We start from the raw sequence: 72,089 nt of genomic DNA on the forward strand, positions 1-72,089 counted from the left end.
TACTGTATAATTCTTGCTGTCATCTGTAACCATATAGCACGATAGGTGCAGCAGGACCTATTTACTCTATCGGAGCACCTATTTTTAATTCTCAGTCTTTAGTTTTCAATGTTGTGTTTTGTAGACTGCTGCTTGTCATGTTTTTTATGTTGTTGTTTTTTTTTTTTTGACATTGCTTTGTTAGTTCGGATTGAATTTACGTTTGGTTTCTTCTGCCTTTCAATTATTTGGATTTGCCTTGATTTACGAAAAATCTTGACAAATTTTATATTACTGCATGATAAAAAAAACTCAGTAAAGATACCATGCTTATGATATAACAATATATTACCGAAGGGCATGCATGACTAATCATTTTTAGTTCTTAATAATGGTTTTGAAATTTTTTTAGACAAAAATATTAGTAATATCAACCTACCAGATGCTATGTATATGTATGAAATGCATTATGGAAACTTAGAATGTTCTTCACTAGTAAATAATGTATATCAAAATGTAGGTACAAAATATTTTAAGTTCAAAACCCTGATACCATATAGAAATAAGATATATTTTCTCTGCTATGAGTGCGTGAATGCACAGTTAGATAATTTTTTATTGCAAATGTTTTCCCACATTACAATTATATGGCTTTTGGTTGGAATGTTTTATTTGCTTGTGGGTGTTCAGAGATGATGACTGTGTGACAGCTGTGTTACAAATATCACAATTATAGGGTTTTTCCTCTAGTGGATTTTCAGGAATGATGTATTTTGAAACATCTTTACACAAAACACATGCGTATCTATGATATTTCTTCATCTTACAATTAAAGCTTTCTTCTTCATTCTGGTATTCATCCGTTTGCATATGTGTCTGTTGTACAATAGATTTTAAGCTTTTCAATTCGCAGTTTATGCATATCTTTTCTACAATAAAGGCAAAGAAAAGCTGCTTACAAATTAGGCACAAATCATTGCCATGATTTGGATATGTTTTAAACATTTGCAATGCTGATCCTTCCATTGAACTCTGGGTTTAACCTTGAAAAGCAATTAAACATATGTACTCTTTCAAATTCAGTACCTTTTCAAGCAGCGTGAATAAAAAAAAAATAAAAAAATCGGGTCATCTGTATGACGTATGTCCTCGTTCACAAAATTCTGTGTTTCTTTTTGTGTAGTTTCCGTAATCATCTTCTGTTAACTCTGCCTGGTGATAACCAATGCGTGAAACCTACTATCTGCAGGATGGAATTTTGCTGTCTGGGTTTTCCTTCCCATAGACGATTGCCTACCATGGCTGACGAGCTCCATCTTCCCGTCTTTTTTTTCTGAGTCTGCTCCCATAGCCTTTGATCTTCCCAGATCTAACTTCAAGGTAGTGGTACTATTTACCATAGTTGGGACAAGGTTGATGAATGCAGGTGTGTGTCCACGCAACGATGGGCCTACACACTGCATCTCTAGGGTCCTTGTTGCTCTGAGATCCTCTACAATAATGCCTAGGATGCTAGATCCTAGTTACCATGTGCTGTTGCGGGGAAGCATTGTAGAAGTCTTGAATAGTGTAGAGGCTATGTACTGGCAGAAAGACTTACACACTCAGCTTTCTTTTCACCTACAAAGCAGACTAGCTAGCGGTAATAAGGAACCTATGGCTATTACCACACTAGACGCTTACACAATCCTGTGGTACAAACCACCAGCAAACAAAAAAAAGTTTAATATACTCTACATGTTTCTTTTCCTCTGTGCATTGATGATTGGATTTCAAATTATTTTGTAAAATTCATTTTTCTTTTGCCCAGTCATGAGTTACTGTCCTTTCTTTAGCATGATTTAAGAGTCTCTTAATTTCTCTCTTTTTCAATAGTTGTCCCATATCTTATATTAATCACAGAATTGCCTCGGAGGCAAATGTCTGTCTCTGGATTTGCATTTTATCTGAAATCGACATGTTTGTTACGATGTACAGTGACATTTGTATTCTTTTCAAAGAGTTTTACATCACTTTTGATACCTAGAGTTAATAAATTCAATCAAACAAAACAAATCATCAAAATTTAGTATTTACTATTAATAGAAACAGTCATAGGAATCTGATAAATGATAAATTAAAGATTATATTTTAATTGCATTCCAGTCTCAGCGTTTCCATAATTATTTAATAAATGATTTAGACATATTGTGTTCTGCTATTTTACAATCAAGATGGCAAAAGATAATGGAGTTCAACATAATTCATCAAACTTATTAGGCTTATAAACTTGTATGCCAGATGGGTGTGTTGTATCAGTAACACTGAAATTAAAGCATTTTAACAAATGCTATCATAATATATTTTATTAGTGCTTAAAATCAAAACATTTTTAATGTAATTATATTGTTTGTACAATCTAGTTCTAGTACTGATTGACTGATACATCAGTTTGCTTGGTATTTTGCATGGCATGCAATTTTAACTATCTGGCAGGTCGAAACTTTCCTGGTTCAGTTCAAAATTACGTTTTGTTAGACCCTGATTAAGATAGATAAAAAATGTAATAATGTTGTTGATGGAATTGAAGTGTTATTTTCCATTATGGAACATCAATCTAAATTTTGAATATGCTGTATTGACTAAAACACAATTTTTGGCTTGTTATAATCTTTAAAAAAAAATGAATGATGAATATTTAGAAGTGCTGTATATATTATACATTTACAAGCATATGTAACCAGGAAGGTCTCAGGGAAAAGTCAGATTTGTGTATTTTATGTTCCCCACAAATTGTAAATTTGATGCATTCCCTGACTGATGAGACCAAATATGCGATCAAATTTATGGTTTTATTAAATAGTTACATAACTGCATTGAAAGCTCATATCAACTTGCCCTGCTGTTACATTTTTTTTTAGGAAAACAGAAAAATCAATTTATCTATGTTTTTTTTTTCAGAAACAAGGAAAAAGTGGGAATCGATCTGCTACACCTAAAACTCTTTTATTATAATAGCGTAGATATGTTTGAATTATGATATTGACGTTTTTATGCCCCCGCCGTAGCGTAGGGGGCATTAAGTTTTACCCTTGTCCATCTTTACGTATGTCCCAAAGTTGGTTTCCGTTTTCTAACTTTAGTTTGCCTCAACCAAATGTAATGAAACTTATACACAGTACTTATTACCACGAAACTGGAATCAAGTACAAATTTCGGTAGCTTCACTTTTACTGTTCTTCAGTTATCCCCTTTATAACTTTATATGATATGCAAGGGGGGGTACCATCTGTGTCCCATGGACACATTCCCCATTTATTTGTATTGTTTTCAGCTTTAATGCCTCTTATTCCTTTATTCAACTGCAGACAAATGTCTTTACAAAATTCTAAGAGTAAAAAAACTGTAAGTTAATTTAAAAGGAACTATCAAAGAACTGCAATCAACACAAATTCCCTCTAACTAAAGAAAACATTAATACATGCTATTCAACACATACTAAGGAGGTTCCTGCGTTGGACCGGCATATTGGAATGTGGCATGTTAAACTGTCTTTTTTTTTTTTTTATCTCCCCTGTCCTCTGTTTAACGTCAATCACTGAATCAACAGATTAAATGCTGGGAACTGGTACGTTTATAATTTGTCTCCAGAACATACATTCCACGCTTTATTGACTTTTGATAAGTTTAATAGTTTTATTAAGATTTATGAGTCATAGCAGTAGAAATTTGACATCAGAGAATATTAATAAAAAAAAATGTTTGGAAGTAGCAGCGCTTATTATAGATCACCCCTTTAATAGATATAGCATACAGTATTTTTTATACCTTAAGGATGTTCGCTTGTCATGTTTTTGATATTTTGTCAGATTTTCGGTATCCTTTGGTTTTATCAATTTGAATGCATTTAAAAAATTAGCCCACTAACCCCCATTTTTCTTTTTATAAATCTTTTATTTAATGGACATATATAGGCCATCTGTAAAAGTCTTATAAAATCTTTGTTATTTTTTAACAGAGTTTGATAACTTATACTTGTCAATGATAAAGCTATGAAAAATCAAGAGAGAACATTTTCCCGCCAAAATTTCAATAGCTAATATCACGAAATTAAGTACATTGACCTATATTTTTTTCTCGCTCTTTTGGTTCCTTTATAAATCCCCTATCAAGATATACTAGTGTTATGAAAATCTTGTTATTTTGAAACTGAGTAGAGAACTTCCTTAATAAAATGTTACTTTTTTGGTGTAAAGCACTTTTAGATCTCAATATGCTACCAAAGAGCATCAGTTGCAGCATTGGTTGAAAGAGATAGTTGTGTTGTTTTTATATGTATATAGAACAAAAGTAAGTTTTAATGTGATTTTTTAATCTTCATAATACAGTGTAACCTGTGTTATCCGACACACTTGGGGACCAGAGAAAAATGTCGGATTAAGCAGGGTGTCGGAATACTCAGGTTTTTTCTGCAAGGATAGGCATATTTTGGGACCATGAAAATGTGTCGGTTAAAGCAGGATGTTGGAATACTCAGGTGTCGGATTAGACAGGTTACACTGTATAAACGTACATGTACATATTTGTATTTTATGGTAATCACATGGTTTCCATTTTAAACATTAATGTCTTTCTATTGACTCTTACTTTTCTTGTGTTTGTTTTGAAAATATGTTATGCATTTTTTCTTTATATTTTAGAGAAGGCATTGCTTGAACAATTTAGATATTTGAATTGTTCTGAACATGGCACTCAATGTGATTTGAATGAAAATGAAACTATTTTAACTACCTTTCTAGCTCACCAGACTGAAAAAAAAACTGTAGGCTATTGCCATTATTTGGAACTTTTTTTCATACTCTTTTGTGGAACAATTTGATCAACACGATATGGGTAGATGTATTTATCCGATGAGTTTACATTCTGTGTAACAAAAAAGGGGGCGGCCCCTGCCACCTTAAATCTGTCTCTGATAACGTTCATAAACCCTTGACAAAGAATTATTTGATGAGTTTATTTATACTAATGGTCCAATTATCACCTAATATCAGTACAAGGTGTGAATTACAGGCGGCACACATTCATTATGTTCATATAATAAAAACATTCCAATCGACGAACCTGCAAGCGTCTTTACTTTATATGGTTTATGTACAAATGATAATTATATATTCAATATTTAAATAAAACAGTTTAAATTAAGACCTGTTTACATAAATGCAATTTAAACAAGTTGATTATTCTTTTTGTAACATCTTTTGTTTTCTTGTCAAAAGATTTGGAATAAATTTCTGATTACTTTGTAAACAAAATGAATTAACCTTCCTTCTGATAACTCTTTCCTGATTTTCAGAAATTCACTCTTGTACAACTTCATGACTGACATATTCGAAAATGTTTTGTATTCCTTTCCATCCATGATGAGCAAAAATAGTTTTCTGTTTATACATGTATCTATTTATTAATTTGTTTTTGTTATTATCAATCAAATAAAACAAATTTAATGATATCATTATCCAACATAATATATGTTAATAACCTCCCTTCATGAGACAAAATTTCATGACAATCTGTCTATGAAATATTGTCTCAATACACACAAAATATAACCTCCCTTAAACAGGACAAAATTTCATAGTATTCATTTGTGAAATATTGTCTTTATACAGACAAAATTCCACAATGAAATTTTGTCCTTCTCTGGACAGTTTTTCATAGATGAGGACGAATATTTCATGATACATAGTCATGAAATATTGTCTTGGTGGACAATATTTCATAGGACAATATTTTGCTTTACACAAAATGTCAAAATATGATCGACACAGTAATGTTCAACATGGCTTCAGTTATCTATTGGTAAAGATTGAAGCATTTTATATTCAAAATTTTTGTTATTATTGTAGACTAATTTACAAGTTCTTTCGCCAAACATGTCTGTTTGCCCTTGGTTTGTAAAGCTTTGTCCCACTGCTCAACTCGTACCAGGCGTATGTCTGTCCGTTTCTGGGTTTGTCTAGCGCTCTCCCGTGAACAGTCCTTGCCAGATTTTTATGAAACTTCTATCAGGTTTATATCAGCAATGTCTTGGTCGAGTTTGAAAAATCAGTTTAGATCAATTTTTTTTTAAAGAGTTATTCTCCTACGAAACATTAATTGTATGGAAAATTGCATCGCTACCACTGTCATGTGTACAAATCTTGCCGAAATGAAACTTTGTTTGATTTCAACAAAAATTTTGAATATATGGGGTTCTTTGATATGATGAATCTAACCATGTATTTAGATTTTTGATTTTTGGGCCCTGTTATCAAATTGGTCTACATTGAGGTCAAAAGGGTCCAAAATTAAACTTTGTTTGATTTCATCAAAAATTGAATTCTTGGGATTCTTTGATATGCTGAATCTAACCATGTATTTCGATTTTGGATATTGGATCATAATAGGTAAATTTAAAATGTTTTAAGTTCTTAAGACCACATTCATTCTGTGTCAGAAACCTATGTTGTGTCAAATATTTAATCACAATCCAAATTCAGAGCTGTATCAAGCTTGAATGTTGTGTCCATACTTGCCCCAACTGTTCAGGGTTCGACCTCTGCGGGCGTATCAAGCTGCGCCCAGTGGAGCATTTTATTTTATGCTGTAGTAAGATAGTACTATGATGTTAGATGGTCTATCCATTGCAACCTCCTTGGTATAATTGGTTTTTATGGTGTAGTAAGATAGTACTATGATGTTAGATGGTCTATCTATTGTAACTTGCTTGGTATAGTTGGTTTCTATGGTTCAATAAGATAAAACTTTTATGTAAGACGATCTTTATATTAAAACATGCTTGGTATAATTGGTTTTTATGGTGTAGTAAGATAGTACTATGATGTTAGATTGTCTATCCATTGAAGCATTCTTGGTTATTATAAAAAAAAGAAGATGTGGTATGATTGCCAACTAGACAACTCTCCACAAGAGACCAAAGGACACAGAAATTAACAGCTATAGGTCACCGTACAACCTTCAACAATGAGCAAAGCCCATACCGCATAGTCAGCTATAAAAGGCCCCGAAATCATAAATGTAAAACAGTTCAAACAAGAAAACTAACGGCCTAATTAATGTACAAAAAAATGAACGAAAAACAAATATGTAACCCAGCAACAAACGACAACCACTGAATTACAGGCTCCTAACTTGGGACAGGCACATACATACACAATGTGGCAGGGTTAAACATGTTAGCGGGATCCCAGCCCTCCCCTAACCTGTGACAGTGGTGTAACAGTACAACATATGAACGGACTATAAAAATCAGTTGAAAAAGGCTTAACTCATCAGATGGATACAAATAGAAATACATATAACAAAAACATGTGGACGTGACTGGGTACTTGTATATCCCAACAACAAAAAAAGACACTAAGTACAGATCTGCGAGTACTCCCGCAGTTACTGACAGCTAGTTCAAAGCCAATAACAACTAATATAAAAAATCATGCATCTAAGACTAAATTATCAATCAGTACACATCCAACATTCAATGGATTTAATATAAAGACGTCATAAACAGTCAGAAAAAAACATGACCTTGTGCAATGCCAAGATACAGGAGTCGACAGATTGTAGATCCATGAAAGTCCATATGTATATAACAATAATATTTAGTTTGCTTTTAATTTACTGATAACAAAATCAATATTAATACCAATAAAAATAATATTTAAAGATCTAATGACAATGTTGAATTGGTAACCTTTTAGAATAAGTTTATTTAAAGGATCGACAAGTTCACCAGGATCGTTTCTAAATTTCCGGGCACGGTAAACAACATATCCGTAAAAATGAGGATGTGCTATAATTGTTTTTTAGGATGTAGTAGACAGAACTATGATGCTTAGTATAATTGGTTTTTATGGTGTAATAAGATAATACTATAATAGTATGAAATGTTACTGAAGTAAATATATGTTTAAGGTGACCAGGTCAATATTTCTGTAGGGTGACTAGAAGTAACCAAAGCCACTGTCTGTGTTGGGGGACCACAGGTAACCATGTAAGGTGACCAGATTATCAAAGCCAATATCTGTATAGGATAACCAATGGTAACCAAATATAATCTGTGAAGGGTGACCAGAGGTAACCAAAGTCAATATATGTGAATGGTGACAAGAGGTAGCCCTAGCTATAATGTGTGTAGGGTGACCAGAGGTAACCACAGCCAAAGACTATAAGGTGACCAGATTTTATCAAAGCCAATATCTGTATAGGGTAACCAGAGGTCCCCAAATATAATCTGTGAAGGGTGGACAGAGTTTACCAAAGCTAATATCTCTGTATGATGACAAGAGGTAACCAAAGCCAATATCTATGTAGGGTGACAGAGGTAACCAAAGCAAATATCTGTGTATGTTGACCAAAGGTAACCAAAGCCAAATTATGGGAAGGGTGACTAGATGTAACACTAGCTAATATCTGTGTAGATAACCAGGTAACCAAAGTCAATATCTATGTAAGGTGATCATATTTTATCAAAGCCAAAGAGTGACCAGAGTTAACCAAATATAATATTTGTATGGTGACCAGAGGTAATCAAAGCCAATATCTGTGTTAGGTGACCAGGGATAACAAAATCGATATCTATGTAAGGGGAACAGATTTTTTCAAAGCCTAGATCTGCATAGGATGGCAAGAGGTAATCAAATATAATCTGTGTAGAATGACCACAGGTAACTAAAGTCAATATCTATTTATTGTGACCAGAGGTAACCAAATCCAAAATATCTGTGTTTCTTTGACAGGTAGCTTTAATCAATATCTATGTACATAGGTGGATCCAGGGGGGTCCTGAGGGGCCCAGGCCCCCTTTCATGGGAAAAATTTGGTTGAAATGATAGAGTTACCAGAGGTTTCCATCATCATTAATATCTAAGTAGGGTGACCAGATAATGATGTAACCAAAGCCAATATATCTGTAGAATGACCAGAGGTAACCAATATTGGGACCTGAGAGTATTAAAGCCAATATCTGTTTAGGATGACCAAAGGTTATCAAAGCCAATATATGTGTAAAGTGACCAGAGGTAACCAATGTCCATATTTGTGTAAGGTGACAAGAGGCAACCAAAGCCATTATCTGTTTTAGATGACCTGAGGTAACCAAAGTCAATATCTTTATAAGGTAACAAGAGGTATCGAAATTAAATATATGTATAGGGTGACCAGAGGTAACCATCACCATTAATATCAGAGGTTACCAAAGCCAATATGTGTGAAGGGTGACCAGAGGGAGCCCTAGCTAATTACTGTGAAGAGGTGCCTAGTCGCCCCACTTATGAAAAATAGAAAAATCGCGATGAAATTTGTCATTCCAACTCGCCCCACTGATGAAAAATGATGCAATCCCGTTGAATAGAATAGGTCTGCCAAATCGCCCCACTTATGAATAAAAGAATTAAACTGTACTGAATTATGGCCTACCAACTCGCCCAACTTATGAATTAAATGAATACTTATGAAAACCTTAGAAATGCATCTTGGTTTTTTTTTTGAAATTCTTTTCTTGTTATAGTTTTGAAACCAAGCCCTTATATTTCTCGTTAACACAATTTTAAACATCCAGTTGATAGTTAAAGATACCATATGACATATAAAAGTTAAAAGCATAGTTTGCAAAATAAAGTATATCTTAAAACATAGCACAAGTTAAGAATAATAAGCATATAGATTAAATAGTCACACAAAAAATAAAAAAATTAAAGAAGCACAAGCATAAAACACTATATGCATGCACTGTACTGACATGAGCTGTTATTTGGATCCCATGTTTCAGTTTGTACCAATTTTTTTTAATTGGTCAAAAGATGTTTCCATTCGACAACGGCAGCTCATTCCAGATTTGTGCAGCATTATAGCGAAACGATCTTAAACCATACCTGGTAGTTCTGACTCTCGGGAGTGCTGCTCTTTCCTGTGAACTTAAATCATACTTATTAATTTTGACATCAGGTAGCTTGGACTTTTTTAGTGAATTATATGAAAAGTTTCTGTTGCAATAGTTTTTATTCTTCTTATTTTTAAAAAAGGTAATTTTGATTTTTCTAGCCGAGTTTTACGTATGAACTATCATGATTTCATAGATGAATGTAAGAGCTCTTTCTTGAATTTTTTCCATTTCAATAGATTTTTTTTCGCTACAGTAGTGCCTAATTACTGTACAATATGTACATTAGTAGTATGCTGTTAACTTACCTAGCCTGTTTAAATATTTACCCATTCGTTTTAGACTGACTTAAACACTCAAACTACATCTGCTACAAAAAATGTTTGGTAATTGAGGGCAAATAGTCACAACATAGCAAACATTTTTACATGATCCAAAATACAATTCAGTTGTTAATGTTGTTGGCAGAAATTAAAAGGAGGTGATGTAGTTGGTGAACGGTTCGCCTGACTTCACTTTTTATATAAAAGAAGATGTGGTATGATTGCCAATGAAACAACTCTAAACAATAGACCAAATGACACTGAAATTAACAACTATAGGTTGTTGTTAATTTTCATGAATACCAAGTGTAATACTACCTATTCTAAATTTTACTTTGATATTGTGTCAGTAAAACAGTTCCAAATTGGAAGTCAATCTGTCAAGAAATTAAGAGAAAATAGCCTTTTTCTGTCGGTCAAGTTATTGGTCGGGACATGGGATGGAACCCTTTAGTGAAACCCGGATGTTCAATATTTCCGTTTTCAGTATCCGTCTCGTGTCGTTATTATTTATTCATTTGTAGTTTGGTTTGCTTCTGTATTTTTGTAGTATGATGGATTCGGAACCAGGACCCTCGACTTCGTTGCTTTTTAAGATGCCCCAGCCAAAACGAAAAGCGTCTTTGGAGTGCCCAGGATCGTTGAAAGTTGATATACCAGACTGGGTGTCTAATTGGAAAAGACACAATCTTGAATACTTAAACATATACTACGCAAAAGACTTTTCCCAGGATCCACTCGAAGTACTAAAACGAATGAAAACAGTAACAGATTTGGATGAGGAACAACTCTCATACATTCACTCCGTACGGGATTACTTGAAGTTCGATGCATCAGTTTTAAAGTTAAAGTTTCAAAGATCAGTGGTTCAATCCACGATTTCTAGATTGTATTCAAAGCTGACAAAAGAACCTAACATGTAAGCAATAAATTAATACTTCTCTACACAAACATGATAAAGGGATTTTCTCTTAACAGCTTTCTTGTATTAACCCTCTTGCTGCCAGAGGGACACATACAAAATGTACACATGTACATGTAAACAAAATATGGCAAATAACAAAAAAGTTATGATAATTTTTATCTCATCCAGTCAATCATCATGTCATTGGTGTAACCCGAATTAAAGAAATAATATAATTTGGAATTATTAGATTTGCGTTTTATAAAGTAATTTTACTGTGGCATATTTCAGTAGTTTTGTTGTAATTTGTGTAGTTCTGTGGTATTTTGAGTGTTCTGTGGTATTCTGTGGTGTTCTGTGGTAAAAAGACGCTCCGCATGTATGTCTATCTTTTAATTCATGCAAGCTTTTCATCATTGCTGTATCTCTTTCAAACATGTCAAATAAAAGACCGAAGATTAAACAGTGTTATATTTTTCTTCAATAGCTCCCAAATGTAATGGTCATAAACAATTACAAGAACAAACTTTAAAAATTTTAGGATTTAGGGGCAACAAAATATACAAAAAAATTTTGGAGGTTTATGTTTTGGCAGTATATGGTATTTGGAAAGAGTGAACGTTAGTATGTCTTGATAATCTGTTAGGCATGTTAGGTGGTAACAGTTTGTCGCCAGCATCAATCTTTACTTCCTCATTTTTGTCGCCAGCATCAATCTTTAATTCCTCAAATGACGAAGTAAAGATTGATGCTGGCGACAAACTGATACCACCTGACAGATTATTAAGACATACATGTACTAACAGACTAATGTTCACTCTTTCCAAATACATGTACCATCTTGCAAGACCAGCATCAGGAAAAAGTCCTTCAATCCACATGATCCATGAACGATAAGAGATTGGAACACCTTACTATACCATGTTACCTGCCTCTATTACCACTGCAGAAAGTCTTGACTTTAGTGGTAGAAGTAGAAGCATTGTTTTCTTCTTGTCAACTGCAACCATTCCAGTATCTGCCAAAACATACATTTGTACATTGGTGTAAAGCAGTGTCCAGTGTCCATGCGGCCGGTGATTTCGGGTATTACCTGATTTCGGCATATGGGCAATGTAACACAATTAGAATTGTTCTTGTAATTGTTTTAGTATTCCGAAGGGACAGAAAAGATTAAAATTGATAAGTTCAAGAGTAAATTTATAACTACAATCCGATGATCAACCATATTTAGCCAATTTCAATTAAAAAAACTACATCGTCATCATCAGATAAAATTTGTTTCATTTATGTCAAATTTTATTCAGATTGAAATAAATTTTGCTCTGCATCCTTGGCTGTATGCAGTATGTTTGGTTCAAATTCAACTTTATTTTGTACTATAAAATTTTTCCTTTATTCAAAATAATCTCTTTTTAGAAGGCATGCACGAAATCACCAGACATTTGAAGAACTTTCAAAACGAGGGTTTCCCTAATTTTTATACGACCGCAAAAATACCGCACAAAGGGATGATAAGAATTGGCTTTTGGGGGTTATGGCTCAAACCGTTTAGGAATTAGGGGCAAAAAAGGTGGAAAAACAAGGGTGTCCTGGTTAATGGACAATTACTTAAGTACAAAACATAATTTAAAAGCAGAGTAAGGGAGGTAATTCAAACACAACATTGACAATTACCTCCCTTACACTGCTTTTAAATAATGTATAAAGAAATGTTGCACTGTCTTGATGTGATTAGCTGTCAATTTATTTTTAGAAGTTACTATTTTAAATATCATGAATATGCTGATGCAGGTAATTTAATTTTAGCCATGATTATGTATGTCATTTTCTATTTTAAGACTTTTATGATGGATTTAAATGGGTTATTATGGTTGCAAACTCCATTTGAAATTTGAATTGAGATTATGACCATATCTTGAGGGAAAGATTTTTTTTTTTTTTTGGAAAAAGGGTGGGGGGGGGGGGGGGGGGGGGGAGGTGAAACAAAAATTTGGAGGTGGGATGGGGACAATTTGTTCAGAAATTTAAAAAAAGAAAATTTCTTCTAATATTTTTTTTTTTTGGGGGGAGGGGGGTCAATTCGCAACAGCATAGTGTATTGCACAAAAGCAAAAAAATGAATATAAACTCAGGGTGCAGGAGTTTCTCGCTGCATTGAAGACCCATTGGTGGCCTTCGGCTGTTGTCTGCTCTATGGTCGGGTTGTTGTCTCTTTGACACATTCCCCATTTCCATTCTCAATTTTATTTATCAAATCACATAACCAATTTAAGTTCTTTGACTACAGTTATTCTGTGTCAGAAACCTATTATGTGTCAAATATTTAATTACAATCCGAATTCAGACCTGTATCAAGTGCGAATATTGTGTCCATTTTGCCCCAACTGTTCAGAGTTGGACCTCTGCGGTCGTATCCAGCTGCACTCGGCGAAGCAATTTATTGAAACTTATTACACAAAATCTTAAAGGTGAAACCATACATACAGAAGATTTAATGAAATAAAAGTATGTAATGAATTTGTTCACACAATATTATTCGATTATTGGTTTTATCAGTTTGATAAAGTGAATTCATAAGTCTTAGGTGCACGGATACACCGGACTGCACCGTAAACATCTTAATCATGTCCAAAATCATAATGTACTCTCATCTGAGAAAAAACTTATTTTCCAGCTGCCATTAACCAGTCAAGGGTCTAACTTAAATAAGTTATTAGAGAAAAATAACATACATTTTTTATTGAGGGCTAAAAAATCAAAAATCTGTGATAACATATGTATGTTACATGTTTCAAAGGGGCATTATACATCCTTTATTTTGTTAAATTGTGTACTAGTTCTATTGATATTATAATTGTCTTTATGTATATTAAACTTTAGAAAGATATAACAGCCCATAGTTTGCCAATCATGCATAACACACCCATGTTATTACAGAAAAAATATGCCTGTAATAACTAAAGGGTGTTATTACAACTTCTCTACATCTCTTCAAAGCCTTTTCTCCTACATATATCACAATGTATTTTAATTTGTTGAAATAAATAATGACAAGAGCATGTAATGAGGTTCTGCGCAAGCTTCCTAGTCATTCCCAAGTGTCTCATGTAATAAGTTAAATGCCTGTAATAACTAAGCCTTATTGTTACAGCTAAGTTATCACTTAAAAGCCTTGTCTCATTGATTTATCATGGTTGATCAAAAATGTATTAATTGAATTGGAAAATTAGTTTTCAAGGTTATGAATTAAGATACTGCGCAAGTTTCAAGAATTCCCAAGTGCCCACTGAAAATAAAATTTTTTATGGTACATATTTAACTGATAACAAACATATGTTACTACAGATTAAGAGAAAGTATCCGTAATAACACATGTATGTTATTTTTCTCTAATAACTTATTCAAGTTACACCCTTGACTGTTAACGGGACATCACCTTTTTAGCTCATCTTTCCTGAAAGGAAATGTGAGCTTTTGCCATCACTTGGTGTCCATCGTCATCCGTCGTCCGTCCGGTGTAAACTATCTCAAAGCTCTTCTCCTCTGAAACTGCTGAACCAATTCCAACCAAACTTAAGCTGAATGATCCTTAGGGAATCTAGAATAAAATGTGTGTTTAGTTTCAGTTTCTTTAAAAAACATGGGCGCCATGGCTAAAAATAGAACATAGAGGTAAAATGCAGTTTTTGGCTTATATTTCAAAAACTAAAGCATTTAGAGGAAATCTGACAGGGTTAAATGTTCTTTTGGTAAAGTTTTATCAGCCCTGAAATTTTCAGATGAATCTAAAAACCCATTGTTGGGTTGCTGCCACGAAATTGGTAATTTTAAGGAAATTTTGCAGTTTATGGTTATTATCTTGAATATTATTATAGATACAGATAAACTGAAAACCACAAAAATGTTCAGCAAAGTAAGATCTACACATGAATTTTATATAAACAAAATTGTCAATTGACAACTTAAGGAGTTATTGCCATTTAAATACAATTTTACACAATTTGTTTATCATGTTTTTTAATGGGAAAATATGTAACCAATGCATATGTCTTCTTCTAAAGAACCCTTGAATGGATTGAAACAAAACCTGGTACTTACCAAGTTTTGTAACTTTGTTACTGATTTGCCATCCAAGATGGCCACCAGAAGACCTAGTTATATGGATTACATATAAATGTTTTCTTATATGAACCACTAATTGGAATGAAATCAAATATGGCATGAATGTTCCTTATGAGGTGCGAACCAATTAGTGTTGTTACTTTGTTTACGATTTGTTATCCTACAGCAAAATTGTCAATTGACATCTTGGAGTTTTTGTCCTTATTAAGTCATTTTCTACAATTAAAATGAATTTATTGGTAATTTCTGTAAACTTTACAAAAATCTTTTGCTTTTGATTAAATTACGAGGCCAGTATTAAACCAAGTTTAGCCTCAATTATTATTAGGGTATCTGTTATGATTTTAATCTATTTTTACATGATTTCCAAAAGGAAAGTAGAATCAGGTGAGCGACACAGCCTCTTGAGAGCCTCTTGTTATATTCAATGTCAATTTATCAAAATTCTATTGGAATCTTTATTTTTAAGTCAATCATGGTCAGTACAGCAGCCTGCTGTCGAATTTACCACTAAATGATCTGAAAGCAAGGATAAATTATGAGAATCATATGTCTTGTTAGGATCTAAATAAAAAAGGTGTCATTTGTTATTACAAAACAATGATTCTCGATTAAGATATTGGTAGCCCACCATTTACTCAAACGCCCTCCAAAATACAGGGGGCCTCGGTGGCCAAGTGGTCTAAGTAGTTCTACTACTGTAATCACCAGCCAGTCAACACTGAGGTTGTGAGTTCGAACCCTGCTCTTGCAGGTGCACTCGACTCCAATCTTAATTGACCAGGATTGTCAGTTTTCCTATTGAAGGTGGGTGGTTTTCTCCGGGCACTCCGGCTTCCTCCACCAAAAAAAACTGGCCGCCAGGAAATAGCCCAAAAGTGGCGCTTAAAAGTGGTGTTGGAACACCAACAATCTATCCAAAATACATGTACATGTACATATCGTAGTGTTTGGATTTTAACAAAACATATACATGTTTTAGTGTAGAACACATCCTGGATTAATTGCTGGTGTCAAAACTTGAAAATTGACAACCTATGAACATTGATATGCATGTCTCTTTTCCTCACTTTGAAAATGTGCAAGTGCAGCCCTTGCTGACATGTCAATTTTCTCTAGTTTGATTGCATAATTCTTTTTATACACAGTGATTGCTGTTTCACAGGTACAATGTACATGTAATTAGGTCAGATCCTTTGCAAGTTAACTTCTAATGTTAAAGGGGCACTAGCTGTCAAATTCATGTTTACCGCTTTGACTCAAATTCTCATATTTGATTCATAACAATGTAAAACATTTATCCAAATTATAAAAAGTCTAAAATAAACAATTTACAGGGCATGGGCTCAATAATATGTAGCTTCGTTTCGTGTGTATTTTAGTCTAGACACCATCTAATTAACTATGGAGTTGACCTCTGAAGACGTCAGATGGTCATATTAGCGATATAAACATAAATATAGATATAAGATAATGAACTTGTGCAATTGGATTTTTCTAGGTCGGTTTAATTTCATATTATAGATTAAAAATATATGTTAATCATCGTTTTTGTTGAGCCTGCAACTTTTGTTGCAGAAAGCTCGACATATGGATAGTAAAAAGCTTAATATTTAAGAAGGTAGAAGACCTAGATCCTTCATACTTTGTATATGGATGCTTTATATTATGAAGTTTCCGTCTGTCATGTCTATTGTCCTTGACCTCACTTTCATGGTTCAGTAATTACTTGAAAAAAAAGTTAAGATTTTTAGTATTCTTAATTTCTCTCTTATAATGAGTAATATGATACCTATTTTTGGCATGTGCATACCTGGCAAGGTCCTCATGCCCATCAGACTGTTTTCACTTGACCTCCACCTCATTTCATGGATCAGTGAACAAGGTTAAGTTTTTGTGATTAAGTCCATATCTCAGATACTATAAGCAATAGGTCTCCTATATTTGGTGTATGGAATGATTGTAAAGTGTACATGTCAAACTTGCAGGTGTCATCTGACCTTGACCTCCTTTTCATGGTTCAGTGGTTATAGTTAAGTTTTTAACCGGATTTTCGAAGGAAATATATATCGGTTATTATAATGGTTATATACGGCGGGCGGCTCTGGCGGCTGCCAAACAGCGCCCGCACAATAACATGAAAACGCTTTAACAAATGTTTTTCAAATTTAAATATGTTATTTCATGGGACCTAATGAAGGTCTCTATTAATTTTCAAGATTTTAGATATCTCCTTTGTGAGTTATCTTCATTTTTAATATCCAGAAGTAGAATTTTTAAATATTTTACTGTTGTTATCTTTTTACAATTTGTCTTATCTCAGAATAAAAATTTGAGTGACAGATTTATTTGAAAATTATCTATTTCCTAAGTGGTAATGATTATAAGCTATATCATTAGACATTTTGAAGATTATTACATTATTAATTATGTTAGAGTACTATGTTAAACAACCATAGTTCTGTTCAATTAGATATTATAAATATTTCAGCATATGATAATGATTTATTTTCATTATTAATTAGATCTTTGAAATATTTTAGCATATGATAATCATTGGAGTGACAGATTTATTTGAAAATTTACTGTTTTCTGATTGAAATATAGGGGAAGTCCATTGGGGTAACCCCTACCCCCCTTTTTTTTTGATAACTTGTAAACGGTCAACATTCCCACCCTGAAACCATATATATTCTTGTATGGGACAATATATCAAATCAAATGAAATATAGGGGAAGTCCACTGGGGGTAAACTGTACCCCCTTCTTTTTGAAAACTTGTAAACGGTTGAGATCCCCACCCCTAAACCATATATGTACATGTATGGGACAATAAATTTAAGCAAATTAAATTTAGGGGAAGTCCCCTGGGGTAACTAACCCCTACTCTCCTTTTTTTTGAAAACTTGTAAATGGTCAAGATTCCCACGGCGAAACCATATATATTCTTGTATGTTACAATAAAACAAATGAAATGAAATAAAAGGTGAGTTCCTTGGGGTCATTCCCACCTTCTTCCTGTTTAAGAACTTGTAAATGGTTGAGATCCCTGCCCCTTAACCATATATATCCTTGTATGGGACAAAAAAACAAATCATATGAAATAAAGGGCAGGTCCCTTGGGAAAATTAATCAGTTTGTGTGTGTTATATTTGAACATAAATTAAATATATATAGGGTTCTTTAAGTGCTGAATCTAAACTTGTTTTTAATTAGATAATAATCTATTTTTATTATGAGATAAAGTTTTTGACATTGATAGATAAGTTTCAGATCTGTATTATTTTTTGACACATGAAAGAAACAATATTAGCAACTATTAATTAAATTTGATTATAATATGGAAATAGATATAACATGATATCTGATTTTAGAGAAGTATTTTGCTGGTTTTTTATTGGTTTATGTAAATAAGTTTGAGTTATTTGTTTTGAAAAGTGATGTGTTTAATTGATAGATATAAAATCATATCTAATTTTAGAGATTTATGAGTGGTTAAGTCATATCTAATTTTAGAGAATTATTTTGGTGTTTTGTTACTGGTTCATGGAAATAAATTTGAGTTTTATCTTGTAAACGGTCGAGATCCCCATTACCCGAAATATTGGGTCACCCCACCCCATCCTGTTTGAGAACTTGTAAATGGTCGAGATCCCCAGCCCTAAACCATATATATTCTTGTATGACACAATAACACTAATCAAATGAAATATAGGGGTAGTCCAGGGGGTCACCCCCCTTCTTTTTGATAACTTGTAAACGGTCGAGACTTATCCCTGAACCATATATATTCTTGTATGGGTCAATAAAACAAATCAAATGAAATATTGGGGAAGTCCATGGGGGTAACATACAACCCCTTCTTTTTGATAACTTGTAAACATTCCAGATCCCCACCCCTGAACTATTTATATTCTTGAATGGGACATTAAAACAAATCAAATGAAATTGAGGGGAAGTCCCCTGGGGTAACCCCCACCCCCCTTCTTTTTGAAAACTTGTAAATGGTCAAGATCCCCACCCTGAAACCATATATATTCTTGTATGGGACAATAAAACTAATCAAATGAAGTAAAAGGCGAGTCCCCTGGGGTCACCCCAACCCCCTCCAGTTTGAGTACTTGTAAACGGTCGAGATCCCCACCCCTAAACAAAATATATTCTTGTATGGGACAATGACACAAATCAAATGAATGTAGGGGAAGTCCATGGGGGTCACCCCCACCTCCTTCATTTGAGAACTTGTAAACGGTCAAGATCCCCACCCCGAAACCATATATATTCTTGTATGGGACAATAAATCAAATCAAATGAAATATAGAAGAAGTCCATGGGGGTAACCCCCACCCCCCTTCTTTTTGATAACTTGTAATAAACGTTCGAGATCCCCACCCCTAAACCATATATATACTTGAATGGGACAATAAAACAAATCAAATAATATTTAGGGGAAGTCCCCTGAGGAAACCCCCACCCCCTTTTTTTTTGAAAACTTGTTTACAGTCAAGATCCCAATCCCGAAACCATATATTTTCGTGTATGGGACAATAAAACAAATCAAATGAAATATAGGGAAAGTCCATGGGGGTAACCCCCACCCCCTTCTTTTTGATAACTTGTAAACGGTCGAGATCCCCACCTATACCATATATATTCTTGAATGGGACAATAAAACAAATCAAATGAAATTGAGGGAAAGTCCCCTGGGGTAACCCCCACCCCCCTTCTTTTTGAAAACTTGTAAATGGTCAAGATCCCCACCCCGAAACCATATATATTCTTGTATGGGACAATAAAACAAATCAAATGAAATATAAGGTGAGTCCCCTTGGGTCACCCCACCCCCTCCTGTTTAAGAACTTGTAAACGGTTGAGCTTTTCATTATTAATAAGATAATACCACATTGAGGTCCAAAGGGTCCTAAATTAAAATTTTTGTTTAATTTCATCAAATATTGAATTCTTTGGTTCTTTGATATGCTGATCCTAACAATGTTTGAGTGTTAAATCATATCTAATTTTAGAGAACTTAGTCATCACTGGTTGTTTATTATTGATTATAATTTGAAAAATTGCATCATATCTTATTTTAGAGAACTATTTATCCAGTTTGAGTTATTTCCATTTGTACAGAAGATATTATGGATAAAATTAACCTGTGTTTCATTTCAACATAAATTAAATATATATATATAGGGTTCTTTCAAATGCTGAATCTAAACTCTATTTAAATATTAGATTTTTAGGCCCAGTTTTCAAGTTGGTCCAAATCAGGGTCCAAAATTAAACTTTGTTTGATTCAACAAAACTTGAGTTTATGGGGTTCTTTGAAATGCTGAATCTAACCATGTATTGAGAGATTTTAGATTGTGGGCTCCTTTATCAAATTGGTCCACATTGAGGTCCAAAGGGTCCTAGATTAAAATTTTGTCTGATTTCATCAAAAATTGAATTCTTGGGGTTCTTTGATATGCTGATTCTAATATGTACTTAGATTTTGGATATTGGACCATAATAGGTATTTAAATGTCCAATTTCAAATATATCAGTTCTTTGACTACACTCATTTTGTGTCACAAACCTATGATGTGTCAAATATTCAATCACAATCCAAATTCAGAGCTGTTTTAAGTTTAAATGTAGTGTCCATACTTGCTCAACTGTTCAGGGTTCGACCTCTGCAGGAAAATCCGGTATGCTGTCGCTCTGACAGCCTCTTGTTGTGTTTTGGTCTGTTTTTCTAATACTGTATGCAATAGGTCTACCATATTTGGTGTAAGGAATGAGTCTAAGGTGTACATGTCCATCTGGCAGGTGTCACCTGACCTTGACCTCATTTTCATGGTTCAGTGGTTAAAGTTTAGGTTTTGTGTTTTGGTCTGTTGTTTTAATACTGTATGCAATAGGTCAACTTCATCTATATTTGGTGTATGAAAATATTTTACGATGTACATGTCAGTCTGATATGTTTCATTTGACCTTGACCTCATTTTTATGGTTCATTGCTCAATGTTAATCTTTTTTTGTTTTTTGGTCTGTTTTTCTAATACTATTAGCAATAGGTCAACTATATTTGGTGTGTGGAATGATTGTAAGGTGTATATGTCTGTTTGGCAATTATCATCTGACCATGACCTCATTTTCATGGTTCATTGGTCAATCAGAATCTTAAGTTTTACTGGTTTAGTTTGTTTCTTAGATACTATATGCAAAAGGTCAACTATATTTAAAACATATAATTATTGTTAGGTGTACATGTACATGTCTGTCTGGCAGCGTTCATCTGACCTTGGCCTCATTTTCATGGATCAATGTTAAGTTTTCCTGGTTTAGTTTGTTTCTTCATATGCAATAGGTCAACTATATCTAAATCATATTGGTGTATGGAATGATTGTAAGGTGTACATGTATTCCCAGTTTGGTTTATCTGACCTTGACCCATTTTTCTTGGATCATGTTAAATTGATGTGATAGTTGAAGTAAAACTTTATATTTAGGACTATCAGCATAATATCAATGGTAAGTAAAGAAGACGAGACATTTCAGCGTATGCACTCTTGTTACCTGTATAAGAATGATTTTTTGTGGATCAAATCAGTCAATCAAATGATTTACCTTTGTTTCACTTTCAATGTTGACATTCTTTTCCTTTAAATAAAGCAAAATTCATGCGTAATCCATTCCTAGCTAAGGGGTTAAATTGAAGTTCACATGAATACGGATTCAATGAGGTCGAATTATTCACTTGCAAGTGAATAATTCATCATCAATTTTTCTTAGCTTATTTTGACAAAATTGACTGCTTAAAGCGAATTATTTTTTCAATATTTCACTTTCATCATGTTCATAATTAAAAAAAAAAATGATATTTTAGATTTTTTATATATCTCGTAGCTAGTGCCCCTTTAAGCAGTGGTTCAGATTAGACCGATACAGATTGTTAGGGTAATGTGAAAGCTAACTGTTTTTTTTTTGGATTGATTCAAAAAATTCTACAAGTGTGAACAGCTTCTAATTATTGTAATTTTAGGAACATCTGCATACATTTATATGTACTGTATCCTGTATCAGAATGGAGAATGTCAGTTACAATATTTTCATTTCAACATTTGCATTTTACTATCAAAATTTTATACATATCTCTGTGTCAACAGTACAGTTTATAATGAAATCTGTGTTTGCTTTTGTTCAAACATATGATATTTGGAACATTATGTATGAAAATATATGCTGTTTAATCCATTGGTTTTTAATGCTTTTTGAATTCATATTTTATTTGGCTTTCCAACAGTTTTGAACGGAGCACAACTGATGAGTCTGATGTAGACAAAATGTGCATCAGGCACCCTATTTTTTTTACGATCAATGCTTTTGAATGGGGACATATGGTTGGAACACCACCCCCCCCCCCCCCCCTTTTTTAAAAATAGCTGGATCTGCTCATGGCCTTTTAAGTGCTGTACTGGTAAGCAAATATAATAATATTTTATTTGCTTTCAGGATAACTACCATGAAAGAAGCTTTTGTTACACAAAAAGTAAAGCGTTTTATAACTGCTTTTGACAGACTTCTTTCAGAAGTGTATGACCATCATAGACAATTGAAATCCTATGAAGGAGTTTATTCACGATTTGTGTGTGGATTTGCAGATTTATGTTGCCTAGAACCTATGTAAGTGTACCGTATTTCAAGAGTAAGTTGAATAATTGTCATGATTCTGTTACTGGTAAACTATAAGTCAGGAATTTGTTACCACTAATTATAAGTTAGACAATACTTGGTCATGTTTTATGAAGAGTTAAGCCCAAGGCGAAGCCGAGGGCTTTAAATCTTCATAAAACATGACCAAGTATTGTCTGACCAATTTAGAACATATTCACTTTTTCGAGTGACCTTACAAAATTATCCTTTCCCATTGTAATATTCAAACCTAAATAAGAGTTCACTTTTTATAATGAAGTGAATGTATAACATAGGTAATGATCATTTCAATGGATGGAATGAAATAGCACTGACATAGTCTGTGAGGACCAAAAGGATCAATTGTTTTTCTTCTGCTTCAGGTAAAATTTAATACTTTATACATCTTAATTTTTATTATGCCCCCGCCGTAGCGGTGGGGGCATTAAGTTTTACCCTTGTCCGTCTGTACGTCCCAAAATTGGTTTCTGTTCTCTAACTTGAGTTTGCCTCAACCAAATGTTATGAAACTTATACACAAGGCTTATTACCACAAAACACAGATCAAGTTTGAATTTTGGTGGCGTCACTTTAACCGTTCTAGAGTTATGCCCTTTATAAATGGAAAAATTGCAAAATTTTTAGTTTCCGTCCTCTAACTTAAGTTTGCCTCAACCAAATGTTATGAAACTTATATACAGTGCTTATTATCACAAAACACAGATCAAGTTTGAATTTTGGTGGCGTCACTTTAACTGTCCTAGAGTTATGCCCCTTTATAAATGGAAAAAATTGCAAATTTTTTATTTTCTTCTAAATATCAAGTTACATGTATTTTTAAAATTGGAGTTATCTTCCTTTGTCCATGATTATAGTTGAATCAACGACAATCAATGCTTTATACAATGCAATGTTTAACTTTGACTTCCACTGATAAAACACAGATCAAGTTGAATTTGGGTAATGTCACTTTAATCATTATTGAGTTATGCCCCTTTATAAATAGAAAAATTGCTGAATTTTTAGTTTCTGTTCTCTACTTAAGTTAGCCTCAACCAAATGTTATGAGACTTACACACAAACCTCAGATCAAGTTCAAATTTGGGTAGCGTCACTTTTACTGTTCTTCAGTTATGTCCCTTTATAACTATATGATATGCAAGCGGGGGCAAAATGAAAGCTTTGCACAGAATCATCACCTCTTGGTCAAGGTATTTAAACTTTTGTCTGTTTTATTGTCCCATTGAATAAATACAATAGCTATTGTTCTTTGTGTAGTCTTTCTTCTAAGAGAAATCTATCACTCATCGATTAATTTACGAATTAATTTATGAGTTGATGAAAATTCATGTTTTATTACTCACAGAACTGCATGTGATCAATGTAATCAATATAAACAATTAAAATAATTGTAAAACTTCATATAAGCTACATGTATTCCATGTTTCTATTGTGATTTTGAATAATTCTGTGTAATTTTTCTTTTATTTACTTATAAATTTACCAAGTGCTAAATTAAAATTATAAATTGTTTATTGTTTTCTTAAACATCAAGCCCTTGGTTTCTTTTGTTGGAATTGTTTCACTTTTTATCATTTTGGGGCCTCTTTCAACTGGGGGTAGATGCCTCCAAGCAATAAAATCAAGAATAGAAATCTAAAACTTTAGTCCAACATCTTTCAGTGTAAGATACATGACATCATACTCTACAAATGTTGTCTGTCCAAGTATCACCATTATCTACCCCACCCAGCCTTTCAACTGTTACATGGACATCGTATATTTTTCTGTTTCTGTGGGATAACGGCCACAATTAACAAACTAATTAACCTGCCATGACTTTGGTGTGCATATGGACACAGATCCCTCCCCCTCACCCAAAATGACTTTATGGTTTGAGTTTTGCTAATTGTTGAAGGCTGTACAGTAACCTATAGTTACAAAAATCAGAGTAATTGGACTCTTATGGATAGTTATCTCTTTGGCAATCATTCCACAACTTTTTATTTATTAATAAGTAAGTATATGACACCCTTTTTAAATTTCATCATGCAGTTATATGTCCAGTAGTAAGAATCCTAATTAAAAGACACATGAGACAGTCAAAACAAATAGATCATTATATTTTGATAAGGAATAACTGGTAATGCTTTCTATTGAAGAATATGTTCCAAGGCTGAGCAAACAGTTTGGAAAAATTTAAGAGGCAAAACAATAAAATCAGAGCCAGATTTCCGTTTTTTCAAGCTTGGACTTCAACAGCAAAGAACAGATACATGTGTTTCCATTGTTGAGGTAAGTTCTTTATACCAAATAGTAAAACATTGAATACCTGCTTATACAATTGAAGGAATTTTTATCAACTGATCCCTATCCCAACCCCATTCAGGGGTCATAGAAATACTGAGCTTGCATCTGTGCGTCCTTCCTGGCCTAAAACTGCCGTGATATGTACAATTGTAGCCAATTTGTTTGAAATTTGTATCAGACGTCTCATATCAGCAATGTCTCATACTTATGAAAATCAGTTATATCAGCTCTTATCGCAAAGCAGTTCCTGGACATAGAAATATTGGTTGTCTGTCCCGTCTTGTAAGAACTCGCCAGAAGTTGTAAATTCTATAGAATATATATATATATTTTGTATTTTTTTGTTTAGGTAAAGAATAATGCAAAGTCATGTCCGCAAAAAAGAAAAAGAATGAGAAGTTCTACAAGTGGCACAAGTGAGTCTTCCTCTGATACTGCTTACAGCAGCACACATTCAGATGGAAATAGAAGAAAGAGGCCAAGATTAAGGGCTGCTGAAAAAATGGAACCACCTTTAATTCAAGATATTACCACTAAAAGAGTTCTGGGACAACATGGTGGCGAACTTCTGTTGGATCTAAACAGATACTATGGAGATTTGAAAATTGATATATTAACTATTCCTGGGATGATAGTTGATGAAACAACAGTGAGTACATGCAATTGAAAAAAAGAACACAGATTTCTTTTAAATTAAACTATATATAGCTATATAAAGTGCTTGATATGACCTACTGACCCATTAATTATATGCTGTGTAAGTATGTTTTTAGCTTTATACATAAATGGAAGACAGTCACCACTTGGATTTTGTCAGTTTCCATTGTCTGCTTTTTTTTGTTCATTTAACAAACCTGTCAATCCACTGAATTGACTTGACTGCCAATGTTCATGATTTTGGATTTTTATGTCCCTGAAATGTTTATATATGATTAGAAAATTTATAATTTTTGGCTATAATGTTGAAATCTCCATTAGATAGAAATAATTAAATAAAAAGTTGTAATAGGGCCAAGATAAAATATAGGTGTGTTTCCTATTACATGCCCAAAATGACATAGGGTAGGTCAGAGCACAACTTTTTATACGACCGCAAAAAAAATTTGCGGTCGTATATTGGCATGACGTTGGCGTCGTCGTCGTTCGTAGACACTTGGTTTTCACACAATAACTTTAGTTTAAGTGAATGGATCTCTATGAATCCATCAAAGGAAGGTTGGGATTGATTTTGGGGGTTATGGTCCCAACAGTTTAGGAATTGGGGGCCTAAAAAGGGGTCCAAATAAGCATTTTTCTAGTTTCCAGACAATAACTTGTGTGTAAGTGTATGGATCTTTCTGAAATTATACCACAAGGTTCTATACCAAAAAAGGAAGGTTGGGATTGATTTTGGGGGATATGGCACTAACTGTTTAGGAAATAGGGGCCAAAAACAATACTTTTCTAATACTTTGTATAAATTGCTTATTTCTTGACCAATTTCAATGGGGTTTTATTCTTGAATTCTTGGGGTTCTTTAAAATGCTGAATGTAACAGTGTTTATGAAGTTTTTGGATTTTGGGCCCCGTTTTTAAATTGGTCCACATTGAGGTCCAAAGGGTCCAAAATTAAACTTTGTTTGATTTCATGAAAAATTGAGTTATTTGGGTTCTTTGATATGCCGATTCTAACTGTGTATTTAGATTTTTAATTTTTGGTCCCGTTTTCAAATTGGTCTACATTAAGGTCCAAAGGGTCCAAAATTAAAACTTAGTTTGATTTTAACAAAAATTGAATTCGTAGGGTTCTTTAATATGCTGAATCTAACCTTGTATTTAGATTTTTAATTTTTGGTCCCGTTTTCAAATTAGTCTGCATTAAGGTCCAAAGGGTCCAAAATTAAACTTAGTTTCATTTTAACAAAAATTGAATTCTTGGGGTTCTTTGATATGCTGAATCTAGTATATAGATATAAGAAGATGTGGTATGAGTGCCAATGAGACAACTCTCCATCCAAGTCAAAATTTATAAAAGTAAACCATTATAGGTCACAGTACGGTCTTCAACACGGAGCCTAAACATGTATTTAAATTTTTGATTATGGGCCCAGTTTTCAAGTTGGTCCAAATCGGGGTCCAAAATTAAACTTTGTTTGATTTCAACAAAAATTGAATAAATGGGGTTCTTTGATATGCTGAATCTAACCATGTATTTAGATTTTTGATTTTTTGGCCCTGTTATCAAATTGGTCCACATTGAGGTCAAAAGGGTCCAAAATTAAACTTTTGTATGATTTCATCAAAAATTGAATTCTTGGGGTTCTTTGATATGCTGAATCTAACCATGTATTTAGATTTTGGATATTGGACCATAATAGGTAAATGTCCAATTTAAAATTTTTAAGTTCTTAGACCACATTCATTCTGTGTCAGAAACCTATGCTGTGTCAAATATTTAATCACAATCCAAAATCAGAGCTGTATCAAGCTTGAATGTTGTGTCCATACTTGCCCCAACTGTTCAGGGTTCGACCTCTGCGGTCTTATCAAGCTGCATTTTATTGTGGTATTAAGTGGAGCTAAATTTCATTAAATTGGGTGAGGGGGAGGGATCTGTGTCCATATGCACACCAAAGTCATGGCCGGTTAATTAGTTTGTTAATTGTGGCCCTTATCCCACAGAAACAGAAAAATATACGATGTCCATGTAACAGTTGAAAGGCTGGGTGGGGTAGATAATGGTGATACTTGGACAGACAACATTTGTAGAGTATGATGTCTTGTATCTTACACTGAAAGATGTTGGACTAAAGTTTTAGATTTCTATTCTTGATTTTATTGCTTGGAGGCATCTACCCCCAGTTGAAAAGCATTCACTGGTATTATATTGTCAAAATTAAAAATTGTTCCAAAAATAATGAATTTTCCACTTTTTTAGTTATAAAAAGCTCAGTTTTCTTTTTCTTTTTTCTTTTTTCTTTTTTACAACAGCAGAATGACCCCTTGTCTGAGGGACAGTCACTCATTTAACATGTCTAAGGGATATCCCTCATTTGGGGGGGGTTCCCAACCAGCTGGTCAATGTGGGAGATATTTCGTGGATTTTTCCGGTCACAGGAAATTATTTGTTCTTTATTACTTTAATCAAAAGTTTTCATGAAACTAATTGAATATATCAATGAACGTGATAAAGGTGGTAGAATTTGAAAATGGACATTTTTTTCTCTTTCCAGTGTGAATACTCATCAAACCTGGGACTATTATACTAACGGGACTGGAAACTGATCGATCTGTTGAGATTTCATTGTCCCGATAGTGAATTATTGATTTTTTGTTTTGATTGATAGCTTATTGTGTCACATGGTTAACTAGCCTTCGGTACATACGAACAATAAATTTCGGCGAACAAGTCAGCATATAGAATACCGTTAAAACTGGTGGATTTGAAATTAAAAAAAAAGAAAAAAATTAAATGCAAAACATAAAACCATTTTAACAGATGAAATACATTTACTTGAAATAAATGTTTTTACACGGGGATAAACTAATGCTGATCAAAACTGGGACTATTAAACTAAGTTCTTCTTTATCCTAACTTAATTGTCGAAGTAGTTTTGAAAGATAAATATTTTTCTTATTGTTTACGAAAACATTATTAATAAATAGTCAATGTATTAGCGTTGAAAATAAAACAAATATAGTCGAAATGCTGGCACTTTACTTGACCGCTATGAAAACAATATGTCGAAGGCAGAGACATGTACATATGTCACTTGTCAAAGGTTAACAGATCATAATTAATCCTAATAAAAACAATAAGTGTGCAATAAAAACACTGTTGGCAATTTAAGTTCATAATTAATTCCTATAACAAAAGTTACCTGGGTCTCATAAAAATATAGCCACATTGTTTTGAACTTTTCTAAACTTTGTGTTTACACCTAGATTTCAATATGGCTGCAAAAAAAGCCGCTGTGAACAGGCCTACTTTTGTAGTTCTGATTGTGGAACCTATTTTACATAATTTCACGAAGTCATATGCCAATGCCACCTGAAGACCATTAAACCCAGAATTTAATAAAAATATTGCACACAAAAAAAGGAGTAGGCAATTTAATAGGAACAGTATAATTTATTTGAGCCCTGCATGTGGTTTCCGGTTATAACGAGAAAGAGATCAATATTCCACTTTTCACTTAAAAAAGTGACAATAAAAAAAAGCCAATCCAACCTATAACCTATAAATATGATTTTACAACAAACTGAACTTGCATATCTCTTTTCAATCAACATTTTTAAGAAATTTTAAGAATCATATTTTTACCACACGTCCCCACGTCCCTATTATCATCCTGAAAAGTTCAACCTTTATATGTCATTTTTTACACTTAGGCGGGATTTGGTGATTAATAACAACTGTCAAAGATGGAGATATCTTTTATCATTATAGTAATCGTGTTTACATTAGGGATTATCATTTCGAATAACTATAAAAACAAAAAAACAAATTACCGAAATTATAACATCAAGGCACGCTGTCACTGTCAAAACAATATGGCGTATCGATAAATCGCGCAGGTAAAGTCTTGTTCTAACGACCTTGATGTTGAGTATTATTACACTGATTGATGTAACGGTTTCCAGTCCCATTAGTATAATAGTCCCAGATCAAACGTGAAATGTTATCGATAACACACTTTGCCTGAAGGAGGCACTGGCAGTAGCCATGCCTTTTGTTTAGCTTTAATCTATATCTTACAAATGCTTACTGTATTTAAAATTTCCATTGAAATCAAATGTTTAAAAGATGCAACTCGAAGGCTATTCTAAAAAAAACTGTATCCAGTGGGAAAAAAAACAAAAATAATTCGGATTTTTTTTTTAATTCAACGATAATAAAATGTTTCCAATTGTGGCTGAAAAGGGGGTCGGTCGGGTACTGGAAACACACATATCTTTTATCTTGTCCTAGCCCAAATCTTCGGTCAACTTTTCACAGGAGCTATTGGCCTGAAATGATCTTTACCTAGTTTTTGCATTTTTCACTATAATTTTACAGAGCCTACTTGTTAGACTGTTTGTAAAAATATTTTAATGCTCAATTTTTTGTTTCTACACTCTAACTTAAGTTTGCCTTTATATACAAATTTTATGAAAACCATACACTATGCTAAGAATCAGAACATGCAGACAGAGTTGGAATTTTGGCAGTGAGTCACTTATTGTTCTAGTGTTATGCCCCTTTATAACTTCGAAAATTGCTAATTTTTTCAGTCCCAAAATCTTACTTAAGTTTGCCTCGTTCAAAGTTTATGAAACACAATGCTATTTTTAAAGCACAATGCTCAGATTTTTCATTCCTGAGCTGTAACGACAAATAAAATGCTCATAAATGCTAAGTCATGTTAGTATCAAATGAACAAGTACAGCTAACAAAGAGATTAGAAGTAAAAGAACCAAAACATTATTCAAGAACTGAGAAATTTACTGGACACAACAGCACTTATCAGAAAACTTTTAACATAAGAAATAAAAACAAAACAAGTGAAAATATGAAAATAATGCACAGCACAAAAAAACCTAAGACTAGAACAATAGAACTCTAAAAACTAGCAGTGATATCAAATGCACTCAAAAAGTATTTTCACATTTTATAAGAAAGATTGAGCTAGGGCCTGTGTGTACTAAGATGTGTTCTTCTTTTATTTATATGTGCTTTTGATATTTGTCACTGGGTGTAAGGCAACCAACTATCAATCAATATATCATTTAATTATAATAGAACAAACTAAATTATTGATTGTATGTAAAGATTGGTGCCATCGAGCATATTTTTCTTGGTTAGTATAAAATAAAAATTCTTTATTTTTAGGTCATATTCACCCTTTTAGAAATGTCAAGAAAGCATTTAGAAAAGTTGAAAAACAACCAAGAGCTTGATGATCATGATGAAGCTACTATTTATTATTCACCACCTTATGATATTCTCTGTGAAGAATCTCGAGGTATCTTGATAGAAAATTTTATGAGACTTAATAATATAAATATATAAATGATATTGTACAAAGTATTTTACACAAAATCTTTTTAAGATCACCTGGTATAACAGACCATGTCAGCTTTTGCCATCAATTGGCATCCATTAATGTTGTTTGTCTGTGTGTCTGTCCAAAAATTCTCTGAAAATACTGGGCCAAACTTTATCAAACTTTTACCTGAATGTTTCCTAGTGAATCTAGTAAAAAACTGTATATGGGGATTAGATCAATCAAACATGGCTGCTGTTAATAAAAATAGGGGTAAAATGCTGTTTTTGGATTGAATAATATCTTAAATATAAAAGCAGTAAGAGAAAAATTGTCAACAGGTCAAATAAAATTGAGAATGGAAAGTCTATACCTTCTGGAATTTCTATAAAAAATACAACCTGTTTTAGAGATATTGCCCCCAAAATGTACAATTTTACCAAATCTCACAGTTTTTGGCTTACACTTGAAAAATTAAAACAGTAAGAGCAAAACTGACCAAGGGTTACAATGATCAGCAGGTCAAGGTCTATTTCAAATGGATTTTCAGTAAATTATGTGGCAAAGATCAATGATAAAGGATCAATAAGATGGAAAAAATATTGTGTTTTAAAAGGCAGGTAGGGTCTATTTGACCCGAAAAATTAGTGCCATAATCAACTTATATTATTCTCAAGTTAATTTTAATATCAGTTGTCAGTTATTTGCTTTAAACAATAAACATGTTGTATTTATTTAATCTGTGCATTTACTGTAATAAAATTATTGTTTATTAGCAATTGTATTGCTATTCAACAGTATAAGGTATTAAAAAAATGGGCTGGATCATAACACCAATAATATTTGGCAATTATCTCGAAACTGTGATACTGTGGATTCATTTATTTTCGTAGGTATCAATTTTCGTGGTTTCAGGAAAAGTTGCAATTTCGTGGATATTTAATTTCGTTGTTTTGGCAAAGACTGCATGCATTCCTTTAGAAAATTTGTAATTCGTTGAATATTTGAATTCATGGTTCCTCTATCTGTACCCACGAAATCCACTAAAATTGGTATCCAACGAATATTAATGAATTCACAGTATATAGATATAAATAGTAAAAAGTAAAACAATCGTTGATACAAGCCCTACAAAAATACAACGAGATAAGATTTACAAATAGGCAAACATACACTTATTACAATAATAGTGAAAATTAATATCAAAATGATTTTATGTCCTACAGTAAAGGGGAGGGGGGTGTAAAGTGCTTCCTTATTGAAAGGCATCTCATTTTTTCCCTAAAAATTCAAATGTGTTTTATAAGAATGTCATGAAAACAATTACCTTTAACTTGAATAAATAGCTATCTGAACATGCTACTGTATTGTATGCCCTGAATGTTGTAATCAATCATTTCAAGGGCAATAAATCATGTAAAAAGTACATGTATCTATGATGAGTTTATTTGCATTCCTCCAAACTAAATGTATCATATCTTGATTGATGTCATTAACCCAAACTGCTTAATTCATAGACCAATACATTTTTGATATGATAATTCTGAAAGATTGTCAGACACTCAAGGAACAGTCATGTACCTTATATGAAGACAAATGGATTGTCCAAAAAAATATCTTAATGATTTTTGACTACCTGTTGCATAAGTTTTTCTTAGGGTTTTTCAAAATCTTTTCAGGAACATAAATATCCTTTTAACCAATAATTTATGTTTAAATAAAAATATGCAAACGGTCTTACTTGTCAATAGTTTTTTTAGTCCCCTACTGACAAAGTGGAAGGGGGCTTTAGGTTTGACCTCCGTCCATCTGTCCATCCGTCAGTCCGGCAAATCAGTTTTCCACACTTTTTTTCTTTATGCTTGAAGATAATGATATGATATTTGGTGTATTGTTTTATCATTACAAGTTATAGATGAAGTTCGAAATTTGTTCCAGTCTGATGATTTTGTGCAGAGTTATGGTTCTTTGACTTAGAAAATTCAGTAAATTAATCAGTTTTCCGCATTTTTTTTTGTCATTCTTGAAGATATTGATTTGATAATTGGTATATAGTTTTATCATGACAAGTTACAGTTCAAGTTTGCATTTTGTTCCAGTCTGATGATTTTGTGCAGAGTTATGGTCCTTGTTATGGAATTTTGTTCCAATACAATTTTTAACCGTTAGGGGACTATGTATTGCCATGCAATGATCAACGAATACTTGTTTTAATTGAAAACCAGAAATTGGTCAGCAATGTTTTATGGCTTATGACTCAGTAAAATATTAATGAATTGGCCTGTCAACCCTTTTTAGCTCACCGGGGCCCAAAGGGCCCCATGTGAGCTTATGCCATCACTTGGCGTCCATCGTCGTTGTTTGTCTGTCGTTGTAAACTATTTCAAAAATCTTCTCTTCTGAAACTATTGTGCCTAATACTTCTTAACTTTGAATGAATGTTCCTTTAGGAATCTAGTTTATGAATTGTATCCCAATATTTGATCCATCAACAAACATGGCCGCCATGGCTAAAAATAGAACATAAGGGTCAAATGCAGTTTTTGGCTTATATCTCAGAAACTAAAGCATTTAGAGCAAATCTGACAGGGGTAAAAATTTACAAAAGGTCAAGATCTATCAGCCCTGAAATTTTCAGACAAACCGAACAACCCATTGTTGGGTTGCTGCCACTAAATTGGTTATTTTAAGGAAATTTTGCAGTTTTTTGGTTATAATCTTAAATATTATTGAAGATAAAGATAAACTGTAAACAGCAAAAATGTTCAGCAAAGTAAGATCTCCAAAAAAGTTATATATGACCAAAATTGTCAATTGACCCCTTAAGGAGTAATTGCCCTTTAAGGACAATTTTACACAAGTTGGTTATGTTTTTTAACTTTAAAAATCTTCTCAAATGAATCTAGTATAAATTTTGTATTTCATTTCCTTGTACGTCAAGAAACATAGACACTATGGCTAAAATGGAACATATGGGTAAAATGCATTCATTTGCTTTTGAAGAAAATATGACAGATACAATGAACATTTAAATGGCATTTTTAAGCCACTCATTAATTTATATTGAAAAGCAAAAAAAATCATTGATGAAAGATTTAAGCAAAAAAATAACAGGTGAGTGATTCAGGCTCTTGAGAGCCCCTTGTTTGTTTATCTAACTTAAATGTATGATATCTGTATAAATGGATTTGTATCTGTTAAAAAGATCCATAAAAGTGTGTTTAAATATATTAATTTGTAAACATGTGCAAATACTTAACAATGTTGTATGCATCACATATCTTGTATCCATTATCAATGCATAATTATATAATTGGTATGACATGAAACAAGGACAATTTATATTGCATTTTACCAATGTATCATTAGAAACTATATTATGTTACATTTTTATTGCATCAACTTATTGTGTTTTGTTGTTATTATATTCATATTGTTATATTAAAATGTCTATATACATGTATACAAATTTGATGGCAATTATTATACACATTAATGAATTAGTAATTTAAGAAAGTTGTAACATTTTCATTTTAACTATTTGACTGTGGTTTACTGCTAATAAGCCTCTAGTGCCAGAAGACTAGTCAGTGGTGCCTATTGGAATCTCTTTTTCTGTCTGTCCATCTGCACTTCTGTGAAGTAAGATATCAAAATTGCCTCAACAATTTTCTTTTTTTGACCCCAGGGAACGTCTTGTGTTGGACATAAAATACTGGGCGTCCTTCTGTCCGTCTGGTCTTGTAAGCCCTCTCACTGCACAGTTTTTGCCAGATTTTTATGAAAATCAATGCAGAGCAATTATTTTTAAAAGAGTTTTGCCCCTTGGAAACATTAATGTTATGGAAAATTGCATTGTAAGTGCTCTCACGAGTTAAATTCTTGCCAAATTTTTATGACACTTATATCATAGGTTTATATCAGTAATGTCGTGGACGAGTTCAGAAAAAAATGTCGATCAATTATTATTGAAAGAGTTATGCCCCTTAGAACATTAATTGTATTGAAAATTGAATTGTTATTACTCATAAGTGTACATTTCTTGCCAGATTTTTATGAAATTTATATTACAGGTTTATATCATCAACTTTTTGGACGAGTTTGATAATCAGCGCTGAACAATTATGGCAAAACCACAAGATCATATATCTATGAAAAAAAATTTTCTCAGTCCAAGAAAAAATGGTATCCACAAGAATATAAATCCACAGAATTATCAAAAACTCATACTGAAATAAAACCTGCGGTCAATATTTATGAAAATTTATACCCAATCAACATGCATTTCTTTTTTGTGTCAGTATTCATTATTATATCCCATGCAAAAAAGTTGTGTATGGTATAGTGTTTTTAACCCATCTGTCCATCAGTCCATCTATCTGTCAGTCCCGTCCTTCTTGTCACATCTCTTCAAAACCACACAGCAGAATTTCATGAAACTTTGTAGATAGTTATGACATTCTATCTAGATGTGTATATCAACAGGAAATTATGATTCAGTTTTCTTTAATTTGCTTCTGTGCTGCACATTAAGTTGTGTTTGCTTGTTTGTGAGATTGACAATGTAATCAATTCTAGCTTTGTTTCTGTCTACTAAGATGATTGCTCACTTAAACATGCAGATGATAACTAAACAATGCTTGTTAAACTTTCTTGACCCAGTTTTATATTTATTGGAGCTTCAACAAAATTTATGAATTCTCTTTAAAATTGTCAATCTGAGAAACTACACATTCAAATAATTTATTTGTTAGATAGTTACTACTCTTTTTTAGCTCACCTGGCCGAAATGGCCAAATGAGCTTTTCTCATCACTCAGTGTCTGTTGTCCGTCATGGTCTGTCGTTAACTTTTAAAAAAATTTTCTCCTGAAACTACTTGGCCAAAGTTAACCAAACTTGGCCACAATCATCATTGAGGTATCTAGATTTAAAAATGTGTCCGATTACCCGGCATGCCAACCAACATGACCGCCATGGCTAAAACTAGAACATAGGGGTAAAATATAGATTTTGGCTTATATCTCTGAAACCAAAGCATTTAGAGCAAATTTGAAAGGGTTAAAATTATTCCTCAGGTCAAGATCTATCTGCCCTGAAATTTTCAGACAAATTAGACAACCCTTTGTGGGGTTGTTGCCCCTGAATTGGAAATTTTAAGAAAATTTTGCAGTTTTTGGTTATTATATTTAATATTATTATAGATAGAGATAAACTGTAAACAGCAATAATGTACAACAAAGTAAGATCTACAAAATGGTCAATTGACCCTTTAAGGAATTATTGCCCTTTATAGTCAATTTTAACAATTTTTTGTAAATTTTTGTAATCTTTTACAAAAATCTTCTACTGAAACTACTGAGACAAATTTAACCAAACTTTGCAACAATCATCATTAGGGTGTTTAAAAAAATGTGTCTGATGACCCCGTCTACCAACCAATATGGCAGACATGGCTAAAAATAGAACATAAGGGTAAAATGCAAGTTTTGTCTAATTTTTGAACCGTTATAAATAGAGAAAATCTGAAATGAGCCAAAAAAATGCTGTATATGATTTAAATTAAAATAGATAAATAAACACTTTAAATCACAAAAATTACCAGCAAGGCAAGATCTATTAAAAAGTCAAATTTTGCCAATATTGTTAGTAGACTGTCACTCTTCATAGGAGTGATTGCCCTTAAATGAGGATTTTTTTTACCCTCTTTTGAGTTTTGAGCAAAAACTGAAGAAGATAGAGAGAAAGTAAGCAGACTGAAAGATCAGTAATACAAGATAAACAAAATTGAGATTTTTGTCATGAAGTGTCAATGTTGAAGAGTGTCCTTTGTTTGATATGCACATACACCAAGGTTAGCGACACAGGCTCTTTAGAGCCTCTAGTTTTAAATCAGTATATTACGGGTGAAATATTGTGTAAATTTAAAAAAAACAAGCTTGAACTATTATCTTCTAGCTAAAGATATATAATCAATTTGAATGATTTGTTGAAATTTGTATATATATTTTATTGATGGAATCTAACTTATCTTATTTTTAAGGCTTTTTACATTTATTAATTTATATATATAGTCACCCTCAGTTTAAAACATTCAAGACATTACCAATTTGATCTTGATCAATTATTAAAAAAAAATATTAAATTTTTGTATATATTAATTACAGTATATGAATTTTTTCAATAATACTGCATTTTACAATTATTTATTAACATGACTGGATGTACATCTCACCAATCTACATTACTATTCTATTTTAATTTTTTGATATTGAATGTTCATTCACTTTTGTATATATGTATATATATATATAATAAAGTATATGTGTAGAATTTGTAGTTTTTCATTGTTGTGTGTGAAATTGCTAACTCAGCATACACTTGCATGTTGCTGTCGAACACACACGTTAATAATCATGAGCTTACAGTTTGTGAACAGATGTTGGGGGTGAAATGTTCTTTAAAATGTTGAATACGAATATCAACTATGTTCTAAAGATTTTTTGTCAGTTTTTTTTTTGTTTTATCCATTTTGAGCAGTAAGTCCGGAGTGAGTTGTGGATGATGTTACCACACTCATTCCAATTAATAATTGACGAGGGACGATATTTAGGTCCTTTACTGAGGAATGATTTCAACTCTCGGTCATGAACAATTTTAAGGTCTCCTGTTATAACATGGGAACTGGGGCCATAAATGTATTTGGAATTACTGCAATTTCATGACGTAGATGTAATTTCACTGATATTAACATCTTTACACACTTCGCTATGATTTAACACATATTTCCGGGTGGATTTTTTGTAAACATAACAAATAAGAGGGAGTTCAGTATTATCAAAATATCCAGGAATTTGTTCTTTATCATTATCATTAAGGCCGAGAGGATAGACTGTCTGTAATTTTTATACGACCACAAACAAATTTTGGGGTCGTATATTGGTATTACGTTGGCGTCGTCGTCCAAGACACATTGGTTTTTGCACTCTAACTTTAGTTTAAGTGAATGGATCTCTATGAAATTTTACCATAAGGTTCAATACCACAAAAGGAAGGTTGTGAATGATTTTGGGGGTTATGGTACCAACAGTTAAGGAATTAGGGGCCAAAAATAAGCATTTTCTAGTTTCCAGACAATAACTTGTGGAACGATGTATGGATCTCTCTGAAATTATACCACAAGTTTCCATACCACAAAGAGATGGTTAGGATTTGCTTTGGGGGGTTATGGCTCAAACCGTTTAGGAATTAGGGGCAAAAAAGGGGGAATGTCCGGCGTTGTCGTCCGAATACATATTGGTTTTCGCACTCTAACTTTAGTTTAAGTGAATGGATCTTTTTGAAATTTGACCATAAGGTTAAATACCACAAAAGGAAGGTTGGGATTGATTTTGGGGGTTATGGTACCAACAGTTAAGGAATTAGGGGCCAAAAAGGGGCCAAAAATGAGCATTTTCTAGTTTCCAGACAATAACTGTGGAACGGTGTATGGATCTCTCTGAAATTATACTACAAGTTTCCATACCACAAAGGGATGGTTAGGATTTGCTTTGGGGGGTTATGGCTCAAACCGTTTAGGAATTAGGGGCAAAAAAGGGGGAAAAACAAGGTTGTCCTGGTTAATGGACAAATACTTTAGTACAAAACATAATTTAAAGCAGTGTAAGGGAGATAAATCAAATACATCATTGAAATTATCTCCCTTACACTGCTTTTAAATTATGTATAAAGTAATGGTTAATGAACAATAAAGATAATCTAAAACAGTGTAAGGGAGGTAATCCAAATACAACGTTTTGGTTACTTCCCTTACACTGCTATTAAATTATGTTTAAAGAAATGCATATTTATAAAGGAAGACCAGTAAAAATATCTGCAAATGTTTTCATCTTTTTTTTTTACAAAAAAATCCATATGAAAGATTTGACACTATATTTTTATTAATTCTATTATAAAATAGATTAAGTTAGCACTATGGTAAATTTAAATGGGTAATTATGGTTGCCAACTCCATTGGAAATTTGAATTGAGATTATGACCATATCTTGAGGGAAAGAATTTTTTTTGGGGGAAAAAAATTTAAAGAAGTAATCTTTAATTGCACAGTATGGCGCATTAGATTTGTAAAATCTTTGATCACATTTATTTATTTGTTATGCCGAATCTAACAGTGTATTTAGATTTTTAATTTTGGGTCCAGTTTTCAAATTGGTCTACATTAATGTCCAAAGGGTCCAAAATTAAACTTTGTTTGATTTTAGCAAAAATTGAATATATGAGGTTCTTTGATATGCTGAATCTAAACATGTATTTAGATTTTTGATTTTTGGCCCAGTTTTCAAGTTGGTCCAAATTGGGGTCCAAAATTAAACTTTGTTTGATTTCAACAAAAAATTGAATATATGGGGTTCTTTGATATGCTGAATCTAACCATGTATTTAGATTTTTGTGGACCCCGTTATCTAATTGGTTCATATTGAGGTCAAAAGGGTCCAAAATTAAACTTTGTTTGATTTCATCTAAAATTGAATTATTGGGGTTCTTTGATATTCCAAATCTAACCGTGTATTTAGGTTTTTAATTTTGGGTCCTGTTTTTTAGATTGGTCTACATTGAGGTCCAAAGGGTCCAAAATTAAACTTAGTTTGATTTTGACAAAAATTGAATTCTTGGGGTTCTTTGATTTGCTGAATCTAAACATGTGTTTAGATTTTTGATTATGGGCCCAGTTTTCAAGTTGGTCCAAGATAGGGTCCAGTATTTAAACTTTGTTTGATTTCAACAAAAATTGAATATATGGGGTTCTTTGATATGCTGAATCTAAACATGTATTTAGATTTTTGATTATGGGCCAAGTTTTCAAGTTAGTCCAAATTGGGGTCCAAAATTAAACTTTGTTTGATTTCAACAAAAATTGAATATATGAGGTTCTTTGATATGCTGAATCTAACCATGTATTTAGATTTTTTATTTGTAGGCCCCGCTATCAAATTGGTTCATATTGAGGTCAAAAGGGTCCAAAATTAAACTTTGTTTGATTTCATCGAAAATTGAATTATTGGGGTTCTTTGATATGCCAAATCTAACCGTGTTTTTAGATTTTTAATTTGGGTCCCGTTTTTTAAATTGGTCTTCATTGAGGTCCAAAGGGTCCAAAATTAAACTTAGTTTGATTTTAACAAAAATTGAATTCTTGGGGTTCTTTGATATGCTGAATCTAAACATGTATTTAGATTTTTGATTATGGGCCCAGTTTTCAAGTTGGTCCAAATTGGGGTCCAAAATTAAACTTTGTTTGATTTCAACAAAAATTGAATATATGAAGTTCTTTGATATGCTGAATCTAACCATGTATTTAGATTTTTTATTTGTAGGCCCCGCTATCAAATTGGTTCATATTGAGGTCAAAAGGGTCCAAAATTAAACTTTGTTTGATTTCATCTAAAATTGAATTATTGGGGTTCTTTGATATTCCAAATCTAACCGTGTATTTAGGTTTTTAATTTTGGGTCCTGTTTTTTAAATTGGTCTACATTGAGGTCCAAAGGGTCCAAAATTAAACTTAGTTTGATTTTGACAAAAATTGAATTCTTGGGGTTCTTTGATTTGCTGAATCTAAACATGTGTTTAGATTTTTGATTATGGGCCCAGTTTTCAAGTTGGTCCAGGATAGGGTCCAGTATTTAAACTTTGTTTGATTTCAACAAAAATTGAATATATGGGGTTCTTTGATATGCTGAATCTAAACATGTATTTAGATTTTTGATTATGGGCCTAGTTTTCAAGTTGGTCCAAATTGGGGTCCAAAATTAAACTTTGTTTGATTTCAACAAAAATTGAATATATGAGGTTCTTTGATATGCTGAATCTAACCATGTATTTAGATTTTTTATTTGTAGGCCCCGCTATCAAATCGGTTCATATTGAGGTCAAAAGGGTCCAAAATTAAACTTTGTTTGATTTCATCGAAAATTGAATTATTGGGGTTCTTTGATATGCCAAATCTAACCGTGTTTTTAGATTTTTAATTTGGGTCCCGTTTTTTAAATTGGTCTTCATTGAGGTCCAAAAGGGTCCAAAATTAAACTTAGTTTGATTTTAACATAAATTGAATTATTGGGGTTCTTTGATATGCTGAATCTAAACATGTGTTTAGATTTTTTATTATGGGCCCAGTTTTCAAGTTGGTCCAAGTTGGTGTCCAAAATTAAACTTTTTTTTATTTCAACAAAAATTGAATATATGGGGTTCTTTGATATGCTGAATCTAACCATGAATTTAGATTTTTTATTTGTGGGCCCCGCTATCAAATCGGTTCATATTGAGGTCAAAAGGGTCCAAAATTAAACTTTGTTTGATTTCATCAAAAATTGAATTATTGGGGTTCTTTGATATTCCAAATCTAACTGTGTATTTAGATTTTTAATTTTAAGTCCCGTTTTTTAAATTGGTCTACATTAAGGTCCAAAGGGTCCAAAATTAAACTTTAGTTTGATTTTAGCAAAAATTGAATTCTTGGGGTTCTTTGATATGCTGAATCTAAACATGTGTTTAGATTTTTGATTATGGGCCCAGTTTTCAAGTTTGTCCAAGTTGGGGTCCAAAATTAAACTTTGTTTGATTTTAACAAAAATTGAATATATGGGGTTCTTTGATATGCTGAATCTAACCATGTATTTTGATTTTGGACATTGGACCATAATAGGTAAATTTAAAAAATTCAAGTTCTTAGACCACATTCTTTCTGTGTCAGAAACCTATGCTGTGTCAAATATTTAATAACAATCCAAATTCAGAGCTGTATCAAGCTTGAATGTTGTGTCCATACTTGCCCCAACTGTTCAGGGTTCGACCTCGGCGGTCGTATCAAGCTGCGCCTCAGGGAAGCATTTTATTAAATTTCAAATATTGAAAAATTTCAAGAAGTAATCCTTAATTGCACAGTATGGTGCATTAGATTTGTAAAATCTTCGACTACATTTATTTATTTGTTATGCCAAATCTAACTGTGTATTAAGATTTTTTATTTTGGGTCCAGTTTTCAAATTGGTCTACATTAAGGTCCAAAGGGTCCAAAATTAAACTTAGTTTGATTTTAACAAAAATTGAATATATGGGGTTCTTTGATATGCTGAATCTACACATGTATTTAGATTTTTGATTTATGGCCCAGTTTTCAAGTTGGTCCAAATTGGGGTCCAAAATTAAACTTTGTTTGATTTCAACAAAAATTGAATATATGGGGTTCTTTGATATGCTGAATCTAACCATGTATTAGATTTTTTATTTGTGAGCCCTGCTATCAAATTGGTTCATATTGAGGTCAAAAGGGTCCAAAATTAAACTTTGTTTGATTTCATCAAAAATTGAATTATTGGGGTTCTTTGATATGCCAAATCTAACCGTGTATTTAGAATTTTAATTTTGGGTCCCATTTTTTAGATTGGTCTACAATAAGGTCCAAAGGGTCCAAAATTAAACTTAGTTTGATTTTAACAAAAATTGAAATCTTGGGGTTCTTTGATATGCTGAATCTAAACATGTGTTAACATTTTTGATTATGGGCCCAGTTTTCAAGTTGGTCCAAATCGGGGTCCAAAATTAAACTTTGTTTGATTTCAACAAAAATTGAATATATGGGGTTCTTTGATATGCTGAATCTAACCATGTATTTTGATTTTTGGGCCCCGTTATCAAATTGGTCCACATTGAGGTCAAAAGCGTCCAAAATTAAACTTTGTTTGATTTTATCAAAAATTGAATTCTTTGGATTCTTTGATGTGCTGAATCTAACCATGTATTTAGATTTTGGATATTGGACCATAATAGGTAAATTAAAAAAATTTAAGTTCTTAGACCACATTCATTCTGTGTCAGAAACCTATGCTGTGTCAAATAGTTAATCACAATCCAAATTCAGAGCTGTATCAAGCTTGAATGTTGTGTCCATACTTGCCCCAACTGTTCAGGGTTCGACCTCTGCAGTCGTATCAAACTGCCCCCAGCGGAGCACTTTACTTAATCTAATTTAATTCAATTATTTTCCGTGATCGTACAAACTTTGAGATTCCCGAGGCTGCTTAATGACTACTTCTAAAGGTTGAACTGCTAAATATTTGTAACACTCAGAAACGTGTCCTTCCCCCAAACGTGTCCACATGACGTCACTGAACTGCAAAACATGTCTAAATGTAAAAGGGTGCCAAAGCGTGTCATTTGTCTAATCGCTCAAACGTGTCCATTTTTTAATGAACACCCAAACGTGCCCAATCCCCCCAAAAAAAATTTCCGCAACTTTTATTTAAAACGTCCTTTATTACATAACGGAGATTGCAGTGATTTCTTACTGAAGTCATAAAAAAATCGGTCTTCACTCGCACTTATTTTTTTTTAGATTAAAATCCAAACTAGTGTTAATCCCTAATAACCGTCAAAATTTAGGCACAATTCTAAATTCTTGGTATGATAATAGAACCTATATACAGTATTTATTGTTAACATGATGTCGTTCAAATAATGCATGAAATATTTGGCACTGGACGTTATTTCTCTTGTTTGTGTGTCTTTAGTGATGCTCGGAACCTAAAATTTATTAAAAAAACCTGAAAACCATTTTATGATTTGAAGAAAAAAAAGGGAAGTCAGTTCTGCTGAAAGCCCGCCGTCGGATTAATATAAAAGGCATCATCGGAGTTTATTAATAACACATAATTTACATGGTAAACGAAAAATTCAACTGCACTAGAATTATTTGTATGTTCGCTATAAATAAGCATGAAATACTTGCAACTGGACAATAAGCAAATTCAGTCAAAAGTTAATTCATATGTTACATATTAAATTTGCAATTATGATAATCATTAACAACCGGTATTGAACAAACTAAATTAAATGCTAATAAATTACTACCTCATCAACTGTTTCCCCCATCATAGAACTGCCGTAAACGTTATTGATTTCATTTAGGACATACATGTATTAGCGCTAAAAGACGTGAGACGTTCTGGCGTTTAACAGTGGACACGTTTTGGCGAATAACAATTATCGGACACGTTTGGGGGTTTTGAAATCGGACACGTTTGGGCCATATTGAATATTACAGACACGTTTGGGGAGAATAGACACGTTTTGGGGAATCGGACACGTTTGGGAGTGTTACATATTTAATAGAATAATTGTGCTTCTTAAGGTGTTGATAAATGATACTTTTGAATTTATTAGGTCTTTTAAAACGAAAAAGGTGTTCTTGCGTGCGTTTAGATAGATAAAGCCCAGTTTCACCTACGTACTGCATACTGCATCCCGGTTTGTTTCATGTGAGTAAATAGATATCCGTATTTAAATTGAAAGGAGCAAAGACTGGCGCCCAGAATATGAACCAGCACACAGGAATTGAATAAAGTAAAAAGATAAAACTGTACGGCTGAAGACGCCAAACGCTATCTGTCATCAAGTACCCGACAACATACGTAAACTACAGAGGACACAAAACAAAAGACAGGGTATATCAGGGTAGCGTTTGACGTCTGACTAAATAGTAGAATGGGGCTGAATAGTGAAAAATTAGTTTTAGATAAATATTTCAAAAGTTATAAATCTAGAAAAGTTCTCGCTCGGACACACACTCCATTATCTAGTATATTACAAGAGCATAAACCTCCACACAGCACTAAAGACAAACTCTGTAAAATTGAGAATGGAAATGGGGAATGTGTCAAAGAGACAACAACCCGACCAAACAGCAGAAAACAGCCAATGGCCACCAATGGGTCTTCAACACAGCAAGAAAATTCTGCACCCGTAGGCTATTGAAACACATTTGGTATACTTGATTTTTATACGCCCGTCAAAATTTTGACGGGACGTATTATGGTATACAAATGTCTGTCCGTCTGTCCGTCGATCTGTCCGTCCGTCTGTCTGTCCGGCGTAAACATGTCGCACCGTAACTTGAGAACGACTTATCCAAATTTCATGAAACTTAACACAGTTGTTTCTTATGATAGTCAAATAATCTGTATACTCTTTGGTGAAAATAAGATTAAAACTTTTTGAGTTACGGGACTTAGTAACTAAAACAGGTGTGTGCTTTTTTTCACATGTCGCGTCGTATCTCAAAAAAAATTTATGATTATTGCTTAAAACTTTACACACTTCTTAGTTATATTAATTTTAAGATCTGTATACTTTTTGATGATGATTCAAAATTTTATTTTTGAGTTATTGAGTATTTTGTAAAAAAAGGGGGAGGGGTTTTTCACATGTCGCGCCGTATCTCAAAAACGATTTATGATTATTGCTTAAAATTTTACACACTTCTTAGTTATATTAATCTAAAGATCTGTATACTTTTTGGTTTTGATTCAAAATTTTATTTTAGAGATATTGATTTTTTTTTTTTTAAAGGGGGGTTTTCACATGTCACGCCGTATCTCAAAAACGATTTATGATTATTACTTAAAATTTTACACACTTCTTAGTTATATTAATCTAAAGATCTGCATACGTTTTGGTTTTGATTAAAAATTTTATTTTAGAGATATTGAGTTTTTTGTAAAAAAAAGGGGGGTTTTCGCATGTCGCGCCGTATGTCAGAAACTATTTATGATTATTGCATAAAAATTCACACACAAGACGACGGCGTATCATGTGCTCATGGCGCAGCTGTTTATTGTTGTATTCATGGTGTAGTAAGATAGTACTATGATGTTGGATGGCTTGTCTATTAAAACATGCTTGGTAAAATTGTTTTTTTTTACGGTGAAGTAAGATAGTACTATGATATTGGATGGTCTTATCTATTGAAACATGTTTGTTATAATTGGTTGTAATTGTGTAGTAAGATAGTACTATGATGTTAGATGGTCTATCTTAATATTGAAACATCCTTGGTGTAACTGGTTGTAATGGTGTAGTAAGATAGTACTATAATGTAAGATGGTCTATCAATTGACACATGCTTGGTATAATTGGTTGTAATGGTGTAGTAAGGTAGTACTGTGATGATTTTTCGATGGAAACCAATTCTTTTTAAAAAGGGGAACCACCCTATGTCAAATGTTCAACACAAATAAATAATTTTCTATAATAGGAATGTATACATAATCTGTCAAAATGACGAAATCAAATTAAGTTGTCCTTAATCCACGAAAATTGTTACCCAAGAAAATAATTGAATTCTCAGTATTTATTGAAATATTCTTTGTATAATTATGTTGTGGTAAGATAGCACCATGATGTTAAAAGGTCTATCTATTGACATATCCTTGGTAAAATTGGTTCTAATATATGAAGTAAGATATTACTATGATATGATGTTAGATGGTCTACCTGATTGAAACATGCTTGGTATAATTGGTTTTTATGGTGTACTGTTTCAAAAGATAGACCATCTAACATCATAGGACTATCTTACTTCACAATAATTACCAATTATACCAAGGATGTTCAATAGATAGACCATCTAACATCATAGTACTATCTTCTTACACCATTAAAACCCATTATATCAATGATGTTTCAAAAAGTACTAGTAAGTTAATTTCTATATCTATTGAACCATGCTTGGTATAATTGGTTTGGGTACTAGTATGTAGATTGAATTGATGTGCACTTCAGGTATAGTTGATGTGCACTTCAAGTAGACAAAGCCTGCCGTAAATACACATTAATGTTTATTTATTTTTGGGTGTATGTAGATTAAATTAGACTGTACTTGAGGTACAGCTGGTGTTTACATAAAGTAGACAAAGCCAGTCGAATGTTTTGATGGTAATACACATTAATGTTCATAAGTTTTTAGTGTATGCATATTGAATTGGTCTTTACATGAGGTACAGTTGATGTGTACGTTAAGTACACAAAGCATGTCAAAAATTTTGATGGTAATTCACGATAATGTTGATTCGGTGTAGGTGTATGTAGATTGAATTGGTCTGTTCTTGAGATACAGTTAATGTGCACTTCAAGTAGACAAATCCTGTCGAAATTTTTGAATGTAATACAAATTAATTTTCATTTAGTTTGGGTGTATGAAGATTAAATTAGGCTGTACATGACGCACAGTTGATGTGTACGTAAAGTAGACAAAGCCTGTCGAAAGTTTTGATGGTAATATACATTAAAATTCATTAGGTTTGGGTGTATGTAGACTGAGTTGGAGTGTACTTGAAGTGCAGTTGATGTGTACGTCTAGTAGACCAAGCCTGTATGGAGTAACTTGTATTAGATAAGGTGCTTCACCCTCCTTTTACATTCACCAGGGTAACTGTATTATATAAGGTGTACTACATCCTCCTATGTTACATCAGCCAGGGTACCTGTATTATATTATGTGTACTTCATCCTCCTGTGTTATATTCACCAAGTATCTGTATTATGTAAGGTGTACTACACATTATTTTGTTAGATCCAGCAGGGTAACTGTATTATGTAAGGTGTACTTCACCCTCATATGTCACATCAACCAGGGTACCTGTATTAAACAAGATGTACTACAACCTATTTTTACATCCACCAGGTAACTGTACTATATCAGGTGTACTACAACCTCCTTTTACATCCATCAGGTAACTGTACTATATAAGGTGTACTACGCACTCCTTTTACATCCATCAGGTAACTGTACTATATAAGGTGTACTACAACCTCCTTTTACATCCATCAGGTAACTGTACTATATAAGGTGTACTACACCCTCCTTTTACATCCATCAGGTAACTGTACTATATAAGGTGTACTACAACCTCCTTTTACATCCATCAGGTAACTGTACTAAATAAGGTGTACTACACCCTCCTTTTACATCCATCAGGTAACTGTACTATATAAGGTATACTACAACCTATTTTTACATCCATCAGGTAACTGTACTATATAAGGTGTACTACAACCTCCTTTTACATCCATCAGGTAACTGTACTATATCAGGTGTACTACAACCTCCTTTTACATCCATCAGGTAACTGTACTATATAAGGTATACTACAACCTATTTTTACATCCATCAGGTAACTGTACTATATAAGGTGTACTACACCCTCCTTTTACATCCATCAGGTAACTGTACTATATAAGATGTACTACAACCTCTTTTTACATCCATCAGGTAACTGTACTATATAAGGTGTACTACAACCTCCTTTTACATCCATCAGGTAACTGTACTATATAAGGTGTACTACAACCTCCTTTTACATCCATCAGGTAACTGTACTATATAAGGTGTACTACACCCTCCTTTTACATCCATCAGGTAACTGTACTATATAAGGTGTACTACAACCTCCTTTTACATCCATCAGGTAACTGTACTATATAAGGTGTACTACACCCTCCTTTTACATCCATCAGGTAACTGTACTATATAAGGTATACTACAACCTATTTTACATCCATCAGGTAACTGTACTATATAAGGTGTACTACAACCTCCTTTTACATCCATCAGGTAACTGTACTATATCAGGTGTACTACAACCTCCTTTTACATCCATCAGGTAACTGTACTATATAAGGTATACTACAACCTATTTTTACATCCATCAGGTAACTGTACTATATAAGGTGTACTACAACCTCCTTTTACATCCATCAGGTAACTGTACTATATAAGGTGTACTACACCCTCCTTTTACATCCATCAGGTAACTGTACTATATAAGGTATACTACAACCTATTTTTACATCCATCAGGTAACTGTACTATATAAGGTGTACTACAACCTCCTTTTACATCCATCAGGTAACTGTACTATATCAGGTGTACTACAACCTCCTTTTACATCCATCAGGTAACTGTACTATATAAGGTATACTACAACCTACTTTTACATCCATCAGGTAACTGTACTATATCAGGTGTACTACACCCTCCTTTTACATCCATCAGGTAACTGTACTATATCAGGTGTACTACAACCTCCTTTTACATCCATCAGGTAACTGTACTATATAAGGTGTACTACAACCTCCTTTTACATCCATCAGGTAACTGTTCTCTATAAGGTGTACTACAACCTCCTTTTACATCCATCAGGTAACTGTACTATATAAGGTGTACTACAACCTATTTTTACACCCATATATAACATCTATCAGGGTTCCTCTATTATATAAAGTGTACCTCGACCTCCAATGCTACATTCACTAGGGTACCTGTATAATATAAGGTGTAACTTACCCTCCTATGTTAGATGTTTATACAAGGTTTAATACACAATCCCAAATTTCATCCACCAGGGTACCTTTCTTATATTAGGTGTTCTACATCCTCCTATGTAATATCCTTAAGTATACCTGTATTATATAAGGTATACTACACCTTCCTATGTTTCATCCACCAGGGTACCTGTATTATATAAAGTGTACTACGCACTCCTATGTTAGACCGACCACGGTACCTGTTTTATATAAGGTGTACTACATCCTCATATGTTTCATCCACCAGGGAACTTGTATTATACAAGGTGTACTACACCCTCCTGTGACATCCACCAGGGTACCTGTATCAAATAAGGTGTATTACACCCTCCTGTGACATCCACCAGGGTACCTGTATCAAATAAGGTGTATTACACCCTCCTGTGACATCCACCAGGGTACCTGTATCAAATAAGGTGTATTACACCCTCCTATGACATCCACCAGGGTACCTGTATCAAATAAGGTGTATTACACCCTCCTGTGACATTCACCAGGGTACCTGTATCAAATAAGGTGTATTACACCCTCCTGTGACATCCACCAGGGTACCTGTATCAAATAAGGTGTATTACACCCTCCTGTGACATCCACCAGGGTACCTGTATCAAATAAGGTGTATTACACCCTCCTGTGACATCCACCAGGGTACCTGTATCAAATAAGGTGTATTACACCCTCCTGTGACATCCACCAGGGTACCTGTATCAAATAAGGTGTACTACACCTTCCTATGTTACAGCCACCAGGGTAACTGTACTATATAAGGTGTACTACAACCTATTTTTACATCCATCAGGTAACTGTACTATATAAGGTGTACAACACCCTCATTTTACATCCATCAGGTAACTGTACTATATAAGGTGTACTACAACCTCCTTTTACATCCATCAGGTAACTGTACTATATAATGTGTACTACACCCTCCTTTTACATCCATCAGGTAACTGTACTATATAAGGTGTACTACACCCTCCTGTGACATCCACCAGGGTACCTGTAACATATAAGGTGTATTACACCCTCCTGTGACATCCACCAGGGTACCTGTATCAAATAAGGTGTACTACCCCTTCCTATGTTACAGCCACCAGGGTAACTGTACTATATAAGGTGTACTACAACCTATTTTTACATCCATCAGGTAACTGTACTATATAAGGTGTACAACACCCTCATTTTACATCCATCAGGTAACTGTACTATATAAAGTGTACTACAACCTCCTTTTACATCCATCAGGTAACTGTACTATATAATGTGTACTACACCCTCCTTTTACATCCATCAGGTAACTGTACTATATAAGGTGTACTACACCCTCCTGTGACATCCACCAGGGTACCTGTATCAAATAAGGTGTATTACACCCTCCTGTGACATCCACCAGGGTACCTGTATCAAATAAGGTGTACTACACGTTCCTATGTTACAGCCACCAGGGTAACTGTACTATATAAGGTGTACTACAACCTATTTTTACATCCTTCAGGTAACTGTACTATATAAGGTGTACAACACCCTCATTTTACATCCATCAGGTAACTGTACTATATAAGGTGTACTACAACCTCCTTTTACATCCATCAGGTAACTGTACTATATAATGTGTACTACACCCTCCTTTTACATCCATCAGGTAACTGTACTATATAAGGTGTACTACACCCTCCTTTTACATCCATCAGGTAACTGTACTATATAAGGTGTACTATAACCTCTTTTTGCATCCATCAGGTAACTGTTCTCTATAAGATGTAATACAACCTATTTTTACATCCATCAGGTAACTGTTCTCTATAAAGTGTACCACAACCTCTTTTTACATCCATCAGGTAACTGTACTATATAAGGTGTACTACAACCTCTTTTTACATCCATCAGGTAACTGTACTATATAAGGTGTACTACAACCTCCTTTTACATCTATCAGGTAACTGTACTATATAAGGTGTACCACAACCTCCTTTTACATCCATCAGGTAACTGTACTATATAAGGTGTACTACACCCTACTTTTACAGCCATCAGGTAACTACTATATACGGTGTACTACAACCTCCTTTTACATCCATCAGGTAACTGTTCTCTATCAGGTGTACCACAACCTCCTTTTACATCCATCAGGAAACTGTACTATATAAGGTGTACTACAACCTATTTTTACATCCATCAGGTAACTGTACTATATAAGGTATACTACAACCTCCTTTTATATCCATCAGGTAACTGTACTATATAAGGTGTACTACACCCTCCTTTTACATCCATCAGGTAACTGTACTATATAAGGTGTACTACAACCTCCTTTTACATCCATCAGGTAACTGTACTATATAAGGTGTACTACGCACTCCTTTTACATCTACCAGGTAACTGTACTATAAAAGGTGTACTACCACCTCCTTTTACATCCATCAGGTAACTGTACTGTATAAGGTGTACCACAACCTCCTTTTACATCCATCAGGTAACTGTACTATATAAGGTGTACTACACCCTCCTTTTACATCCATCAGGTAACTGTACTATATAAGGTGTACTACACCCTCCTTTTACATCCATCAGGTAACTGTACTATAAAAGGTGTACTACCACCTCCTTTTACATCCATCAGGTAACTGTACTGTATAAGGTGTACTACAACCTCCTTTTACATCCATCAGGTAACTGTACTATATAAGGTGTACTACACCCTCCTTTTACATCCATCAGGTAACTGTACTATATAAGGTGTACTACAACCTCCTTTTACATCCATCAGGTAACTGTACTATATAAGGTGTACTACACCCTCCTTTTACATCCATCAGGTAACTGTACTATAAAAGGTGTACTACCACCTCCTTTTACATCCATCAGGTAACTGTACTGTATAAGGTGTACTACAACCTCCTTTTACATCCATCAGGTAACTGTACTATATAAGGTGTACTACACCCTCCTTTTACATCCATCAGGTAACTGTACTATATAAGATGTACTACAACCTCTTTTTACATCCATCAGGTAACTGTACTATATAAGGTGTACTACAACCTCCTTTTACATCCATCAGGTAACTGTACTATATAAGGTGTACTACAACCTCCTTTTACATCCATCAGGTAACTGTACTATATAAGGTGTACTACACCCTCCTTTTACATCCATCAGGTAACTGTACTATATAAGGTGTACTACAACCTCCTTTTACATCCATCAGGTAACTGTACTATATAAGGTGTACTACACCCTCCTTTTACATCCATCAGGTAACTGTACTATATAAGGTATACTACAACCTATTTTACATCCATCAGGTAACTGTACTATATAAGGTGTACTACAACCTCCTTTTACATCCATCAGGTAACTGTACTATATCAGGTGTACTACAACCTCCTTTTACATCCATCAGGTAACTGTACTATATAAGGTATACTACAACCTATTTTTACATCCATCAGGTAACTGTACTATATAAGGTGTACTACAACCTCCTTTTACATCCATCAGGTAACTGTACTATATAAGGTTTACTACACCCTCCTTTTACATCCATCAGGTAACTGTACTATATAAGGTATACTACAACCTATTTTTACATCCATCAGGTAACTGTACTATATAAGGTGTACTACAACCTCCTTTTACATCCATCAGGTAACTGTACTATATCAGGTGTACTACAACTTCCTTTTACATCCATCAGGTAACTGTACTATATAAGGTATACTACAACCTATTTTTACATCCATCAGGTAACTGTACTATATAAGGTGTACTACACCCTCCTTTTACATCCATCAGGTAACTGTACTATATCAGGTGTACTACAACCTCCTTTTACATCCATCAGGTAACTGTACTATATAAGGTGTACTACAACCTCCTTTTACATCCATCAGGTAACTGTTCTCTATAAGGTGTACTACAACCTCCTTTTACATCCATCAGGTAACTGTACTATATAAGGTGTACTACAACCTATTTTTACACCCATATATAACATCTATCAGGGTTCCTCTATTATATAAAGTGTACCTCGACCTCCAATGCTACATTCACTAGGGTACCTGTATAATATAAGGTGTAACTTACCCTCCTATGTTAGATGTTTATACAAGGTTTAATACACAATCCCAAATTTCATCCACCAGGGTACCTTTCTTATATTAGGTGTTCTACATCCTCCTATGTAATATCCTTAAGTATACCTGTATTATATAAGGTATACTACACCTTCCTATGTTTCATCCACCAGGGTACCTGTATTATATAAAGTGTACTACGCACTCCTATGTTAGACCGACCACGGTACCTGTTTTATATAAGGTGTACTACATCCTCATATGTTTCATCCACCAGGGAACTTGTATTATACAAGGTGTACTACACCCTCCTGTGACATCCACCAGGGTACCTGTATCAAATAAGGTGTATTACACCCTCCTGTGACATCCACCAGGGTACCTGTATCAAATAAGGTGTATTACACCCTCCTGTGACATCCACCAGGGTACCTGTATCAAATAAGGTGTATTACACCCTCCTGTGACATCCACCAGGGTACCTGTATCAAATAAGGTGTATTACACCCTCCTGTGACATTCACCAGGGTACCTGTATCAAATAAGGTGTATTACACCCTCCTGTGACATCCACCAGGGTACCTGTATCAAATAAGGTGTATTACACCCTCCTGTGACATCCACCAGGGTACCTGTATCAAATAAGGTGTATTACACCCTCCTGTGACATCCACCAGGGTACCTGTATCAAATAAGGTGTATTACACCCTCCTGTGACATCCACCAGGGTACCTGTATCAAATAAGGTGTATTACACCCTCCTGTGACATCCACCAGGGTACCTGTATCAAATAAGGTGTATTACACCCTCCTGTGACATCCACCAGGGTACCTGTATCAAATAAGGTGTATTACACCCTCCTGTGACATCCACCAGGGTACCTGTATCAAATAAGGTGTATTACACCCTCCTGTGACATCCACCAGGGTACCTGTATCAAATAAGGTGTATTACACCCTCCTGTGACATCCACCAGGGTACCTGTATCAAATAAGGTGTATTACACCCTCCTGTGACATTCACCAGGGTACCTGTATCAAATAAGGTGTATTACACCCTCCTGTGACATCCACCAGGGTACCTGTATCAAATAAGGTGTATTACACCCTCCTGTGACATCCACCAGGGTACCTGTATCAAATAAGGTGTATTACACCCTCCTGTGACATCCACCAGGGTACCTGTATCAAATAAGGTGTACTACACCTTCCTATGTTACAGCCACCAGGGTAACTGTACTATATAAGGTGTACTACAACCTATTTTTACATCCATCAGGTAACTGTACTATATAAGGTGTACAACACCCTCATTTTACATCCATCAGGTAACTGTACTATATAAGGTGTACTACAACCTCCTTTTACATCCATCAGGTAACTGTACTATATAATGTGTACTACACCCTCCTTTTACATCCATCAGGTAACTGTACTATATAAGGTGTACTACACCCTCCTGTGACATCCACCAGGGTACCTGTAACAAATAAGGTGTATTACACCCTCCTGTGACATCCACCAGGGTACCTGTATCAAATAAGGTGTACTACCCCTTCCTATGTTACAGCCACCAGGGTAACTGTACTATATAAGGTGTACTACAACCTATTTTTACATCCATCAGGTAACTGTACTATATAAGGTGTACAACACCCTCATTTTACATCCATCAGGTAACTGTACTATATAAGGTGTACTACAACCTCCTTTTACATCCATCAGGTAACTGTACTATATAATGTGTACTACACCCTCCTTTTACATCCATCAGGTAACTGTACTATATAAGGTGTACTACACCCTCCTGTGACATCCACCAGGGTACCTGTATCAAATAAGGTGTATTACACCCTCCTGTGACATCCACCAGGGTACCTGTATCAAATAAGGTGTACTACACGTTCCTATGTTACAGCCACCAGGGTAACTGTACTATATAAGGTGTACTACAACCTATTTTTACATCCTTCAGGTAACTGTACTATATAAGGTGTACAACACCCTCATTTTACATCCATCAGGTAACTGTACTATATAAGGTGTACTACAACCTCCTTTTACATCCATCAGGTAACTGTACTATATAATGTGTACTACACCCTCCTTTTACATCCATCAGGTAACTGTACTATATAAGGTGTACTACACCCTCCTTTTACATCCATCAGGTAACTGTACTATATAAGGTGTACTATAACCTCTTTTTGCATCCATCAGGTAACTGTTCTCTATAAGATGTAATACAACCTATTTTTACATCCATCAGGTAACTGTTCTCTATAAAGTGTACCACAACCTCTTTTTACATCCATCAGGTAACTGTACTATATAAGGTGTACTACAACCTCTTTTTACATCCATCAGGTAACTGTACTATATAAGGTGTACTACAACCTCCTTTTACATCTATCAGGTAACTGTACTATATAAGGTGTACCACAACCTCCTTTTACATCCATCAGGTAACTGTACTATATAAGGTGTACTACACCCTACTTTTACAGCCATCAGGTAACTACTATATACGGTGTACTACAACCTCCTTTTACATCCATCAGGTAACTGTTCTCTATCAGGTGTACCACAACCTCCTTTTACATCCATCAGGAAACTGTACTATATAAGGTGTACTACAACCTATTTTTACATCCATCAGGTAACTGTACTATATAAGGTGTACTACACCCTCCTTTTACATCCATCAGGTAACTGTACTATATAAGGTGTACTACAACCTCCTTTTACATCCATCAGGTAACTGTACTATATAAGGTGTACTACGCACTCCTTTTACATCTACCAGGTAACTGTACTATAAAAGGTGTACTACCACCTCCTTTTACATCCATCAGGTAACTGTACTGTATAAGGTGTACCACAACCTCCTTTTACATCCATCAGGTAACTGTACTATATAAGGTGTACTACACCCTCCTTTTACATCCATCAGGTAACTGTACTATATAAGGTGTACTACACCCTCCTTTTACATCCATCAGGTAACTGTACTATAAAAGGTGTACTACCACCTCCTTTTACATCCATCAGGTAACTGTACTGTATAAGGTGTACTACAACCTCCTTTTACATCCATCAGGTAACTGTACTATATAAGGTGTACTACACCCTCCTTTTACATCCATCAGGTAACTGTACTATATAAGGTGTACTACAACCTCCTTTTACATCCATCAGGTAACTGTACTATATAAGGTGTACTACGCACTCCTTTTACATCTACCAGGTAACTGTACTATAAAAGGTGTACTACCACCTCCTTTTACATCCATCAGGTAACTGTACTGTATAAGGTGTACTACAACCTATTTTTACATCCATCAGGTAACTGTACTATATAAGGTGTACCACAACCTCCTTTTACATCCATCAGGTAACTGTACTATATCAGGTGTACTACACCCTCCTTTTACATCCATCAGGTAACTGTTCTCTATAAGGTGTACTACAACCTCTTTTTACATCCATCAGGTAACTGTACTATATAAGGTGTACTACAACCTCCTTTTACATCCATCAGGTAACTGTACTATATAAGGTGTACTACAACCTCCTTTTACATCCATCAGGTAACTGTATTATATCAGGTGTACTACACCCTCCTTTTACATCCATCAGGTAACTGTACTATATAAGATGTACTACAACCTCTTTTTACATCCATCAGGTAACTGTACTATATAAGGTATACTACAACCTCCTTTTACATCCATCAGGTAACTGTATTATATCAGGTGTACTACACCCTCCTTTTACATCCATCAGGTAACTGTACTATATAAGGTGTACTACACCCTCCTTTTACATCCATCAGGTAACTGTACTATATAAGGTGTACTACGCACTCCTTTTACATCTACCAAGTAACTGTACTATAAAAGGTGTACTACAACCTCCTTTTACATCCATCAGGTAACTGTACTATATCAGGTGTACTACAACCTCCTTTTACATCTACCAGGTAACTGTACTATAAAAGGTGTACTACAACCTCCTTTTACATCCATCAGGTAACTGTACTATATCAGGTGTACTACAACCTCCTTTTACATCCATCAGGTAACTGTACTATATAAGGTGTACTACAACCTCCTTTTACATCCATCAGGTAACTGTACTATATAAGGTGCACTACGCACTCCTTTTACATCTACCAGGTAACTGTACTATAAAAGGTGTAATACAACCTCCTTTTACATCCATCAGGTAACTGTACTATATAAGGTGTACTACAACCTATTTTTACATCCATCAGGTAACTGTACTATATAAGATGTACTACAACCTCTTTTTACATCCATCAGGTAACTGTTCTCTATAAGATGTACTACACCCTCCTTTTACATCCATCAGGTAACTGTACTATATAAGGTGTACTACAACCTCCTTTTACATCCATCAGGTAACTGTTCTCTATAAAGTGTACTACAACCTATTTTTACATCCATCAGGTAACTGTACTATATAAGGTGTACTACACCCTCCTTTTACATCCATCAGGTAACTGTACTATATAAGGTGTACCACAACCTCCTTTTACATCCATCAGGTAACTGTACTATATAATTGTCAACCCGAGTAAGAGTTATTCTGTTCGGGCTAAAGCCCTGCAGGAATAACCCTTACTAGAGTTGACAATTTTGGATAATCAACTCCTCAGCGGGCAATAATTGTATATTGTTGTCTGACGCCAGAGGTGTAAAATAACCTCGTTTATTTCACATGTGAAATTATCGATTTTTTATTTCACTGGGAAATCAATATAATTCATTGCAACCAATGTAATAAATTCACTTAACTTTATTGGTTTATGTGGCCTAACTTAAGAACATTAAACAGATCTCTTTTAGTTTTAAAGCAACAGAATCAAATATTCCATACAAGTTTCATGAAATATTATCAAATCATATTCTTATTAATTTATGGCATGTGGACAAATGGGTGGGCAGTTCCATCAATATAACTGGTGTATAAAAATTGGAAGAATGGGTGTTCTTGAATAATATAAATTCAGAATTTTGTTCATACATTTATTAATGCTGTTGTTGCAAATTAGACAAAAATGTGAGATTCATTGTTGTATTGTTGGTAAATGATGAATACAAATTTAAATAGCGTTATCATAATTCAAAATGTTTTTTTTTTTTTTTGTAACAGTTTTCCCAAATGAAAACATTACAGAAATTCCTGAATCCACCACATATCAACAGTAGGATGGTGCATACAGTAAAGAATTTCTCAACAAGATATCTATACTATTAAATTTGTAGACTGAAATTTTTTAGCTGGTTTGTCTCCAAGCCGATCAATTAGCAAGGCTTAATTAAATAAACCACAAATAAGGTACCTTCTACGTTTTCTAAGCAGGCAGAAATAGAATTAATGACAAAACGGCCAACAGTCAACTCACACAACGCACTCTCACACCAATTATTACAACTGTTATTACTTTATCAAACTCGCAATTTTTTTTATCATCAGACAGTTCTAGATTATCTTCTCTTAGTTATTTCCTCAATTCTTAAAGCACCTGTGTCACACAGGAACAGAACTTGACTCGCAACCCTCGAAAAAATACTATAAACTCACACCACTGAATGTTTTAATCATCAGTGTTCTAGGTGGTCTTCTTCTTCTCTAAATTATTTCCACTTATCTCGTAGCACCTATTTTAACACAGAGAAAGATGCTAGTTGGACATTCAAACTCCTTATTGAAGAGAAATTGACAAACTAATAAAAACGATCAGCACCCTGCATCAGTGCACAAAAAACGTAGAGAAACACGAAACCAAACTGCATGATATAGGGCTGTGCTGTGTATCACCATTAGCATATAAAGTGGTCTTTAAGCAGCGCTCAAGCAGGTTTCTCCTAGTATATTATACAGTTATAGCCTTTGAATGAGGTGGAAACAAGGTTATAAAGACCTAAGAGAAGCATATAGACTGAGGATAAAGTCTGAGGTCGATATGCTTCTCTATGTGGATATAACATCTTATTGACCTCAGCCAAAGGCTAAAATTGTTATATTATTAATCAACAATTTTTGCAAGAACAATGTAAACTTGGGGATTTCTAGAATGTATTTTTAGTAACGTGCTGTATGCCCTGTTGAACATGCTGTTTTTGACCTTCGAAAAGCTACACACAATGACACACAACAGAATTGGCGGGCAAACTGAGCAAATACAAATGTACATGTGATTAAGTTTTAAAGAATCACAAATCTTTAAAAATATTCCATTAATAATATTTATTCACATTTCATTAACACATTTAGTCTACATTATTCAAAAACATTCATTTTCATTAAAAATAAATAAGAAGTGTTAAAGGTCTGAATAGTCCACTTTTTTTTTATTTGACTTTTAACTTACACCAATTTCTTGTACATGTTGTAACAGTCAATCAATATAAAAACATCAAGAACTTGAAGACATTCCTATCAATGAAATGAGAAGCAATGTGTATATTCCTACACATATATGTCTCATTTCAAGATTTCATTTTTATTGTACATAATTGGATTACCAATAAACTGCTTCGCTGAGTGCAGCTGGATACGCCCGCAGAGGTCCAACCCTGAACAGTTGGGACAAAAATGGACACAATATACAAGCTTGATACAGGTCTGAATTTGGATTGTAATTAAATATTTGACATATTATAGGTTTCTGAATAATGTAGTCAAAGAACTTGAAATTGGTTATATGAATTGAATTTATATTCAATTAAAGATTTCTTGCTGTTGTGCAATACACTGTGCTGTTGCGCAATACTTAGTAAATCTGTTGTCAGACTATATATAGCTATTAACAAATAAAGTTCAATTTATTCTCAATGTCATATTAGAAATTTATGAAAATCAAAAGGGAGCTGACATCAATAGATACAAACAATTCACCAAAGCTTCATAAGAACTGCTGAAAGCATTTTTGAGTTTTTGTCTGAAAACTGGAAAATCCCCCTTTTTTTATGAATAAAACCCTGTAACTCGAAAAAGTAAAATCTAAAATTTATAAAAATTGAAAGGGAGCTCATGTCAATAGATATAAATAATTAACCACAATTTCTTGCAAGTTAGTGAAAGCATTCTTGAGTTATTGTCCGAAAACTGGAAAATTCCCCTTTTTTTAATGAATAAAACCCCATAACTCGGAAACGTAAAATCTAAAATTTATAAAAAACGAAAGGGAGCTCACGACAATAGATATAAACAATTCACCAAAGTTTTATGCAAATTGGTTAAAGCGTTTTTGAGTTAATGTCCGAAATATTGACAACAGACGGATAGACGGATGGACAGACGGACAGACGGACAGAGGTATACCATAATAGGTCCCGTAAACGGGCGTATAAAAATTAACAAAAATATCAATTTACAAAATTAAGGATGCAGAAAAGCAGACAAAATACAATGAATTAACTAGAGGCTCTCAAGAGCCTGTGTGGCTCACCTGTATTTACTGATGCTTTGGAAATCATGTAAAATAAGGTTAAAAACATAATTAATAGTATTAGATATTAGATATTATAATGATATCTAAGATAATAACAAAAAACTGCAAAATTTCCGTAAAATTACTAACTCAGAGGCAGCAACCCAACAACGGGTTGTCGGATTCGTCTGAAAATTTCAGGGCAGATAAATCTAAATCTGATGAACATTTTTGCCACCTGTCAGATTTGCTCTAAATGCTTTAGTTTCAGAGATATAAGCCAAAAACTGCATTTTACCCCTATGTTCTATTTTTTACCATGTCAGCCATGATGGTTGGAAGGAGGGGTCATCGGACACATTTTTAAAACTAGATACCCTCATAATGATTATGGCCAAGTATGGTTAAATTTGTCTCAGTAGTTTCAGAGAAGAAGATTTTTGTAAAAGATTACAAAAATTTACGAAAAATTGTTAAAAATTGACTATAAAGGGCAATAACTCCTAAAGAGGTCGACTGACAATTTGGTCATGTCGACTTATTTGTAGATCTTACTTTGCTGAACATTATTGCTGTTTACAGTTTATCTCTATCTATAATAACATTCAAGATAATAACCAAAAACTGCAAAATTAACTATGACTCTACTTACAATTTCTATTAATGGTGCAATACAGCTCTGAATTTTGATAGTGATTAAATATTTGACACAGCATAGTTTCTGGCCCAAAATGAATGTTGTCTAAGAACTTAAAAATTTAATATTGGGCATTTATTTATTATATAAAAATAAAAATATGTGGTATGACTGCCAATGAGACAAAATTCTACCACACAAAATGACACAGAAATTAACAACTATAGATCATCATGTGGCCTTCAACAATGAGCATGATGAGAAAACCTATATGTCATAGTCAGCTATAAAGGCCCCAAAATGAAACCATAGTCCAATATCCAAAATCTAAATACATGGTTAGAATCAGCATATCAAAGAACCCCAATAATTCAATTTTCGATGAAATCAAACAAATTTTAATTTGGACCCTTTGAACCTAAATGTAGACCAATTTGATAACAGTGCCTAAAATCCAAAATCTAAATACACGGTTATCTTCACCATATCAAATAAGCCCAAGAACTCAAAACTGAATTAAACCACATTGAAATTGGTCAAGAAATAAGCAATTTATACAAAGAATTAGAATAGTATTGTTTTGGCCTTTTTTTCCTAATGCCAAAGAAAATAATGTCTGTTTACAGTTATTTTAATTTGAGCACCAACCCTAATTAGTAGTTTCATCTCAATTGTAAATCAAAAAAATAACAGAGCTTGTATCAATTGCCAGATACATCCCTGCAACCCGTGTGATATAATAAATACTTTGTCACCATATTTTTCCCCAACCCATAACATGCATAACCAAGGAAAATAATCCAATCATTAAAAATATGGGTAAACTCAGCCTATAGACGACTAGGACCTTGGGAATTAAGTCCACACTACTCAAAATCATGTTGCAAAAAATAAAATGGAAATACTGACCTACCTAACCTATACATTTTTATTTTGGACTAAACAGTTAGGGCCATAACCCCCTAAATCAATCCAAACCTTACTTTTTTTGGTATGGAACCTTGTGGTACAACTTCATAGAGATTCATAGACTTATACTCAAGTTATTGTACTGAAACAAGAACCTTGTGGTACAATTTCATAGAGATCCATAAACTTAATCTCAATTTATTGTCTGGAAACCAAATGTCCTGGACGACGCAGACAACGTCATTACAAAATATAGAATCTGCTAAAAATAAATACTTTTTTACAAATTAATAAAACTGAATCATATGTAATATTCTCGACTGGCCATGCATAAAACTGAACATATAAAATAACATTTATAACCAAAATAAATACCATATTTTTTTCTAAAATTCATTTAAATAGTATACCATTTGCCATTTTAGATATAAAAAAAAAAAACTAGAGGCTCTAAAGAGCCTGTGTCACTCACCTTTCTCTATGTGCATATTCAACAAAGGACACTCTCCAACATTGTAGATGAGAATAGAACCCATGACAAAAATCTGTTTTGTTGATCTTGTAATGCTGATCATTTAGTCTGTTTAGTTTCTCTCTATTTTCTTTAGTGTTTTCCTCAAAACACAAAAGAGTGTACAAAAAATTCCTCATTTAAGGGCATTCACTCCTATAAAGAGTGACAGTCTACTAACTATATTGGCAAAATTTTACTTGTTAGTACATATTGCCTTGCTGATCATTTTTGCGATTTAAAGTGTCTATTCATCTATTACAATTTTTAAGATATAAGGCAAAAATGCAAAAAAATAGCAAAAATCGTCATTAAAGGGCAATCACTCTAGTAAGGAGTCGATTGACGATATCGACCATGTAACTTGTTTGTAGACCTTGCTTTTTGGACTATTTTTGCAATTTTAAGTTTCTCTCTATCTATTATAATTTTCAAGATAATAGTCAAAAAGGCCATCTTGGTTGGCAGAGGGGTCATCAGACACATTTTTTTAAACTAGATACCCCAATAATGATTGTTGCCAAGTTTGGTTAAATTTGGCCCAGTAGTTTCAGAGGAGAGGATTTTTGTAAAAGTTAACGTCGACGGACGCCAATTGATGAGAATGCCTTGGGACCAGGTGAGCTAAAAATATACCTAAATGGTCTTATAAAAAATACATTTCTGTTTGTCTATTCATTCACATGCCATTTTAAAATATGTTATTTTTGATTCATGTTGAAAAAATATTTGTATACCTTAACATGTGTATATTTCATACAAATTCATGTTGTTTCTTTACATAAAATATGGCAATTTAATTGTATTCATACATGTATATTTACAAAATTCATTAGTTGTCCTGGTACACGAGATATAAATATATATTTGTCTAAGCACTATATGTACATTTTTGTATTTAATAGAAAGTAATAGTACTATATACATACAAAATTAGTACATGCTACATGTACATGAAAACAAAATTCATTATAATAACCTTGAATAATTTTTTTTTATATGTTTGCTTATTTTTGCACACATTGCTGCAATAAAATTTTTAGTTATATTGATTTGAAACGTAAAAACATTTATTTAAAGCTTGTTAAAACTGAAATAAAAATTGCTAAATATTTGATTCCCAACAGGGTCAAGTTCACTATTGAAAATTCTGTTAGTTCATGTAAAGTTGAAGAAAATTTACTTTCAGAGTGAAAATTACAAAAGAAATAATGTCCTGTAAATTCAACGGGGCTTGGGAATCATTGCAAATCAAGAACATGAAAAAAATATACTGTTTTTAATAAACAAATACATGAAATACATCCGGCCATGAAGTTGTGCAAAAATTGTGGTCTGAGAAACCAGAATAGCAACCAAGGCAAACCTTAGACACAATTGTTCAATTGCCAAAATAAACTGTTATCACAGAGATATGTCTCGCCTCTTTGTAATTTTGATAATGCAAATGTTAAAATTAAAATAGCAATACTTAAACATGTAAGTTATGCAAATAGTCGTTCCCTTTAAACAAACCTTAACACAAACATTAACTTGTAAACTATGTAAAAGTTTCAAGTCAATGAACCATAGGGCTATATAATCTCCATGGAAACTAGACTTGCAAATGCCAATAAATATGCATAGCAGTTCATCTTAAACTGATCTAATCACAAACTAATACATGTAAACTAAGCATAAGTTTCAAAGTCAATAGACCATGACTGAGGGGACAGGGCCAAATAATCTCCATGGAAATGAGATGAGCTAATGCTTATAATACAACTGCATGCCAATTTACAATGGCCTACTATAAATGGGTCCCCTTGAACTGACCAAATCACAAACTCATACATGTTAACTAAGCAAAATTTTCAAAGAGATAATGACTAAGGGGGCGGAGCCAAAAAATTTCCATGGAAATGAGATGCACCAATGCTAATACAACTGCATACCAAATATCATTGACCTACCACTTGTGGTTCCCCAAAAACTGACCCAATCACAAACTGATACATGTATCATGTGTATGTAAACTAAGCAAAATTTCCAAAGTCAATAGAAAATATCAATGACCTATAGCTACCACTAGTGGTTCCCCATAAACTGACCTAATCACAAACTAATACATGTAAACTAAGCAAAAGTTTCAAAGTCAATAGATCATGACTGAGGGGGCAGGGCCAAATAATTTCCATGGAAATGAGATGCACCAATGCTAATACAACTGCATACCAAATATCATTGACCTACCACTTGTGGTTCACCATAAACTAGACCTAATCACACACAAATACATTGTTGATGTCAGCGAACACTCCAGAAACAGCATACCTATGTCTAGCTTTTTTACTCTGTCAAGGCAAGACAAAAAAATCATTAACATTCTTTTGCAATATCAGTGCTGTAAGATTTTTGTCTTTTAAAATTTGGTAATCATGCAAATAATAAAATTAAGTCATTAAAGACAACATGGAAATAATCACATTTACTTACTATTCTACATGTTCTATGTATTATAAACATGATAAAATAAAACTTGCAAAACATAAATTAAGATCATCAAGGAATATAAATAATAGATATTTGATATCATACATCTTTTTACCAATGAATTTAAATAAAATTGATTATCATGACCAATTAACAGGCCTTTGCAATTCATTCATACTTTAGGATTAAATGTCTAATTACAAACTGATGTTGATGATAATGAAATAACAATAGACCTATTGTTATAGAATTTGAGATATAGCATGTATAGACTCAACCATAAAAAACTGAAATCTTGATCAGATATTTGAAAAGAGTGGTAGATGTAAACCGAAATCTGTCAGATAGACATGGGGTCATTATATAGATGGTACGCATATACCAAATATGTTCTTTTTTACTCAAAATAGGTGAGAATGTCTCATTACAAAACTATACCTTTTTTAAGGTAATAAACCATGGACAAAACCTTTGTTACTAATTTGTTCAATGACATTGGACCCTTGGAATTTAGCAATTATGAAAATAGCAGCTCAAAATGTTTTTGTATTCATTTAAAATGTCAAATAGCCTAATTATCTAGTCTAACACCAGCAGTTGTTCCTTTTGTATTAGTTGGATGCCCATATTGACAATGATTGGACTTAGGTTGTAGAATACTGCTCTTGTTACATTTCCTGACACAAAATTAAAACATCAGATCAATTTCTTCTGTTGCAAATATTTGTAAGTTATGGAAATTTTTCTGCTAGAATAACTGGACTTTAGGAATTTTTCATAAAGCAGGAGTAAACAGTCTATTTAGATTCAAGAGAAACACTCTTAATATCACCTTTCTCTTTTTCTAAAGAACATTCAGTTTCCGTTGACCACTTTAGGACTCTATACACAAAAGTGTACATCAAATTCAAATTTTCCATATCGAGCTTGTTATCTTTCAAGGGGTTCATCAAGGAAACAGAGTCTGTACTTGCAAATCGTAGACTTCCTTCCTTCTTTAAAATGACAGACATTTGAAATGATCTTGGTGAAACCACCATACCAAATACAACATCTTGGAAGAAAAGCTTAGATAACATCTGTTGCACATTTTGAAAAATTCCTTGAGATTCCTGTCTTGCTGGTTTCAATTCCACCACTAGTGGAAAAACACCAGGGAAACTCTTAAGTGCTGCAAAAAAATCTGGAACAACAGTTGCTTTTTTAACTTTAGAACTACTGCCCTCAGAGGTTACTGATGATCCTTCAGAATGTAACGAAGCTGAAGAAAGGCTTTCATGTAATGACATAAGATTAAAAGTACCTACAGGGGTATTTGAATGTGGTGCATTGTACTGCATTTGAGTAATCTGTTCATCTTCATCTCCATAAATAAGTTCAACTTTTGGATTGGAACTGCAATAGCTAGATGGTGGAAAACATAGCACTTCAGAGACTTTAACATCATCAATAATATGGAGAAGATTATCAATCACATGTGTCATCCAAAGTTTACCTAGACCATTTTTCATATCACCTTTCAATGCAGCTCCAAATGATGCAACATAACGCCCTTGCTCTGCAACAATAAAAAGAAATATAGAAAAGTCTGCATCAAAAACTATTTTTTATTAAAATGAAAAAGACATCCTTTGCTATTATGAAATGATTCTCTACATGTACGTCAAAAATATAGGTTGCCCCTCATTTACCAAAATACTCAACAAAATACATAGTGCTAGAATTCTAACAAAACATATACCAACTGAAAAAACATTCTGCATTAACCATGTTAACTGTTGGTGTCAAAATTTATGAAAATCAACAACTTATGAACGTCTGCTTAGTATGCATCAATCTATTTGCCTCACATGAACATGAGCAAAACAGGGCCCTATGAACATGAAGGTATCTGTAGTTTTCATTTCCTGTTCCTTTAATCACACACATATATTTACATATATATATATAAAACACAAAATATTAACTGGTTTTATTCAAACTTGTCAAATCCAAAAAAACTTTTTAAAGATAAACTATGTAAGTTTGGCAGTTTCTGAATTCAAAACCATCAAACATGATAGGTTCACATTCTTTCTAACGTCAGTCAGGGTTACTACTTGTACAAGTCATCTTTATTTACTTGAAGTAAAAAAAATATACTTATATAAGTTAATTATAATGTTTGAATAATCTCCCCTTAATTTTCTCAAAAATTCACTTGTATAAGTGAATTATTTTTAAAATCCCACAAAAATTCTCAAGTTTTGAGATGTAAAAACATGCCTTTAATGATTTTTCCCAGGTTAATTTTTGATTAGAGTTCAATGTTTCATCTCATTAATTCAACAAATAAACTGATTGGCAAAGATCTGTAGTATTTGCCCAAGGCCTTCAAAAATTGCTCGTTGGGGGCTTGTAAATGAGCAGTGTTCTGAAGATAACAGACAAATGGGATTTTCATTGTCCATGAAATTACACTTAAATGATTAGTAAAGACATCTGCAAAGGGCAGACAATTTAAAATTCTATTAGAGCAAAGACATCCTAAGAATTCAAGAAAAGATAGGATGACTTTTTCACTTGTATAAGTAAATAAATCTGAATGCCTAAGGGACATAACTAAGCCATTTTTTTTTACCTTTACAAGTAAATAAAATTCATTTGTATAAGTATCCTACAAATTTACTTATATTAATAAGTATATTAATATTACTTCTTCAAGTAAATAAAAATTACTTGTACAAGTAGTACCCCTGACTGAACGTTCTCATTTGCATCACCATGTACTTCTTTTTTAGTTTTTAAACTCTTACATTGGTTCAAATTAATCTAAAAACTGTGCTTATGTACATTTGATTGAGATAAGAAACAAAACCCTAGACAAATTAACAAGCATTCTGTGAGTATTGCATGGCAATACATAGTCCCTTACTGGTAAAAAAAAAAAATTGTATTGGAACAAAATTCTAACTTGATCTATAACTTGTCATGGTGTAAACTATATAACAAATATCAATTCAATATCTTCAAGCATGACAAAAAAAAGTGTTGAAAACTGATTATTTAAGTGAATTTAATAAGTCAAGGGTCATAACTTTGCACAAAATCATCATACCAGAACAAAATTCAGTCTTGAACTGTAACTTGTCATCATAAATCTATACACCAATTATCAAATCAATATCTTCAAGAATGAAAAACTAGAGGCTCTCAAGAACCTGTGTCGCTCACCTGTATTTACTGATGCTTTGGAAATCATGTAAAATAAGGTTAAAATCATAATTAATAGTATTAGATATTAGATTTTATAATGATATCTAAGATAACAAGAGTGCACACGCTGAAATGTCTCGCCTTCTTTACTAATCATTGATATTATGTTGATAGTCCTAAATATAAAGCTTTATTACAACTGTCACATAAACTTAACATTAACCAAGTAAACTAAACATTGACCAACAATGAACCATGAAAATGAGGTCAAGGTCAGATGAACCATGCTAGCAGGCATGTACAGCTAACAATTCTTCCATACAACAAATATAGTTGACCTATTGCTTATACAAGTTATAGTTTAAGAAAAACAGACCAAAACACAAAAACTTAACACTGAGCAATGAACCTTGAAAATGAGGTCAAGGTCATTGATAAAACCTGCTTGACTGACATATAGATCATAAAATATTTCCATACACCAAAAATAGTTGAACTATTGCAAAAAGTATTAGAAAAAAAGACCAAAAATCAAAAACGTAACTTTGACCACTGAACCATGAAAATGAGGTCAAGGTCAGATGAACCATGCTAGCAGGCATGTACAGTTAACAATTCTTCCATACAACAAATATAGTTGACCTAGTGCTTATAGTTAAAGAAAAACAGACCAAAACACAAAAACTTAACACTGAACAATGAACCTTGAAAATGAGGTCAAGGTCAAATAAGACCTGCGTGACTGACATATAGATCATAAAATATTTCCATACACCAAATATAGTTGAACTATTGCATAAAGTATTAGAAAAAAAGACCAAAACTCAAAAACTTAACTTTGACCACTGAACCATGAAAATGAGGTCAAGGTCAGATGACACCTGCCAGCTAGACATGTATACCTTACAATCATTCCATACACCAAATATAGTAAACCTATTGCATACAGTATAAGAAAAACAGACCAAAACACAAAAACTTAACTATAACCACTGAACCATGAAAATGAGGTCAAGGTCAGATGACACCTGCCAGTTGGACATGTACACCTTACAGTCCTTCCATACACCGATATATACTAGACCTATTGCTTATAGTATCTGAGATATGGACCTGACCACCAAAACTTAACCTTGTTCACTGATCCATGAAATGAGGTCGAGGTCAAGTGAAAACTGTCTGACGGGCATGAGGACCTTGCAAGGTACGCACATACCAAATATAGTTATCCTATTACTTATAAAAAGAGAGAATTTAACATTAGAAAAAATCTTAACTTTTTTTTCAAGTAGTCACTGAACCATGAAAATGAGGTCAAGGACATTGGACATGTGCCTGACGGAAACTTCGTAACATGAGGCATCCATAAACAAAGTATGAAGCATCCAGATCTTCCACCTTCTAAAATATAAAGCTTTTAAGAAGTTAGCTAACGCCGCCGCCGTTGCCCCCGCCGCTACCGCCGGATCACTATCCCTATGTCGAGCTTTCTGCGACAAAAGTCGCAGGCTCGACAATAACAAAAAACTGCAAAATTTCTGTAAAATTACTAACTCAGGGGCAGCAACCCAACAACGGGTTGTCTGATTCGTAAATCTAAATCTGATGAACATTTTTGCCACCTTGTCAGATTTGCTCTAAATGCTTCAGTTTCAGAGATATAAACCAAAAACTGCATTTTACCCCTATGTTCTATTTTTAACCATTTCCGCCATGATGGTTGGAAGGCGGGGTCATCGGACAAATTTTTTAAACTAGATACCCTAATAATAATTATGGCCAAGTATGATTAAATTTGTGTTAGTAGTTTCAGAGAAGAAGATTTTTGTAAAAGATTACAAAAATTTACGAAAAATTGTTAAAAATTGACTATAAAGGGCAATACATGTAACTCCTAAAGGGGTAGACTGACAATTTTGGTCATGACGACTTATTTGTAGATCTTACTTTGCTGAACATTATTGCTGTTTACAGTTTATCTCTATCTATAATAATATTCAAGATAATAACATAAAACTGCAAAATTTCCTTAAAATTACCAATTCAGGGGCAGCAACCCAACAACGGGTTGTCAGATTTGTCTGAAAATTTCAGGGCAGATAGATCTTGACCTGATAATCAGTTTTACGCTATGTCAGATTTACTCTAAATGCTTTGGTTTCAGAGATATAAGCCAAAATCTACATTTTACCCCTATGTTCTTTTTTTAGCCATGGCGGCCATCTTGGTTGGTTGGCGGGGTCATCGGACACATTTTTTTAAACTAGATACCCTAATGATGATTGTGGCCAAGTTTGGTTAAATTTGGCCCAGTGGTTTCAGAGGAGAAGATTTTTGTAAAAGCTAAGGACGAGGGACGACGACGAAGACGGACGACAAGTGATGAGAAAAGCTCACTTGGCCCTTCGGCCCAGGTGAGCTAAAAAAGTGTGGAAAACTGATTATTTTAGTGAATTTCCTAAGTCAAAGGACCATAACTCTGCACAAAATCATCGGACCGGAACAAATTTTGATCTGATCTGTAACTTGTACATGTTGTAATGATAAAACAATACACCAAATATCATTATCTTCAAGCATGAAGAAAAAAGTGTGGAAATCTGATTTGCCGGACTGACAGATGGACAGACAGACAGATGGACGAAGTGCAAACCTAAATTAGGTCCCCTTCGACTTTGTCAGTAGGGGACTAATTAGGTCAGATGTAACAGGGATCAAAAGTGAAAGTGAATTTAATTAATCTGACATTTACATTTTATAATCCAGTGCTCGAAAATAGCAGTTCAATCAACTGATCCATAATTATAATCAACCATCAGAATGCCACTAATCTTTTATAGGGTTCGCTCTCATTTTAATTTGCTAGAAAAAGATTTGAATTGCCAATGGTGGACAGAAGAAGATTGAATTCATGACTATTCAATTTATCTAACAAACCAAATGATACACTAGTACCCAAATTGTAGCGTTTTTAATCCGATGAGGCAACCATTTAACTTCAAGGAGTGGGGGGTATGGTTTTTTCCTAAAAAAAATATTCTGATCCCCAATTTGATGGAAAAAAAATATTGTGGTCAAGCAGATGACAAAAAATAATGTAGAATCCAGATTTTCCCCATAAATCATAGTGTTAATTTTGAAAAAAATAATTTGATTGATAGCGTCGAAAAAACTAAAAAAATGTTGGTGAAAAAAAATTTCTGACTCAGAAAAACCATACCCCCCCTCCCCTCTTGAAGTTAAATGGTTGCTCCCTAAATTATGAAAAGAAAAATAGAAAAATGATGAAAAAAAAAATGGAAGAATCCATCCATTAAGACATGTAATCTACCCTAATAAAAACTCATAAAAATCCCTCAAAGCATTCTTCAGTTATTGAACTACAT

General features: G+C 33.5%; 1 protein-coding gene and 1 long non-coding RNA gene across 3 annotated transcripts; both read left to right on the top strand.

Annotated features, from left to right (window-relative positions):
- Nucleotides 1–10,723: 10,723 nt before the first annotated feature.
- LOC127710410 (uncharacterized) lies at nt 10,724–37,573 on the top strand. 2 transcript variants are annotated; one of them, XR_007986173.1, is made up of 6 exons: nt 10,724–11,137; nt 22,747–22,917; nt 25,089–25,221; nt 25,586–25,885; nt 31,088–36,987; nt 37,018–37,573. XR_007986173.1 is itself a non-coding variant. In XM_052216239.1 (5 exons), exons 1-5 carry the CDS (start codon nt 10,770–10,772, stop codon nt 31,265–31,267), a joined length of 1,152 nt encoding a protein of 383 aa, XP_052072199.1. In that variant the 5' UTR covers nt 10,724–10,769; the 3' UTR covers nt 31,268–37,573. The 2 variants fall into 2 exon arrangements, 1 of the variants encoding a protein (XP_052072199.1); XM_052216239.1 differs by having other exon boundaries at nt 31,088–37,573.
- A 2,117-nt stretch (nt 37,574–39,690) lies between these two features.
- LOC127710413 (uncharacterized) lies at nt 39,691–41,729 on the top strand. Its single transcript, XR_007986175.1, has 2 exons — nt 39,691–40,643; nt 41,567–41,729. It is a non-coding gene; the product is annotated as an uncharacterized LOC127710413 (long non-coding RNA).
- Nucleotides 41,730–72,089: the final 30,360 nt, after the last annotated feature.

This window comes from Mytilus californianus, unplaced genomic scaffold, assembly GCF_021869535.1.
Source record: "Mytilus californianus isolate M0D057914Y unplaced genomic scaffold, xbMytCali1.0.p SCAF_77, whole genome shotgun sequence".
NCBI classification, from domain to species: Eukaryota; Metazoa; Mollusca; class Bivalvia; order Mytilida; family Mytilidae; genus Mytilus; species Mytilus californianus.

What these genes read in the sequence shown, in the direction of transcription:
- LOC127710410 (XM_052216239.1), top strand. Translation starts at nt 10,770, where the DNA reads ATGATGGATTCGGAACCAGGACCCTCGACTTCGTTGCTTTTTAAGATG. An exon ending in TTATGTTGCCTAGAACCTAT is followed by an intron (nt 22,918 to 25,088) that starts GTAAGTGTACCG and finishes TTTCTATTGAAG; the next exon opens with AATATGTTCCAAGGCTGAGC. An exon ending in CATGTGTTTCCATTGTTGAG is followed by an intron (nt 25,222 to 25,585) that starts GTAAGTTCTTTA and finishes TTTTTTGTTTAG; the next exon opens with GTAAAGAATAATGCAAAGTC.